Source organism: Lepidothrix coronata, unplaced genomic scaffold (genome assembly GCF_001604755.1).
Source record: "Lepidothrix coronata isolate B3197 unplaced genomic scaffold, Lepidothrix_coronata-1.0 Scaffold12, whole genome shotgun sequence".
Classification (NCBI taxonomy): Eukaryota; Metazoa; Chordata; class Aves; order Passeriformes; family Pipridae; genus Lepidothrix; species Lepidothrix coronata.
In genome coordinates, this window is record NW_016690192.1 from 2,291,040 (window position 1) to 2,362,214 (window position 71,175).

The 71,175-nt window shown below is 42.4% G+C and overlaps 4 protein-coding genes across 4 annotated transcripts in view; 2 read left to right on the forward strand and 2 right to left on the reverse strand.

Moving 5' to 3' along the window:
- Window positions 1-15,030: 15,030 nt before the first annotated feature.
- TXNDC12 (thioredoxin domain containing 12) lies at window positions 15,031-24,228 on the reverse strand. The gene is made up of 7 exons (XM_017805543.1): window positions 23,999-24,228; window positions 21,968-22,028; window positions 17,676-17,728; window positions 17,122-17,195; window positions 16,496-16,565; window positions 16,323-16,406; window positions 15,031-15,879 (listed from the first exon to the last, which is right to left on the reverse strand). Exons 1-7 carry the CDS (start codon window positions 24,087-24,089, stop codon window positions 15,800-15,802), a joined length of 513 nt encoding a protein of 170 aa, XP_017661032.1. The 5' UTR covers window positions 24,090-24,228; the 3' UTR covers window positions 15,031-15,799.
- Window positions 19,103-20,448, reverse strand: KTI12 (KTI12 chromatin associated homolog). Its single transcript, XM_017805542.1, has one exon. The coding sequence runs from the start codon at window positions 20,446-20,448 to the stop codon at window positions 19,726-19,728; it is 723 nt and encodes a 240-aa protein (XP_017661031.1). The 3' UTR covers window positions 19,103-19,725.
- A 567-nt stretch (window positions 24,229-24,795) lies between the features above and the next one.
- Window positions 24,796-34,139, forward strand: BTF3L4 (basic transcription factor 3 like 4). The gene is made up of 6 exons (XM_017805544.1): window positions 24,796-24,905; window positions 25,930-25,993; window positions 26,775-26,888; window positions 29,164-29,365; window positions 30,768-30,827; window positions 31,693-34,139. The coding sequence occupies exons 2-6, from the start codon at window positions 25,940-25,942 to the stop codon at window positions 31,737-31,739; spliced, it is 477 nt and encodes a 158-aa protein (XP_017661033.1). The 5' UTR covers window positions 24,796-24,905; window positions 25,930-25,939; the 3' UTR covers window positions 31,740-34,139.
- Window positions 34,140-51,726: 17,587 nt separating this feature from the next.
- Window positions 51,727-71,175, forward strand: part of ZFYVE9 (zinc finger FYVE-type containing 9) — a 56,952-nt gene continuing 37,503 nt past the window's right edge. The window contains 2 exon segments of the mRNA XM_017805558.1: window positions 51,727-51,817; window positions 67,370-67,474. The gene's annotated coding sequence lies outside the window, so the exon portion shown is untranslated.

The following is a 71,175-nucleotide window of genomic DNA, read 5'->3' on the forward strand; positions in this document are numbered from 1 at the left end:
GTATGAGGCCTTGCATCATTTAGTTCTCTGCCCGCTGCTTTGTAGCTAAGAGCATACTAAAATTGACAACCTTTTTTTCCCCCATGTGCTTTAGTAATGGGAGCAAGGTCTCAAACACATCCACTTCCAACTAGTTTGTGAAAACAGGCAGTTACGTAGCTATGAGATACCTTATTATTTCCCTATTGAGGAAAAAGCCTGCAGTGTGAGCTCATCTTTTATTAGACAAAGAAACCACGTAAGAGCAGGTTGCTGCAAATGCTCTAAAGCAATAAAATCTTAATCAGAGCTTATTAGCCACCAAAGAATATGTTCCTCGGTCAAGGCGGCTCTCCTGCATTTAGTTTCTATTTTGGTCTAATGAAGTTTAAAAGAAAAAAGTCTATTGCCCTAAGACACCTCCATGGGAAACCAGCCTTTGCTGCTTTCAGTGCTCACTGAAATGTGTCATACAGATGGATTCACACAGCTGTGCTCTTCAATTTGTGACCAACATCATGGTGAAGAATCAAAATTGTAGTGAAACACCAAACAGCATAGCGTTCCTGCTCTTAGAAATCACTAGAAGTGGTCACTGTCACCCCTGTTGGCAGTGACTGTGGGCAGTGGCTGCGGGCATTTACTGTCCACAGCCAACTTCAGTAAAATACATGAACTGTCCAAAGTGTTGGCTAGAAATCAACTGCTGTATCTCACCATTCATTTACTTCCAGGAAAAAAAGCTAAGGTTGACTCCAAGTGCTGCCAGCCCCTTGAAGTTTTGGCTACAAACTAATGGAGGGTGCTCTTCTCTATCCTCTCACAGCCAAGAAACAAGAAATCCAATCATTCCCATGGAAGTTACACATCTCTATTAGCAACCACATGAGTGTGTTCACAGACAAGACCACTTCCATGTCTCATTCTCTCTCACAACATTGTGAGAGAGAAGTCTGAGTTTGGAAAAAAGTCTCCTTGTCTTCTGTCAGTCACCTCAGTTAACCATGAAACGTGGTCACACTGATGCAACTTATACTTCAAACTACCCACTAACAAATTCAATTTCTTATGAACCTGTGTGTTCTGGATATTACAGCTTCTGGGCATTTCTAGCAGTAAAAACATCTTTTAATACGTCACTGCTTCATTTTTAAAGGTAAAATTTAAATTTCCTACCTATGTTTTGTGTTACACAGGACCAGTAACAATTTAAACGTGACTGTTTAACTGTTTCATCATCATCTGCCAGCACAGACACATTTTTTGTTCAGGCAGATGAGAAGATGGGGTGAAACCACCCCCCTATATTTCTAAGAGTCAAAGATCTTATGACAGCTGCTCCAGGCTGGGTCCAGCCTCATTTTCTGTGTGTGTATGTCTGTGTTTTCAGCAATTGGGCCACTCTGTTTCTCCTGACACTCTTTTCACAGAGCTGCCAGTGTTAAATCATTCCTTTATATCAGAGTCCAAACGTCTTTTTTCCTACTTCCACAGTACTGTTTCTGACTTCCAGTGCTCAAGGTCAGCCAAGAGAGAATATCTAAGAAAGAAGTTGATGTCTATCAGTCTAGAAGGAATAAATGGTAACAGCAGGCAACAAGAGAAGGGGTGCAGTCACAAACACAGCTGTACCTGTTGGACTCCTGGCTATCCACAGGCACTTAGGAGTGAGGAAGGAAGAAAAGAGACTACTAGACACACTCATTTGGTAAAGCAGAAATAATGAGCCCAATTAAAGGTCAAAGTTTAAAAAAAACCCACATGCATTGTGCTAAAGTCAAATAGATCACACACGGGCCAAGGCTCTTACAGAAACAAAGGACAGCAGCACTGCAGACAGCCCTGAAGATGCTAAAAGACTGTGGAAACTACTCTGTAAGTTATGTGGTAGGGAAGCAACAAAAAAAGTAGATAAACCAAAAGATTTCTTAATCTCTAATATTGACAGTTTAACAGTAACCCATGAGAGATGTTACTAACATCCAGTGTAACTTCTTTTTTAAAGAGTGAATACCTTGTAGGGTTTTATTCCCCAAAAAGAGTCTTTAAAAATGCATTTAAATTAAAATATTCTAGTTCACAAATTATACATCTATGTTAATTTTCTATTATAAAAACTCATTCCTTTATGTGCTCTGTCATTGGAAAATAAATATTTTTGTATTCTTTTTCAGAAATTAAATTCTGAATCAAATTTCTATCAAGCAATGGAAATTTTTTACAGCCAATGTGTGTCGTCCTAGGAATAAAGCTCATAAAGGAAATAAGGCCATGACCTTATGGAGTCTTATACAAATGCTGTACTACAAGAGAGATTTATCAGAAGCAGAAAACAGAGTGTGAGCAAGTAACATAACTGCTAATAAATATTGCAAGCAAGCGATAGTTACCAATTTAGATCTATAATCCATGAGACAGATGAAGGCTTTGCTGTGAGTATATGAATCAATAGAGTGGTCACACTGTTGAACCTGCGATGTAGAAGCAAAAGGATTAAAATGTTTGTGATAAAGGTGGATAATGAGAATATTAGGGAATAGTAGGTAGGAGACTAATGGGTAGGCAGGTTAGGCTGGGAACACACTGCTGTGTAAGGTCTGAGCTTCCTTCTGGGAAGAGGAAAGTCCTGTAGTGTACAAAGAGAATAGAAACAGTGCTTGAGTTAGTGACAGATATCAAGATAGCAGCAGATATTTGGAGCCATCAGTTTAAAGTTTATTAAAGGGAGATTATCTTGATTAAGCTAAAATAAAAGTTCCAGATCAATCTTACAAGTGGATGGAAAACCTTAAATAGGAATCATCACACGTTTCCTGCAGAAAGGCAGCAAAGCAAATGGAACCAAGGAGCAGCTGAAATATATCTGTACACACTGGTGTTTTGCACAAAGCCTGGATCAAAGTCTACTGTGCTGCAAAAGCAACTGCAATAGGACATGGAAATGTCTGCAACTTACAGCACATCTATACACAAATAACTGCCTCAAAGTAATAGTCATTCCGGATTTAGAGCAGAAAAACATAACAGAATTTAGTCATCTTTTTTATGGCTAATACAATCTAAAGGCCAACTTTGTCTCTGGTGCATTGCCTCTCCAGTAACCAGGGCACACCACCTTTTGTCATCCTGACTTACATTATCTTGCCTTGTGTAGACTGACAAAACACGTAGGCAAACTCGGACCTTATGTAAACAAGCTGCAGCCACCTATTCCAGGTGAGAACTTGGATCAAAAGCAAATCCTTTCTCACGACCCACACAATTGACAATCACCTCACTTGGCAACAAGGCTGCACATTGCTCTTGCCCAAAGTATTGCACATGTTCTGGTATCGGTTACATTTCCTCCTCTTCTCATACCCCTGCCTCCTGCAACAGCTGCTCACTGTGACAGCCTCTGGCTTGCACTTCAGTACCATCCAGAACTTGATTTTGGAGTGTCATCTAACTAACTCAATTGATAAATCTAGAACAAAGATAATTCAACTCCCTACATAGAAAGTCTATGTTTATTACTTTAAAAATATGAACTCCTCATCTTGTCAGCAAAAACTAAAATGCCTTTATTGATGACTCTAGAAGTCTCTACAAGAAGATGCTTGTAGTGGATTTGCTCTGGAATTTACAAGCTACAAATAAGTTCAATATATGCATGGCAACTGAAAGATAAAAAATCCCTAAGCAATGTCAGTGGTTATTTATTACTGTTACCCATTTAGATTTGGGAACAGAGGCTTTAAGAAGAGCTTTAAAAAGGTTTTTAAAAACTTTCTGGCTGTGGAACAAGAGTTAAAAACCAGCAGATATCACCTTTTTGCCACCAACTCTCTAACTTCATAACTACCTTTAGTTCATCTGCAGGCTGGGACTGTCGTTAGGAAGATTTCCTCAAGCCAAATGTCTCTGTGTATCTGGAGCCAGGCCTCTCCCATTTCCTGCACAACGTTCAACATCCTCAAAGTCCTTTTTAGAGCCACAACAAAACTCTCAGGAAGGAGGAATTAGTCACTCTAATTTTACAATGGTAAAAAAATGTAAAGAAATAGAAGTTCCCACTTTTTTACTCTGTTCTGTGAGTCTTTTCTTGAGTGTTTGTGACTCTTTTATCACCACATGGTTCCGTGACTATTGGCAAACATGTTATGCCAGAAAATACAGAGAAAAATATCCCCTTGTAAAGGGGAGGCACTAACTGAGCCCAGCTCAGCTCTCTCCCGAGGGATGCACAGAACAGGGGATTTATATCCTCCTTGCGCACCAAAGAGTGGATGCAGAGCTTTCCACAATTCCCTGAAAATTCCATTGAATTCTGGAACCCCAGGAGCCAGCCAACTTCTAGGCCTACAGAATCACTAGCTGAGGCTGACCCCAAATCCAGAGAACAGCACGCACCGAAGAGGTTGATTGCTGTTACAAAACTCACCATCACTAAAGCCCTTCCCTCCTGTCACAACATTGCAGTGATGGCCGAGACAACAGACTTCAGTCTCCTTCTCATGGGCTCTCCAGCCTTGCAGCTCTGCCTCAGTTTCTCCAAGAAGGAACTGGAAATAGTGAAGTACTCCCCAGTATCTCACTGCTGAACACGCTGACAGTGACCTAAAAGAACTCTGGGCAACACACCAGACGAATCTGTACGAGCTCTGCTACAAGATACAAGCAAGTAAGTCCCTGCTGATCCTTCCCCAGCTGGAAGGCAAGGCACAGCTACATTCTGCAGCCCTCCATGGAGAAAGCCATGATCATGCCCTCTCATGGTGGTGGAAGATAAGGAAAGTTCAGGTACATGATGGAACTCATCCTATCTGTGATGAAACTCCTCCTACCTGGAGCTAGAGTGAGACCACCTGCAGATTCAGGTAGACACCCCTCCACCAGTGTGCAGGAGACAGCACTACAGATTTTTCTGCATCACTGGGTCTGAAACCTTTCACTTATAGGTAAAAGCAAGCTGCTGTCATGACCAAATCAGGTGACCAGAGACTGGTATTGTCCTGTAGAAACCACCAGAACCACACAGAGACAGGGCCAGCTCAGGATGCCTCTGCAGTGCTGAAGTTTAATTTGCTGCCTTTTATCCTCCTCTTCCAAGCAGAAAACTGGTGATGAATAAGTTAATTCATTTCTCTGTGCTATGATGTTCTCCATGCTGCAAAGTAAGCCACCTGCTAACTGGGATTACAACAAGCATCCCCCATTTCCCCTGTTTTAATTAGCTAATACTTCCAAACATAAATCGTAATGCTTACGTCAAATATCAAACACTATCGTGCTGCACTAAGCTAAGCACACATTTCCAGGAGCTCACTAAATAGGCAGAACTTGAAGCACAAGATACATTTTTACAGCAAAAAACATACCTGAAATGATCAGTTCAGGATACTTCTCAACGTTAGCCATTGAGAAATGCTTCAAAAAAACCTGCTTCCTCAGCCAAACCAGTAACAAACAGACACGGATCTGCTGGGGAGGGCCAAGTGGACTGCCCTTCTGTGGAACTACAACCAGCCAGGGTGATCCAAGACCCTGAAATGTGATGCTGAGACCTGCCCATTTTAATCCAGGGCGGCATCAAAATAAAAGGAAGGTAGAAAAAACTATCTCTGAACCACTCACAAGTCAACTAACATGACTATTACACGACAACAACAACTATCATGTTAACAAATACTAAATGTATTCCTTTGCTACACCTAGATGTAGCAAGAACTACTGTTGTAAAACCTAGAGCTATTAAGTGTTCTCAATTTGTTACCTGAAAGTGTATCAGATCTGCAAGGGGGACAGTAGGATTTTGTCAAAATTGCAAAGGAAGCTTGATTTAAAGATGGATTTGTCTCTCTTCTGACTTACACTATAAATTCTTCTGATAAAACTGTCCTGAAGACAGTGATCATACCAAAGTCTCAGTGAATGCATATGCAACCACTTCCAGGATAGCAAACACAAATAGCAGGAAATATAAGCCTTTTAGTTATATACTTCCATACAGCAGTGTATGGATTCAATCTTGTACCCACTATAAACCAATACCAGTTCTCCCATGATCTGGGTACAGTTACACAAATCCAAATTAGAGTTCCAGTGACATTTTTACCTTGGGAGGGAAAAAAAAAATAATTTATGTTTATTTGAACCCAGAGCTAATCTAGGCTACTGTGAAGCCCCACAGACTGTTACTTGCACAGCTGAGAGTACAGCACTGGATCACAAATAAGTAATGGGAAACAGCAGGAGAGGTTGAAACCAGATTTGCCACCAAAGAATTGTACAAAAACACGTATTCTGAGGCTGCATTCTTATATTGTCTCAGGACAAGGGAAAATCCAGGCTAAAATTAACCCCCACTTTTTCTTTTTTTGACAGGTTAGACTCAATTTAGGTCAGATCAACCTGATGCACTGCATAAGCACACAATATGTCATGCTTGTAAGAAGGAAAGGACAGCATGAAGGCAGAGCTGTGGGAAGCAAAAAGGTGGAACCACTCATGCTGGTGTTGGTGATATTGCCCAGCAGTCCCACAGCACAGTGTTACCCCCTGCATCAGATGAGCAGCACTGCTGGGCTGCTGGGAGCACGGAGAAAACACTGGGGAAAATAAACGTGTATTCTCAAAAAGTACGGAAAAAAAAGTGTGTTTTGTACAGCAGATACTGGCCAAACTGGAGAGTTTTTATGAACTAAATTAGAATGATTGATCCGTTTGGCTTTGTGCAGTGGACTCACTGCCCAGTGCCGTAGGGCAGCGTGGGCGGACACCCAAGCCCGGTGTTTCGCCCGTCCTGCCGAACAGCAGCTCTGTGGTGGGAGCTCCGGGCGGGCTGTGCAGTCCGACCCCCCCCCGGTCTCTGCCCTTTCCCAGCAGCGACAACGGCGCCGCGATCCCTGGCAGTGCTTTATCGCTGGGTAGTTGTGTTGTTACCTGCTCGCACTCCCCAAGCCGAGCAATGCCCAGCGTGACGGGAACGGGCGGGTCACACACCAGCTGGAGAACAGCTGGGAAGGCCCCGCTCTCCAGCCTTCCCCCCGCGCCCCCCCCGCCCCGTGCTCAGGATATTTCAAAGATAAAGGACTATTATATCACCTCGCATTGCTGGGAAATGTTTATTTTAGAGCTGGAACTGATATTGCCCTCTCTGCCCCGTCGCTCCCGAGGGCCTCCTGTCACACCGCACCTCGGGGGCGCGGAGCGCCCGCTGGTTCGCACCCACCGGCACCGCGGGCACCTCCTGCCCCCTGCCCCGGGGCCGGGCACCTCCTGCCCCCTGCGCCGGCCCGCGGAGCCCGGGGACAGCCCCGACGCACGGTGCGAGGAGGGTGGAAAGAGTTTTTGGGTCCCGGCAAGGGCGGTGAGACACGGCGAGTCCCCGCCGGCAGCCCCCTCCCCGGTACTTTCGAGGGGAAGGCAGCGCCCCGACGGCGCGGGAGGATCCCAGTCCGCGGGGCCGCGGCTCTTACCTGCGGTGGAGAAGCGCCGAGCCGAGCCGAGATAAGCGAAGCCAAGCCAAGCTAAGCCGAGCCGAGCCGTGCGGGTCCCGCGGCCGCTGCTCGCGTGGCGCAGCCGCCCCCCCGCCGGTACCTGGGGCGGCCCCGGGGGCGGAGCGCGGCGGGGCGGGGGTGGTGGCACCGGCTGGGAGAGACGGCCGGGGGACTCCGCCGTGCCCGGCACCGAGGAGCGGCCGCCGGTGGAAGGCAGGCAGGTGAGCAGACAGACGGACAGACAGACAGGCAGGCTGCCCGAGCCCTCGGTGGCCCCAACCAGGTGCTCGCCCTCCGCCCCGTGCTCCGCTCCTGGGGATGAGAATCACCTCAGTCGTTCCTAAAGCCCCGGTGGCAGGGAAGACATGCCGGGTACCACCCTAACTTGCCGTCCTTGTCTCACTTTCCACACGGTCTGGAATTGTCATTAGTAGAACTGTTAACTCTGAAGCCTAGTGATGGCACCTGTGGCATCAGGAGCTACATCTGAACTGATGAAAAGGCAGAAAAGTGAGGCATTGATTGCGATCTGTGTTTGCATGAAAAAGGTCTGGTGAAGGAGTTGCAGCAGACCCTCTTGGCTTTAAAATCCTCCAGACCCCAAGTTCAAATCAGAGACCTGATTGTGGTCTATTCCTTGCTGGGAAACCTAAAAAGCTTTCAGAGATAATCTCCTGGACAAAGAGAACAAAATAATGGGCATTTTAAATGTATCTCTGACGTAACTAATGAGGTGCTTCCCAACCGGCAAGCAAAAATGGCAGCACGTTTCCCACTGCCAGGATTTAAGCAAGTGCCTAAGCACAAAGACAGGGTTCTTGAGCAGCTCTGAGAGGGAGAGGCACTTTGTAAGGGGATGCCAGAGCAGGAGCCACTTGAAGGTACTGGATTTGCAGGGTTTCTGTAGTCAGGGAGAACCTCTGAACTCAGTGATTTAAAACCGGGGGCTGCAGATGCCTGTACACTCTTCTGCATCCCTCAGAACACTGTTCCCTCTCCACTCAGTCTCATTGTGCCGTTGTGTTTGATGTGCAGCACTTTGACTCAGCTTGGACACTGCCCACACAGGACAGCAATTGTTTTGTCTTCTTGTAAGAGCCTTTAGCACATCTAGTGATATTCAGCATCTGATCTTCAGTGATCTTTGGACTGGCTTGTATGTCAACCAGCCCTTGGAGCTACTTGAGCTTTATAACAGTTCAACCACTTTAAAGGAGTCTAACAATTGCTTTTATTGCTTCATTTTTACCAGGGCAGTTGAGTAGTTGGTGTGGTAGTGCTATACAACTGGCATACAAACAAGGTGTGCATTTTAGGAACAATCACAGGAACACCTCACTGCAGATCAGAGATGCCATGCAGCTGCTCCATGTTACTCAAGCCCGAGCTATCTACCAGGTGGCTCAGGGGACAAATCTACCAACCATCGGAGTGATTTTCTACCTTCATCTAGAATGACAATGTTTATTTGCCATCAAAACCACAACTCAAATTATTGTTATATAAGCCAGGCCCGGATTTAAGCCTTAAGTAAGATATCAGCTTTGTGTAGGCAACTAAATAATCAACAGCATAACAGAATCCCAGGTTCATTACAAAAGGTATTTCGAAGACAGCCTAACAGGCTTGACACCAACAAAAGTCTTTTTAGCTCCTTGCAATCCTCTTGTTGCTTTGGGAAAGGTGATTTCTGCCTTTTCCAAAACCTGACTTCCACTCTACCCGACACAGTGTCTGCAGTTACGGAGATAATGCTTTTCCCTCTGCCTGCTGCCTGATCCTCAGTGTAGAGAACTCTTGTGAGCCAACAGCTCTATAAAGCACCAACACAGAAGGCAAGTGGTCATGAGCAGGTACCTGTATCTTTGATGCAACGGGCTCACTTATGACTCAGGCTCACTTGGGCATCTGCTTAGGGATCACCTGGTTTCATGTCCCATAATCGCAGCCACAAGCACAGAGCCACTGTTCAGCCTAATTTCCAAAGGCTTTTCCAGATTTTTGCCACCCCTGAATCCCAGTGTTTACAAACAAGCCCTTTCTCCGTCAGGGATAACCAAAAGAAGGGATGCACCCAGGTAATTAGGAGACAGGAGAATTTGTAGTGATTTTTTCTGTCTATCACTTTGTTTGGCCATGTTTCTATAATTTATGGAGAGAATATATTTTGCTCTCCTAGTGCACTTCCCTTCCAGGTTTTAACATTGTACAGTCATGAGCTGCTTACACAACTTCCAGTAAGGGAAGCCTGTGTTATTTTAGATTTATAGATGAGGAAATGAGGGAACAGGAAAGAACTCCCACAAGCTCACGGAGGTAGAAGGGAAGAGCAGATGTTGTGCTTTATCTTGTTTTCTGACGTGTGGATCTATCTCACTCTCTCACAGCAGTACTGAGAGCACATTTATCAAGCACAACACATACCTACTATCCTCCCAACATTTTTAATTCAAGACACTGCATCCTCACACAGTGCAATCGATCTAAGGAAACAATTTTAATATTTTTAGTTACCTCTTTTCTAAAAAGGGTTTTTTTTTAAGTTGATCTATTTATTTATTCTTAAAGCAAGAGCAGCACCAAAACACTTAAATCAAGGATGAAGGTCTGCTGTGTGTAATGCTGTAAGAAGTAATAATAGTAATGACCCTGTGTCTAACAGATTCATTGCCTAAGCTCGTTATAAGCATTGGACATACATAAACAAAACTGTATCCCGAAGTTTGGGATCCCACAGTTTGCACACGGAGTGGTGGTTTCAGCTCACTACCAGCTGTTATCAAGGGAAGCCAGAGAAAAACATGCCAACCTCCAGGAGAAAACAAAATCCTCCTTTTTTGAATAGCACTCACCCAGGTGCTTCTTTGCCTCGGTGTGGAATAAAAAACACGTATAGCCCATGCTGTGTCCCTAGGATGTGTGCAAATTCCATTCTCTTTAACAAGGCTAATGTACCAAAATCCTTACAAATGGCATTTTGAACATTGTTCATAATATCAGAAATAGCACAATAAAGTGACATCCAAATTTGACTGTGCTGCAAATGCAGCTTCTTTCACGCACAGCATGTTGTGTTGTGACCTGAAACACACTCAGAAAGCAGGGGGAACATCTGCAGTTCTTATCAATTAATATTTCTGCAGCATGTCTACCTACACCATGCTGTGCATGTGCAAAATGGCCAAAAAATGAATGTAGACCAGCAAATTATGTCTAATCAGCCAGTTGCTACAGCCTTAGCCAAACTCAGTCCAGACTGTTCTGTCCCTTCAGCTCTGCCCAAGCTCCTCTCTCTGCTTCTATTGTCTTCTCTCCCTTGCTCTGACTTGGAGTGGCAGCAATGGGAGAAAGGGGAAACTCTAGGAAGTTGTCTCCCCTTTATCCCCCACATCACAGCAGGGACTTGTGAAATGGAGGAGGAGACAGCTGTGTTGGTCACAGGAATGCAGAACGTGGGAGCAGCAACCACCCACTCGGTGATTCCATGCCTAGAACATACCCTGCCTGCTCCCTGCACTTTACCTGATGGGCCACTGTGCCCTGTCCTGGGATGACTGCCAGCCCAGGATGGTGTGTAACTGCCTCTCCTACTGGTCTGAGTCTGAACCTGGAATGCTGTAAGCACAGGTCAGCCAGTTTCTGCTTCCAATATAATTATGAATAGAGAAGTTTGGGGTATCTATTTTGTTTTCATCCCTAATCAAAGGAACCTTCTGCAGATTTAGCCATCACAAAATCGTGTCATGACATTTTTCACAGCCTAGAGAGGATCACTCAGGCCCTGTCCCCAGTGCCTGTGACAGGTCACAGGAGCTGGCTGGGAGTTGTCAGTGGAGATTCCTCCTCCTCTGCTGACGTGGTAGCACCGGGCTGGCGCTGCGGGAGTGAATCACCAGCTCTGGCAGGAGTGGTGCTCTTGGGACAATGGCAGGCCTGGGAACTGTGCACAGCCACTCCTTACTCGGACAAACTTTGAAAGGAAAAGCAAACTGAGTTTATTTGACTAACTGCTTAACAAATCAGCACCTGTTTCTTCAAGGAGGAAAGCGGGAACGAGTTAATATGCCAAATAGTTTTGAGAAGAAGTGACTTTTACCATTTTGACAGACCTTCATTAATTGTTTCCTGGTTCCTTTCAGGCAGCAACCTCCCCTATCCAGTCAGTGCCAAAGACAACTTACACAGCTGCCTGGAAGGGGGATGCAACCATTTAGAGAAACTTCATCTTTGGCTTTGCTGTCTTTGAAACGAGTATGGATTTGCAGTGAAGTTCCCCTTTTCATCCCACACTCTGGATAGAGCTCTGCTCAGTGTAATTCCACCATTAGTGTTTTCTGAATCTCCATCCTTAGGGCTCAGGTTTTGATCCACCTATTGCACAGTTGTCAAGGAACAGCCCTGAAGTGGTTTTCCTGGTTGGGCAAACCCCATCAGGCGTAACACCAGGTCAGCTGCAAAGAAATACCACAGCATAATGCAAATGCAAATCCTCTTGCAAAAGCTAAGAGAAGTTTCATCACCTCCAAGGATATATGACCTTGTATTCATAGGGGTTTAATAATACTTCAATTCAGAGCTATTCATTACACAGGCTTTAAGTGAGGACAGTGAATGAAGCTCATTAGCAGTTGGATGCAGGCTGGATACCATGGCAGGCAGACAGCCACAGGGACAAAAGTGCATTTGAAATAGATGATCCCTAAACTCAGCATGCCAGGATGACAGACAGGACACTCTGGACGTGCTGGCATTCTTGGTTGTTGTACTTTTGTTCCCTGCTGCTAAACATGGCAAAGGAAAGGTTTCTTGAGTCTCTTCCTTAGAGCCTGTTCAGCCTCAGGTGCAAAAGCAACCTCTGCTCCCAGGCAGCCAGATGGCCAGCTGCAATCCAGGCACTCCCTAATTAACTTTGGGTTTTTTTCCTCTGTGGGTTGTTTCTGGGAAAAAGGGAACTGACAGCATGTTTGTTTACATGAGATTGATTTGGCTTGGCAGTTCCCTGGGTCCCTACTAAGAATTTTGAAGTGTCTTTGGGTTTTGTTGTCACCTCACAGAAGGAGGAGAAGCTGAGAATCCATGGGGATTTCTAGGATGCATCTGAAGAAGTTATGTAAGTATGCAGGTTTACTGCAAGTCACACACAGATGGGCAGCAAATGAAACAAAGCTGATGGGGGCAAACTAATCTGAAGCCTTAGTTACTGTGCAGTGCTGAGCTGCTGCAGTGTATAATTAAACACAACTACAGCAGACACTAACCTGCAAGCAGGTCCTCTAAGCCCTGTGGACTTGCTTGTGTCCATAAAGTCACTCAACATATATAAAAAAACTGCTGGATGGATCCCTCTGCACAGAAGAAAATGCCAGCCTGATCTAGATGAAAAAGAAGAATAATTTAAAGAATCTGCAGTAGGAGTGAGCAACTAAAATGTCCAGGTACAAAGCTGACAGGTAGGAAAGACAAAAATATTTAAGTAACAGATTAAGTTCACCCTGCAATCCAGAGATGTGAAACAGCTTTTACAGGAGTTAACTAGCTGCCCCTAGCAACCACGTGTGGCAGCACATATGTCATGTTCTGCTGAGACCTCAGCTAAACACTGACCAGGCCAGCAAGTGCCAAGCTCCATCTTGCTACAGAGGACAAAAGCAAAGTCTAGGAAAGAGCAAGTCAAAGGGAGGGTGGGGAAGCTGTGCCTGCTCACCATGGCTGAACATACAGAGGGTAGAGAGGATTAGTGAGAAAGGAGGCAGCCAAATAACAAATGAAAAAGGATCACGGAATTTTTTTTCCTTCCAAAGTAGCAAGTCTGGAAGGCATAAAGTGCTGAAGGAGAGGAATTGTGTGAGAGAAGACATGAAGGAGAGTAATTTTGAATCAGGTTGGTCTTAAATGTAAAGGATGAAGCACAGTGCTCACATCTCTCTCTAGGTGAAGAACTTCTTAAAAATTACTTTGAGGCCATGTTGCTTCTGACATCAGAGTGTTTTGCAAAGAGAGGGACAATTGATGTACATCTCATGGGCTGTAATTTCGCTGCAGAGATAAGACAGGGGCAGAGCCACTGCAAAGCTGTGCATGGAAAATCGCAGAGGTCCAGCCTGCTGTTGTGCACTAGAGATTGGTTTTTTAATGATGATTTGTTGGAGATGAAAATGCAGAGTCCTCCCCCTGGTGGCAAGTAAAGAAAGCCATAGCAATGACTTTTTTAATCATGTCAATCTAAGGCTATAAATGAAATGAGCATCAGATAGGACCAATTTTTTATTAGGTCAACTGATACAGCTGGGGGGAAAAAAGAAGACAATTTTGCAAAACACAGATCCTTTTTTTAGGACTTACATAGGTTTACTTTGACGGCTAATACAACTTGAGAATAGTTACTGAGTTCAATTTGATCATTAATTTGTTAGACAATTTGCAAGAGAAGCAGAGGATAAAGCCTGTAGAATAACTTTCAGCAGCTGATCAGGGTAATTGTGATGTGCAACAATCCCATTATTTCCACTGAATCCTTCTCTTTTAGTGGCCAGTTGAGTTTTGGTGTCTAAAATCAGACACCAGACAGACTGGTATGCAAAGTAAAATTCTTAATGCTACTGAACAGTAATAATGGACTCAGTAGACAAGTTGGGTTTATTGTATATACAACAGTTTTCCCCACTTAATGTCCACAGATAGTTCTTCAGAAAGTATCTGTAGAAAACGATCTCTCTGTGGTTTTTATGGGAAGTTATGGCAAGTGCCTTTGGGACAGGAATTTTTGCTTTAGATGACTAATTTGGTGGATGAGGGGAGAGCAGCAGATGTAGTTTATTTTGGCCTTACTATGGCTTTCTACACTGTCTCCCAAAGCATCTTCATAGACAAACTGATGAAGTACAACCTAAATAAATGGGCAGTGAAGTGGATGGAAAACTGGCAGAACTGCTGGGCTGAAAGGGGCTCGTCATTAGTAGAGTACCCCTGGCTGGTACTGTAACACCTTCATTAACTACCTGGATGAACTGACAGAGCCCACTCTGAGCAAACTGGCAATGATACAAAGCTGGGGAAGAGTGGTTACCAGATGGTTGTGTTGCTATTCAAAATAATCTGAACAGGCTGGAGAAATGGGCAGGGAGGGTTGTCAGGAAGCTGAAGAAAGGGAAATGCAAAGTCCTTCACCTGGGAAGGAATAACCTGTGCACCAGTAGAGTCTGGAAAACAGCTTTCCAGATGAGAATATGGGAGTCCAGGTGGAGAACAAGCTGACCATGAGCCAACAATATGCCCATGTGGCAAAGAAGCCAACAGCATCCTGGGCTGCCTTAGAAAAAGTGTCCCCAGCAGGTTGAGAGGTGATTTTTCTCCTTTCCATTTTCCTTTTCAGTTCCAGTAGATAAACATTAGGTATCACCTTGTCCTTGACAGTATAGGCAGTGTAAGAATGGCTGAATTGGAATGACAAGGAATCTTCTTCAGCTGAGACATTCAACATTAATAACCACTGGAACATAAACAAAAATATATCCCCCCCTGCTTAAGAACAGAAAGTTATGCCCTTTACCACAAAACACTCTCTGCATGCTTATGTTTAAAAAGGTTTATTTTTTTTTTCACCCTGGTACAAAAATACAGTACAATGTGATGGCAAGGCATTCGCCAAAAAACATTCAAAGAATAAAAGGGGAAACCCCGTAAAGCTTCAACATAACCCACCCTCACTTGATGGAACAATCAAAAGGTGAGTGCATAAGGAAAAAGTTAATTTTCTGCCCAAAGGCAAATAAAAGTGAATCACACAGTTTTACACAAAAAATACATTTGCAGAGCTGATAATTTCACATGCTACTTGGACATTCATGAAATGTATTCTACTGGGTTTACTGGCAGAATTCATGTTTTGGGATATCTAGAAAATACCTGGCCTAGGAAGATGCCCCATTGATGGCAATGCCCAGTAAAAACAATGGGATCACATAATACCAGTGAGAAAAGAGGAATTCAACCCTGATTAGGTGTCAAAATGTTGGCTGCTACTAGTTTTTTCAATCACACTGTTTGTCCTCAAGTAATATTCTTCCCTACACACCTCCCTTTTAACACCAAATATTAGTGGTTGCTCAAACACACAACGGGATGTGTTTGCACATTACCTAGTTGCAAATAATCATCACAGTGCAAACTTCCAGGCAGGAGGAGAAAACACTGTGACTGATGCATGTGAACTCCAAACAGGGTTTACCCTAACATTGTTGACAGAATTATGTCCCTTCAGTGCAACTACATTCTCAGTCTGTTCAATCGTTTCCTTTTAGAGTTTTGAAGCAGTGAAAAATCATCATTTAGCGTATCCATTATAGTTCATCTCCCAGGTGCTTTTGTTTGAAAGCATCACCTGTCAGCTTCTCCTGGGCCTCCTTCATCCCCTGGACAACTGAAAGATTAGATAAGAGAGATACCAACTATTAATCTCATGATGCAAACATCAAGGTGGACTGGTAATGAAAGTTATTTTAAAACAACAGTTACAGAATGTATATCTACAAATTAACCTGTGGGGGGGAAAAAAAAAAACCACCACCAAACAAAAAAACCCCTCCAGTCCTGCACCATTTCCTCACCTATGTGTAGCTGGATCATGCAAATTCCACAATTTTCCATGCCACAACTGGAGACAAAGTTTAGGTCCTACAGACATAACAGTATATCTTAAGGTGAATTACAATTCTGAATATGGTTCCTCAGGCGTTGGAGAACCACTCACTCACACTGTACCTAACAGCTCCCAGTTATGCTGTAAAGTACCATCATTTTTCTCCACTAAACAGTGAAGGTGTGTCCTCACTAAAAATGCAGTTTCAACTACTTTGCACATACCTTGATCAGCATTGGTATAGAAATACTTGTAGCTGGGGTTTCCTCTCTCATTTATGATTTCTGGATGGACTTTTCCACTGGGATCTATGAAACAAGAAATCCATCAGGAAGTTTAGGTGGTAACAATAAGAACCCAGTCCTGTGAGTGGACACAAGAGCTGCGGATGCCTTACCCATGAAAAGGATTCTGGGGATATAACTTCCATCAGGACTAAAGGCTTCATCCTTGGGCTCTTCGTCATCCTACCAAAGCAAGACAGGAGAGAAGGAATGTATTAGCAAGATATCTAACAAAACACAACACTGCTTTTTAAAGAAACAAGTTATTGCCTTCAGATTCCTGTTACCCTGAACGATTTACATCTTGAACAGATGCCGAGTAACTGCAGGATCTTCCACTCTCAATGAAAGTAAGTTATTTTTACCTAAACAAGTATCCTCTTTGAAAATAATATTTTTTTTGTCCTGTTAATCTGCATTACACACTCCACTTTGGTGTAGGAATGTTTGATAGGTAATGAGAGAATAAACATAAATTCCTTTATTGCAGCAACAGAATCACACAAGGCACAAACTGTTAAAGAGACAATGGCAGAGAGCCAGGTTTATAAACATAATTAAAATAACCAGACTGAAGAAAACTCTTTTTAAAACAATGAGCTGTATCAATCAATCCTGAATGCCTATTCAGGAGTGCAGGATTTAGGATGTACACCAAACAGGATGTAACCAGTAAAGTTGGATTCCAAATGCTTAATTACCAGGCAGTAACATGGACACAGATGAGAAGGCAGCCTACCTCAAGGTTGACCATAACAAAATTATGGGCAAGTTCAGAGATCTCCTTGGATTCAGCAAACTTTGGCTTTAAAGCTAGTTAAGGGGGGGGGGAATAAAAATAAAGAGGTATGTAAAAACAGTGGAAAATATTTCAGATTTTCAAGCAGTATCAAAATCTCCACCCCTCCCTCTGGAAAGCTTTTCAATAAGCAGTGAGTAAATGGAATGTATATATCAAACTATTCAAAGTTGGGCTAAGAGCAGAAGGTGACTGAAGCAATTCTTGCTGGGCAGCCATGGGATGGATGAAGCCTGACATCAAACATACATGGCTGTATATAAACCAATGGAACAGAGCAGAAAGCTTGCTATAAACCAGTATTCCCACTCAACTTAGCCATGACCCCCAGCTTGTTTGTTTGCAATGGCAGTGCCATATTATGCCTCTCCTAATGAAATACAGTTACCATTAGCTACAGTCTGAATGCAAAGCTCATGTTTCTCATGGCTACGTGATTTGCATACCAAGATTCATTAGAAATTTCAGCAAGCTCTAGTATTAAATACACTTACCTTTGCAAGCTCCACACCAGGACTTGTGGATGATAACCATAAGAGGCAAACCACTAAAAAAAGGAAGAAAAAAAACTGTCAAAGAAAGCTTCCAGAAAGCCTCTAAATCAAATTCTGTTACGTGTACATTTTAAGTCAGGGCTTCCTCAAAGGCTCAATGTAACAGAAAACAAGTGAGATGTAAAGAGACTCTGATGTGTTCTAAGGCTGGCTTGCAAAATGTTTTCCCAATCTTAAAACATGTCATAAAATACCTTATTGTAACTGCTCACATAGAAGAGACTTTGTCTTTGGAATACTTGCTCTTATTAGTTTAGATTCCTCAGCCACACAGCTGGTCATGCATTTTTTTACTGGATTACTGGAAATGGTTAGTGACACCAGCTGCTTGAGAGATCTCGGGATGGATTTTTGTGGCTGCTTATGGCAACCCAGTGGATGACAGTCACCTATCCATCCTCCTCCCCATTACAGCCCACGTTTCAGTCACCTCCTGTGATCAAGACCCCACTGAGCAACCATTGAACCCAGTAACCCTGTAGCTGTAAACAGATATGAAAGGCAATCTCTACTTAGCAGCATTCAGTTATGATCTTTAGAACCAGAAAAGGGTAGAGAGGAAGGCATTAACATTTAGAGTCATTCAAAAAGAAGTTTGCGCTTTATAATTAACCAATATGTCATCACCTTCACATTGGGCTCTGTTTGCAGTAAGGAGTATGAATACACATTGCCCTAGTAGAGCTTGCATTGCATCCAGTGTCCCTGAGGATGAAAAATCACTTTTTTCCTTCATTGTTTCCACAGAGTCCCAAATTGTTTTGCCTCTTTCTCGAGGACAGGCTGATTTACGTCTGGAAAATACACATTGTTCCTATCAAGGACCAGTGGTTCATGTCAAAAGAGTTCAATCATCTGGCAATCGGTACTGCAACACGCTTTTTTTTAAAGAGAAATTTTCAAAGCAGATTTTAAATTTAAGTGCTCACAGCCTTGAAATACCAATTCTTAGTGAGAACTCACAGAGGTTTGAAATAATGAATGTGTTTTCTCAGCTTTATTCTCTTTACTTTGACTGGTAAGATAAACTTATTTACATCAAAACATTTTTGTAGTCAATTCTCAGTTCTGTAATGCATAAATCCCCCAGCAGTCGGTGTGTCAGACTGGACTATTTCCTCCCAGGGAGCACTACACATACAATTAAACCAAGACGACAATTTATGAGAATGAGGGATGAAGCATCCACCAGAAAGTGAGAAGTTTATCTGAACTGTACCTATTGTATCGCAAACCCCAAATTATTGGAAACTAAATGCAAAACTAAGCTACCCATCCCAGCTGGTATGGACCTACGGGTTTCAACAAGAACAGACAGTCATTTTAGCTCGTTTTTCCTATAAGAGAACCCATTCTTGAACAATTAGTGTTTTTAAAGGTGTTTAATTATGACCTTGCAGAGAAAAGACATGGCAAGTTATTTCAATAAAATAGTCCCGCAGATAAATTAAGAGTTTAGTCCATTTAAGGCACACATTTTATTGTTAAACCTCTTTTGAGTTTGCTAAGCCAGCACCCTTTTGCAGTGTAGAGCTGCAAATCTCTCTTGGGTTCAATCAGATTTTTTGAAACAGTCACATCCTGTTCTAGTTCTGGACTGAAGTCTCTTCTGCAGTTTGACATTATCTGGAGGCAGCCCTGGAAAAACAATCTTCTTATTCAAGACATACAGTCATCACCTTTTGTGCTTTCACGCTCAGACACTACTGTATTACTGGGGTTTATGTCTCCACAGGAGACTTCACTTGCTTGGGGATGCAACAGCTGCTCTCCTTTTTGACGGGGAGAATTCAGGGGTGTGGGGAACTGTATCCCTACAGATTCTCTCAGAAATAGTCTGCTTGGCTGCTGCGGGAACACGGCACCCAGAGCTGCTGCTGCCAAATATCCGATACACGACAGGTGGGATCCAGGCTCTGCGGGGTCTGCGTCTGGAAGGCGTGTTCCTACTGTCGCAAGTACTTCGACAACCACGGCCACTGCCACTGGTTCACTGGATGCTGCGGCTCAGGTACTGCAGGAACATGCTGGCCAGCTGGGGCATGTTCTCGTCGCTGGGCTGCATCTTGGTGTAGCTGATGAACTGCCTGCGCAGCCGGCTCAGCTCGGCCAGGCTCACGGGCCGGCTCAGCACCAGCCCCTCGGCCAGGCCGGGGACGCGGACCGTGTCCCCAGGCAGCGCCCCGCCGCTCTGCGCGGCCATCACTGCGGCCAGCACGTCCTGGGTGACGCGGTCCAGGCGGTGCAGGAACTCCCCGGACTGCAGGGGCTGGGCGCGGGTGGCGCGGTGCGGGGGCGGCGGGGCGCTCTCGAACAGCGCGGCGCGGATGTCGCCCAGCGGCAGCGGCTCCTCCCCGCTCACCGTGAACAGCGGCCGGTCCCAGCGGCAGCCCGGGTCGGGCTCCTCGAAGGGCGGCTCGTCGGGGCCGCCCCCGCCGCCGGCGCAGTGCAGGAGGCAGCGCGCCGTGCCCGCCTGCCGCGCCGCGCAGTACAGCTCGTAGCGGATGCTCCGCAGCTCGTTGCCCGCGTCCACGATCACCACGTCCCGCCGGCTCAGCCGCCGCTCCACCTCGGCCCGCAGCGCCGCCCGCCCGCCCTCCGCCTCGGACACGACGTGCGCGGCCCGCTCGGGGCCGCCCAGCGCCGCCCGCAGCTCCGCCGCCCGCCGGCTCTTGCCGCTGCCGGGCCGCCCGCACAGCACCACCAGCGGCATCGCCCCGCCGGCACCGACCCGGACGGGCGGGAACTGCTTCCGCCGGTCACACACACCCGCACACGGCCCGCCCGCGACCGGCAGCACCCCCGGGCCCGGGGGGCGGCACCGCCGTGCGGGCTCCTCTGCCCCTGCCTCTGGCACCGGGACACCGTCCTGCCAGACGTCCGGCTTAGAATCGCGACCGTACTAACTGTAGGAACGCTTGATCCCTGCCCTCGTCCGCACGGAACTTAAAAACGAGACGTCTCCAGCATCCCCCGACACATCCACGCTGCGCAGTTTATAAAATTCAAATTGAAATCTTGAAACTTCCCAGCTCACTGGCTCTGCTGGATCTCACTTGATGTGTCACAGTTAATTTCGTATAATTTTCGTATTATTTTTCATCTCCTCCTGACCTAAGGTCAGACTTAGGAAAACAAATCTACTTTTTAGGTTTATATTTTCTTTGTTATTAGTGGTTTCTCCCAGTCCTTCAGTAATGCTCAAATGCTGCTGAACTCAAAACAGTGAAAGCGTCTGTGCTTCCAACAGTGAAAGGAGAGGGTGTGGATTACACCGACCCCTTCCTGCAGAGTCTCCTTGAGCAGGAATGCTCATCCTGCCTAAACGAGAGCTCACAGCTCACCATGCCTCCCGCCCTCCTCTGTCTCATTTTGAAGCTTCCTCTGCTTCATTGCAAAGTAGTGCTACAACTACACCTATAAATACGGAAATAATATTTTTTTTCAAAAATATCCAATTATAGAAACTTGTAAGACCTCTGAACTGTATCGTCTGGGTTAATTTGGTATCTACACTAAAACGATGGATCAGTTTGAGAGCTGAACTCAAACAGCAAACCTGGAAAGCATGAGGAAATTCTGCTCATGTCAGCATTGTCAGATTTAGGTTATAAATTTAAAATACAAGTAGAATTTATAAGCATATAATTTCCTTTCTCACATTTTAACAAGAAACAGAAGAAATTCTGAGGAAAACAATGTGTCAAAATATAATTTTTTACCTTCTAAGAGACTGTTATTTTTAGAGTTTAAACTTAACCAAATCAGGTTCTATCAGTTCACTAGTTTGAAACTTCCAGACTTTTCCCTGCAGATTGGAACAAAATAACTTATCTCAGGCTGAGGCCTCATCTATACAGGCATAAGGAATTTTAGGGAAGCTCTCAGCACTGCTGAGTTCAAGGGGATTGAGCACTCTCTACACATTCATTTGTGGGTTTGAGAACCATACCTTTCTTTACTGTGGGAAATAATTATTTTCTTCTCATTTCAAAGACATGCTAGGGCTTCAATGATTTAATTAGACTGCAGTGATTAAACCTAGGTGGTGCCTCAACAAAGATATCAAAACTCTGTATTTTCTCTCTAATAAGCTGTAGGGATCTGAAGTCTCCTAAACCATCCTCACTTTTGTTAATAATAACTCTTCCGTGGTTAAATTTAGGATTGATACAGAACCTTTGTGAATGCTTTTAAAGACACTTTTATGTATTTAAAACTAGCAAACATACCTGGCTGCTGCCTCTTTCTTCCCATCTTCTAGTGTTCTCCAATGAATATGATCTCCAAAACCTGCCAGAGAGAAGGGTTTATAAATGCTGCATAATTTAGCGTGTCAGCTAACAGAGGAAAACAGTCCAACCCTCAAGAGTATTTTCAACTTATTTTATATTCTTTTTTTAAAGCCAACTACAATCCCAGTTCTGGAAAGACTTCTGCAAATACTTACAACCCACATAGTCGTATGAGGAATCCCACTGAAATTAATTAACAAAAACATACCATCCTAATGAATATTTATATCTATATGCAAACGACATAAAAATCCCCCAAACGAATATTAAAATTGAAGGGCCTTCTGATTATTCTCCATTATTCTTCAATCTATGAACATTTATTAACTGATGAGTGACAAATTAAACATGTCAGCATTTGGCTTCCTAAATCCCACTGAATGTGAACTAAAGCAAAACTTAAAAATTCCTAGGCCAACATATGATCATTAATTGCTCTAAAACTATTATGCTAATTATTACTGCTAATGATAATTGAAGAGTAAGAAAGAACACCACTACACAGATTTCTGAATGTTAGAGTGACTGAACGGCGCAGGAAATATTTTATCCCATATCCAGATAACAAGTCTTGTTGTGTCAATTGACACAAGAGTGAGTCAGTGTATGTTTAACAGCTGCAAAGCAGGGACTGCCAGGGTTGGGATTTTTTAGTAGCCAACAAAGCACATGGCCAAAAGCCACCTGGAGAGCTGAGATGAAGGAGATCCGGGAACTGTTTGAAGAGGAACACCCTTGGAAGACCTCCTCAGAGGTCTTATGGCTCCAGTAATTAACAATTAGTGCACTGGGTGATCAAACATCAGCCTTGGCTTGCCCCTTCCCATCGCTGAGGGTTTGGATTAGTCAGCAACCCCCAGGGTGCTGAGGGGAGCAGATTTCAGGAGCTACACAGAGGTCAGAGCCCCAGACTGTCCAGTGCTGACACAGGGAAAAGTGGACATTGTAGACAACTATGGCAAAGAAGCTGGAGAAAGCCTAAAACAGAGTCAGCAAATCCTCGTGGCACCTTAATTCAGTATCCGGGAGGTGTGGACAGTTGGCACAGCGTATTACCTGATCTTCTCTCCTGATATGAACCTCTGTGAACACATATGATGCAACACATCAAACAGATGAGCTCGCAGTGAGGTGGGGATGCCCTGTCCACGTCCAATCACACCCCAGCTGCTCAGGCAGCTTTGGACACAGGGCTACTTTTGGACAAGCTCAACATACCCAAGCAAAAGCCAGTTGGATTAGCAGAAGTCATGTTTATCCAGCATATTGACACGTCAGCTATTTCAGTCAAAGGCCAAAATGTTAAAATAGGGAAAGCCTTTTATTGTTCTAGCTGGGAAACACTTTTTGAAAGCTTTTCTATACTTAAACCAAAATCCCATTTGTGGCAAGCTTCAGTATGTTTTTAAAACAATTACACAACACACTACGGAGCGTTTCTTTTGAATGAAAGTCATCTGGGGAATTAAAGGAGGATGGCTGGCTGGGATCCACACCACAGAGCTTTGCTGTCATCGATCGAATTGGTTACTACCGGTCCTGAGGAGGAGATTTACTTCTAAGGCAAAGCCACCACCTGGGGTGAAGCTCAGGCGCTGGCTAAACCCGGCTATTAGACACGGTAATTAGTCAAGGAGCCTCGGTGAGCCAAGAGAGGAGTGAGGAGCGGTCATCGAGGGCAAGGGAAGCCGAGGGCGGAGGGAAGCGCCATTCATTGCCTGCCAGGAGCCGGCGGGGGCTGGGCGGGCACAGCGGGCATCGAGGGCTGCCCCGCAGGGCTCCGCGGAGCCCCTCGAAAGGACGCTCAGCCGGGACAGAACCACGACGGCGGGGACGGTTCAAACCCCCCTCACCTCCAGCCCCCAGACCCGCGCTCTGTCCCCCCGCCCCCCGACGCCGCGGGCTGAGGGACCGGACCCGCGGCCGGGACACGAGTTGAGGAAAGCCCGAAGGAAGCGTTTTCCTGACCCTTTCCGAGCCCTCCCTCGGCGGAGGCGGCGGAGGCCGCCAGCACCAGGCACAGGCAGAGGACGGAGATGGCCACGGGCTGAGCCTTCATGGTGACGGCGCGGGCAGCGGCAGCACCGGGTACAGCCCCACAGCTCTGCACAGCACAGGACCCGCTCAGGCGGATTTTTTTTTTTCTTTCCTCTTTTTTTTTTTTCCCGTTTTTTTAAAGCCCAGGAAGTGACATGAGGCGGATGTGGGCGGCGCGCAGCCCTCGCCGCTCCCCTCGGGGGTGCCGGGGGTGGCACCCAGCGGGAGGGGATGCTGTGGGGTGCGAGTCACCTGGGTTACTGCCCCTGGACAAGCCCAGGGTTATCCGGCGGGAGCAGGCAGCGGGAGGGGTGTGTGTATATGGGGATCCGGGTTTATTTTCTCCTTTCCAAAATAAAAGCTTTTGTCGCGCTGCTCTCCGGAATTGCCCAGCTGTCGGGAAGACAAAACCGACCGCAAAGCGCCGTGCGTGAAGGAGGATTCGCTAAGGGGGACAGTGGAGCACGTGGTGACGCCTTTGGAGTCGCCGCGCCCCGGGTTTGGGTCACCAGCCACCGCTGCCTGACCGGGGGCACCCGAAACTACAGCGGGACACCGCTCCCTGCCTCAGGACACTGGTTATTACCCCAGGCCGCCATTCCCTGCCCCGGGGCACCGGGTGTCTGTCCCCCCCACCCAGAGACTACAACTCCCAGGAGATCCCGCGCGCCCCCTCTCCCGCCTCTATGCAAATGAACTGGGCGGCTCCGCCAATCGGGGGGCGGGCCGGCGCCGTCACGTGGAGGGGAGCTTCCTTTCTCTGTGCGCCTCTCTTTCCTTTCCCGGCCGCCATCTTGTTCTCGCCGCGTGTTGGCCGCGGGGGCTCCGCCGCGCTCAGGTGAGGGGTCTTGCTGCTCCCGGGTCCCGGCGGCCCGCCTTTACCATGCCCCCGGTGGCCTGGGGCGGGGGACTCGGTCCCGTCCCCGCCCGCCGCGCTGGGCCGTTCCCCGAGGAGACGCCAAGGGAGCGAGGCCCTGCGGCGGGACGATGTGCGGGGGCTGCCCCGGCTCGGGAGGCCCCGGCCATACAGGCTCCTGAGGGATCAGCATTGAGCCCCTCTCGCTCCCCGTGCTCAGGGGGTGCCCGGCGAGCCGCCCCGAACCTCTTCTCTCGCTGGTGCTGATCCCTCTCTCCGGCACAAAGCACACGCGGAGGGGGCTTCCCCGTCATTCCCGGGATCTCTGATCGCTTGCTGGGGCACAGCAGCGGAATGCGTTCCTTGTGCTGGAAGGCTGGAGGTGTTTTCCCACCTATTACGTTTTTTTTTTCAGGGCTTTCAGTCTTTAAAGGTCCCACTTAACCCGTGGAAGAAGCCACTGGACTGACTTCCCAGTCATTGAATGGGATGCAGGGCTTCCAGAGGTTCCTATGGGAAATCCGTCCAGATCTGAACTCACGGGGTTCAGAGCTCATTTATTAGTTACAAGTATCAGAGATTCATTATATGGAAATAGTATTCGAAGTAGTTTAGTGATGACTCTCTCCCTGGGCTCTCTTAAAGATGAGGGTGTTTCCCAGAAGCAGTTGTGCTGGTTTGGGTCTGGTTTGAGTTCAGTTCAGTGCTTCCAAAACTAAATTGGCACACTGGGAATTTACTGATGCGGAATGAAGTGTCTTGTTGATTTGCCTTATTGTGTCACAGGCACTTCAGCTAAATGGCCTACTACAGGACCACTTCAGATTATTTAGGTTTTAAAGCTTTGTTTGTATGTTTTTGTTGGACGTAGTGTTTTGGGTAGTGTTCTGTAAGTTTCAAAAACCCACTGCAGTCTTAGGAGTGCTTTGAAAATGGACTGTGACTTTTTTTTTTCTTACTGTTTTGATTGTTAACTTGGGTTTTGTATCTTCTTGTTATTTTTCAGACACATCACTATGAACCAAGAAAAACTGGCGAAGCTTCAAGCACAGGTCCGAATAGGAGGAAAGGTAAGAAACCCACCAGAGATGCTTTTCAAAACATAGGCTATAGTTCACAGAAGGGGAAAAACTATATTTCTGAGACTTGACAGATATGTTTTTTGTGTGATCTGTATCATGGTGCTTCTACCTGAAATGCAAGTTTCTTTCAGTTCCCAACTGCTGGATTAGCAGTTTTCAGGGTGTAAGAGTTCTGCTAATTCAGTGACTTGTTGTGACCTGTGGAAGCTCCAGCTGAGCTCACCTGTTGGGTGTTCCAGTTCTGCCTTTTCCTTCTTCCTGTTGGGGATTTTCAATGTCCACTCCAGGCACTAACTCTGCATTGAGCTTTGTTTTTCTCTGAGCCAGCAGGTAGTTAATCTGACCAAAAAAAAAAGGCATGGAGTTTGTTCAGAGCGGGGGGGGGGCCTCATCCCCTGCCAAACTTCCACAGAATTTTGCAAAGTAGAAATTCCAAAATTGCTGTTAAATCACTGTATTTGTGCTTCGTCCTGGAAAAAATAGAGTTCTTGGGGAAAATTTCTTATATTTTGCTTAGTAGTAAATAGTATCTTTGTACTCTGGCTTGTAGGAAGGGAAAATACTGCTGCTATTTGGTGTCTTTTGGTCCTTTACATTTAAGAAAAACCTTAAAATTGAGACTGGTGGCTAAAGCTGTAGGTAAAGGGAAATAGGACTATAGAAGCGTCTCATAACTTGGAAGATGTTGCTCAGACTGTGATAGGACTTTCACAATTAGTGTTGAGAAATTTTGAACATAGCTGACTGTTGTCTCTTGATTGTTTCCCAGGGAACAGCTCGCAGAAAGAAGAAGGTGGTGCACAGAACAGCTACAGCTGATGACAAAAAACTTCAGAGTTCCCTCAAAAAACTGGCAGTAAATAACATTGCTGGCATTGAAGAGGTATAGTGATAAGTGATTCCTGTTTGAAATTAAATTCACTGTATTGTTTTGGGGGTCATGTGGTGGTTTTTGCTTTTGTTTTTACAACAGGCTTCCAAGCAAAAACTTACAGATCTGTTTATTGATAGACAAAGTTATTTGATTGATTGTTTTCTTGGTGAAATGAAATGTGTGTATGTACCTGGAGAAAGAAGGAAGAAGGTTCTGCTGGCCACATAGTGGTTATAGGAGGTAGTAAGCTGCGTGTTGTGTGTGTGTCTTGCAGTCATCACAGAACAAAACTTCTCTTTGTTCTTGACTTTTATGAACCTGATTACCTACTCAAAAGAGCAGTAAGTGCACGTGTTCTGTGCAGGCACATCCAGGGCAAGAGTTGTGTGGTGTAGAATATAAAGAAAAGTTTAGAAATACCTGGAGTAAGAACTTGAGTCCATATTATTAAAATTAGGATCCTTTACTACTTGACAAAAGTTGCTGGAATTGTTTGCAGTAGTTACAGGAGATGATGTTTCTTAAAACACTGCAGAGACCCTACAGAAGCAGCTTCTGTGCTAATGTAAGTGGGAATGTGAGGGTTTCAGATGTTCCTTGAATACCTCTAATTGACAGGTATGAATGAAACATGTTTTCCATAACACTGTAGGGAGTGACACTCATACATGGGAGGAGGAGGTGTTCCTCCATCATGAACTCAGTATTACTGTAGTGCTTGGTTAAAGAAGCGCAGTGTTTAATCTGTGATTAATTAATTTAAGCAGGATTGCAAGGTGCCTGCAGAGGTCACATAGTGCATTCTCTCTTCCAAAGGCAAATGCAGATTTCACTGTAGCAGCCTGGTTTTGCCTGTAGATTTTCAGCCCTCTCTTGCATAAACACTTATTTCTCTGTTTTCTTAAGCTCAGTATGTATATACTGACCCATGCGAACCCAAAGGAGGACACAGTTCTGAGTGTGTGTTTCGGTTTCCTTTTTCACACAAATCTCAGGATCTTTACTTAGACACAGTTATTAAGGATTTTAAATATCTTGATGTGAAGACAGTGCAAAATGTTTCTGCCTTGATAGCTAGAGACAGAATTGCAGTATGTTGTGTTCAGGTGAACACAAGTTGACCTTCGTAAGCTTTGTGTAAAAGAGTTTGGAGAGGATAGCAGTGTTGAGTCAAGCATGAGTTACTCATCTGTGTGGCTTTAAAAGAGGTTTTTAAGTAACAGGATGACTGTGCTTGAAGCCTTTACCATTTCCTTATGTGCAAAGGACAGGACATTGTTTAGTTTTGCAGGAAAGCAACACACCTGGTTTTCCTGTTCAAAATATATTTTGAACCTCTTCTGCTGTGTGAGGATTGAGAACTTGGATGTTTTTATATTTTAAATCTCTTATTTCTCCCTGTAATTTCTGCTAAAAACCTTGCTTATTAATTTTTTCACATGAGTTTAATACCACTGTTGTGTTGGATGGGTAGGACTTTCCTCCTTTGGTCAGACAAAATTATTTTCCACATAGCCGTAGTTTAGCCATGCCCAGAAGAAAAACCTTTTTAACTGTCCATGCTGTCTGCCATTAAGTTAAAAAACACAACGTAAACCTATACAAATATGCCAATATAAACTGACAGAAGGTGCAAAGCAGGGCACTACACTGGCCATAAATCTTAATTCTTGGTGATTCAGAAGACCAGGAAAGAGAAGGAGAGCAGGATCACTGTATGATGTCCTTAGTTTTATAAGAGTCATCATGGAATTACTGGGATTTCCTGACAGGTGTCACAGGTACCTGTGAAAGGCAATGGCTTAAACTGGTGTGGCTGGGCTTTGCTGTTGGAGTTCTGAGCCTGTGGAGAGTCACCACAGAGCTGAAGGGTTTGGTTGGTTTGTTGGGGGGTTTCCCTCCCCAGATATTCTTCACGTTAACACCTTGCAGTCTAATAATCTATGTATATTTTTTTGTTTTTGTTAAAAATACACATAAACTGCATTACAACATATACTCCTTATGTATTTATTAGTATTCAGGTAAGTTCATTTTATGAAGGAACCATAGCTGTTAAATTCTGCCTTATCATATAGTATGTATGAACCCATATTTTACCATTAACTCATATTTACTTCCAGTTTAGGTGGTATTAATTCCAGGTGCTTTTGTCATGGAGGAGAGGTAGTGGTAGCTTTGTAATTTTTTATATTTTAATACTTTAAATCTGGATTTTAATGATCACACTCATTCAACAAGATGCTGCAACACTTTGGTAAATGTTATTACTATATTTAAACAGGTGAACATGATAAAAGACGATGGAACAGTTATTCACTTCAACAACCCCAAGGTTCAAGCTTCCCTGTCTGCCAACACTTTTGCAATCACTGGTCATGCAGAGGCTAAACCGATCACAGAAATGCTTCCGGGCATCTTAAGCCAGCTTGGTGCTGACAGCTTAACAAGTCTCAGGAAGTTAGCTGAACAATTCCCAAGACAAGGTAGGTCTTTTGGAGTCTTTCATAGCTGGTTTAAAGAACATATGCAGCATTTAAAAGTTTTAACCCAAATTTAACAACAGTATATGACTTTAATAAAAGTGCACACACCCTTGATTACTTTATATTTGCCACTGTTGAGGAAGTGTAGGGTGGGGGAAAAACTTTTCTTGTTGATTCAAGATTATATAGGCATGCCCTGATTTAAAAAAATAGGTAAGTCTGGCATGCTGTTATTGCAGGTGTACAACTATGTATGGGAGACTACTTAGGAAAGCAAGTTCACGTTTTTACTTGGAAAAACTCAACTGGTTCTTTTTGTCAGGGAATCGACTCTGTTTTCTTTGTTCCTGCAAAACATATTTCTGTTGTGATTATAGAGTAAGGAATATGTTCTTCTACTCCTCAATTCCCTTTGGAATTCAACCAGGACTTAAGAAATCTAATTAAAAGTGAGAGTTTTGATTGAAAATTTAAAAAATCAAATCACAGTTTTGACTGTGATTCTTGATTTTTCTATTTATTTTAAAACCTTGGGAGCATGAGGGTGTGTGTATATGTGCTATAATTATTACTGTAATTTTACAGTTCAGAAATGAAGACTAGGGACAATTCTAGTTAAGACTGTTCTGGCCATTAAGATGACTGTAGTTGGACACATTGCAGTAGTCTGTATTTGGAACTGGATTACACATCACCTGTTCTGATGTTTTCAGCAAATAGTTGTTCTTTCTAAATGAGTTTCAGCTTCTTCCACGTTTCATGTTCAGAGTTTAAGTGAAAGTAAAGGGTTTCTTTTTTTTTATTAATAAGTAAAATACCTTTTAAAATTCAGAGGGGTGGATAATCATAAGCATATTTCATTTGATGCAACCTCAGTGCCAATGCATGCTGTGCTTTCTTTGGATAGTACAGTGAGGAAAAAGTACTTTATTTTTGTAGTTCTTTCATTTCTCTAGGTTACTTGGAGCACGATCTGTGACTGACAGAGTAGGTTTAATGCAGGACAGCTGATATGGAAATACTTTTTCCTACAGTTGTGGCCCCTTGGTAATTGAATCATATGATATGTTGGTCACTGATTGGTACCACATTGTTGTTGCCTTGAAACACATGACACCAGTTAGATTTAGTCACACCGAGGGTTTTCTGTATGATTTGATCTTTTGCAAGCTTTGCATGAATTACCCCATAGCATTTGAAAATGGCCCTGCCAATACTTTGGTATAATAATGTCCACACATAGGCCTTTTGGTCATGCTGTTAACTGTCAATACCTGGTCATTTGTGTGCTTTTCACTATTGGGGAAATGCTTTCTTTTTTCACCTGTGTGGTTTTTATTGTGTCATGTGAGTGTCCCTAATTCTGTATTGTGAGAACTCAGCACTAAGTTTCTTTTTACAGTGTTGGATAGTAAAGCACCAAAATCTGAAGATATTGATGAAGAAGATGATGATGTCCCAGGTAGGCACATACACGCTTTTATGTCCATTTAATGTATAAATACTTTGATTCATACACTGAGATATTTAGCTCTTGGTGTGATTATACTCCTCACTTGCTAAGAGAGGCTTCATATATAGGGCAGCATTAAAACATGGCTTTGAAGTCCAGCTTCTGAAAAAGGGTTTACTTTGTGCAAACATCTTAATAATTAAGTGAAACTAGGTTAAAATACCTTCAGTGAGATTGAGCAGGTATCTGAATATCCAAACAGGGTTTTTGTGCTGCAAAATGACACAATTGGTATAGTTATCGGGTTGTTTTCAAATCAGAGACTGGAGTGGGGATTTTTATTTCTGTAGTAGAAGAAAAAAGGCTTATGTCAGTATCTGAAAGTAAAAAAAATATGGTAAGTTCTTAATATGACAATGAATAACTGTCTTATTAATCACCACATTCTGCTGTATCCGTCAGTATGGTGTGTTAGCTAAAACAACACACTTGTGGATCAGAGGTTCAAATCCTCATGCTTTGGCACTGCTTTATTTCTTTGTGACCTTGCATAAAATTGAATTCTCTAAAACTTCAGGCATTCTTTAAAGAATGCAGATGCTTGAAACCCAACTACAGCTAATAGAGCACCTCTGAAAATCAGATCTTAATCACTCAATATTAGAATTTTCACTGTCTGAGTGTTCCTGTGTTTCTAGTTCTTTGTATATGTCCAAACAAATGATATTTTCTAAAGCCTTTTGAAATCTGCCCATAAGAAAATGATTTCCCTGAGTGTAGTTAAGTACTACTTAACCTCTCCTATAATATATGCATTTTCATTAAAGGTAATCTTATTGGGCATTACTGTATTAAATATCTTCATCTTTTTCAGATCTCGTAGAAAATTTTGATGAAGCATCAAAGAATGAAGCTAACTAAAACATTAATAGTTCTGGAAGCTGGCATGGACTAGATTTAAGAAATCAGCTATGTGGTTCCAAAGTTTAAAGAAACAGAGAACATCATCTGTTAATAGTTCAGTAATATAAATATTTTGTATTTTTATGATGCTGTTTGTTCAGCATTTTCTGTCAGTTGATTTTGCATTTTGCACTTACTCCCAGGATCTACTCTTTTGGTCAAAAAAGAAATGTCAGTGCATTTTGAGGGGTGTGTGTATGTGTGTGGGTGTACGTATAGTGGAGAACAAATTGGAGAACGCTTATTTAACCATTTCCCCTTTTCCTTTGGAAGTAGAAATAAAATGAATCTTCAGCATTGCTACTTTTGAGTACCACCAGATAGCGCACAGAGGGTAGTTGAGGTGAACGTTTTGTTCACATTTTGTGACCTGAAGGCATTACACCATATTAACACTTGGGGTTAGTTTGCTGTTAACTATTGTACTGGCAGATGTTTCTCAGTGTGCACATTTGTTATCAACCCTGTGTTGATCCCAAATGATACCGAAGATGAGCTGTTTCAGCGGCTTGTTTGGTACAGTAACTTTTTTAAAACCTGGTCTCAGAAAAGTGTGCTTTTCTTAACATTCTTCAACTTTTTTTTTTTTTTTTTTTGGTCTCTAACCTTTTGATACAAGCTGATATTTGACTCTTTCCGTGTAGGCTTAGCAGTGTGTTCTCCTGTTGGTTACTGGAGTATTTCCCAGTCAAAAGAAAACCAAACATTTTGGTTCTCTACTCTTGGGTCACTTCCTAAGCTTGGAGGTCTGGTTGGTAACAGTCCAGTGCACCAGTTTTACACAGTAACCGGTTTTTGCTTGAATAACTTCAAGCTGTTCTCTTGGCATGATTGCATTTACTAGCAGCTGATGATCCACTGTCATTCTTACAGCACTAGGAATTAAATGCACTGTGTGAGCAATGCCTAGGGTGGGAGGAAAGAGTTGTTGACACTTTGCCTTGCTTCCTGCTGGGCAGTTTGTGCAGTGATTAGCTCTAAAGGGATTTTGTTTTTTTTTTTTGCCTGTAACTTACCTTGGCCTATAACCTACCTCTAGGTTTGGTGTCATCTATGTAGTAGCTTCTTACAAAACACAGATGCTCCTCAGGCATGAGGAGGACATTGGGAAGTACTGTTGGTACAGTGCAGTATTTATGACCTTTCTTTAAAATGCTTAATGTGAACCTGTTTTTTCAGAGGCTCTTTCAAGGTTCTTGATGTAATGTGCATTACAGTATAGTTAGACATCATCATAACCTCTCTCAAGGGCAGCTGTGGCTTAAGAAAGCCATTCTGGTTTTGTTTTTTTCTACATCTGTCACTTAACTATGGCTTAATTGGAACATATCAGCTTTTGATGTAGGCTCATACGCTAGAGAACTGTAATAGTCCAAGCAAACAGTCCATGAGTTCTGGAGACTTCGTGAAACCACAGAAGTAGAACTGTAGTGGTTTTTCCTCTGAACTCCTCGGTTCGTTTTACAGGCTCCGTTCCGTTTTTCCTGTTATATTTTATATACTACATGGATCTTACTACAAAATAAAAGTACAAAAGAGGAAATGCTTCCTCCTGTGTGTTGTCTGCTCCTCCCACCAAGGGCAGGTGGATGCAGCAGCTGTTTGGAACAGCACTGCATTCCTTATGGCAGTGACTGAGGAAGACACATGCAGGACTGGGGAGGATTCCGGTAGGGCTTTAGGATTTCACACTCCCTATACTCACTCCTGTTTTCCCTATGGTGATGAATGAACCTTTGGTTTGTTGTATGGCTGATCAGCTGCAGATGATTTGTGTCTATAAGGAGGAGATGTCTTCATTGGTGTGTGCCCAGTAACATGGAATTGCCTTCTGCTGCCTCTGCGAGCGCAAGGAGTAAAGGAAGGACACGAAGCAACAGGTATTTGCAGTGTTCTTCCATTTGCTTGAGAGGCGTGAGCAAAGACCCTTTCAAAGTAGCAACTGTACTGAGATGATGTATGGGACATCCCCTTCCTAAATACTAATCAGATACTGAAAATTCCTGCTCATTGGTTTCTGATGTAGGAAGTATGTCAAAAGTAATTTTGAGAGAGATGAAAAGTAAGCCTTGGAAACAATGATTCCATAAGTTTATATAGCTGAACTTTCTAATTCCTCCAAAATACTCACTTAGTTTTTTGCTCTTGGTCATGACAATTTATGTGTTAAACCCTCAGTTTTTCCTATGTTGACAACCAGTAAACTAACTATGCTAGCTTATGTAGTTCTATTCAGTTTTTTCACTGTATCTGGAAACAGTCAACCACTTACGATTTGCTGCTGGAAATACTAGAGCTTATCAATCATTAAACTGATTTTAATTAAAAGTAGCCCATCAAGGCTTGTTGTGGGAAAAACTCTTTTTTCTTTGTATTTATTCATGGTATAACACAAACAGTGCTTGTACATGCTGATGGAAATGCAGGGTTATTAAAAGTAGTTTCAGGGAGTGTTGGTAAATAAAAACTCCCTGCACAAAAGTGAACATGAAAATGTTCTTTGCTTGGCTTGAGACTGAAATATGTTGATAACTTGCTCATATTTGTCAGCTTCCCATGGGAACAAGGAGTTGCTAGGCACTCCCTTCTGCCAGGATCTTCACAAGTAATGTTTTGGATTTGGTGTGTACAAGACGAGATCCAGAGGTCTTAGAGCTGATTTAATTACCGAGCAGTATGTTGATTTACCAGTGTCAGGAAGGAACTGAGGAAGCTATAGCAGCACAGTAAAGCTGTGCTGTATGTAAGAGATGAACTCAGTCCTCTCCTGAGGAATGTCCAGGAAGGATCCTCCTAATGTTCCCTGGAATCAGAGTGTGCTGCTCCAGACGGTAGGGATGTACAGAGGGGCTGAACAAACTGCTCCTTAGGTGAAGGTGAGTGAGTGAATTCTTCCACTGGCACTTCAGATCAGTTTGGTTTTATTACTTGAAGACAATACTGGTTTCTTCAACAAAGGGAACAGACTTTATTTTGGAGATGCAGATTTTTCACTAATTCAGTGATCCATGTTTTGTACTTGAGCAAATGAAGTGATGCCGAACAGAAGCACATCACAACAGCAGCCACAGCAGCTTTGCAGGAGTGATAGCAGAAGTGCAGAGAATGGTTATTCACCTACAACTGTTTGCTTTCCCATCAAGAAATGTTTTTTTATTTATTCCTTCACTTTCAAAGACCGCTTTGCAGACACTGAAGAACTTCATGGATTTATTCAGAAACATGAGGGCTGCAGTGTCAATCCAGAATTCAGGTAGCCAGGTGGAGCAAGCAAAGAGACTAATTCTAAAATTAATTGTCTTGGTATGTTTGGGTGGAAGCTTGGGTTGATTCCTAGAGCAGGGTTATTGGGAATTAAGCTTTCATTCACATCCATCTCTGTGTTGGGCAAGAAATAACACTTGTACATCTTCCAGTGCCTTGGGTTGCCTTTATTCCAGCACTGCTCTGCCTCCTCTGTGTACTTTGTAAATAATTGAACACAAAGTGGATGTTTCTTAAGAGAGCTACATCTCTGTGCAATTGGTATAAAAAAGCTACTTCTACATAATAAACACACGGTATTCAGTGGGCTGTCAGTACTATTGAACACCCTCTCACTACTCAACAGACCCACAGCTTGCTCAGATGCTGTTTTTTCTTGACAAATTGTGTCTGACAGATCCTCAAATACTAGGTGGCATTTCCTTGAACTTTGCATTTACAGGTAGATTTTTGTAGCTAAGCTAAATTAGTTGCCTCCTTGAAGTAAAAGGAGATTATCTGCTCATTTGAGTTCTTAAAGCTGTTTTGATATTTTTGATTAAGTATTGATGCTGAGGCAAACATTGAAACAAAAAATCCTGTTCCAAGGCCCTTTGACCTTTCAGTGCACGTATCCCAGCTGAATAAAAGGAGTTATGCAACCTCTTGCCCCCCCCTTGCACCATCCTTGTGGCAGCTATAGTAACTGCTTATGTCAAAAGGTAATATTAGAAAATATTTAATATATTTTTAGATTATATTTAATGCAACTTAGCTGACAAAGAAGAGCCAGTGCTGAGACCAGCTCTCCACAGATATTGGGAAATGTGGCACAAACTCCATTTTGAGAACAGCAGATCTCATTTTGAGGCCATGTGTAAAGCTGGGAATTTCCGAGTGATGCAAATTATAACCAGATACAGGTAAGTGAAGACTTAAAACCTCAGCTGATTGTCATCAGGTTACCAGGCCTATGCATACCAAGAGTGAAGTTCCCTGAAAAGCTTTCACTAATCTCTGGCTTCTCTGCTGCCAATGGGGCAGTCTTCCCCTTCCTTTGCTTTCTCAAGCTGATGCCTGAGGTCAGCTGGACCAGCTTGCTCTGAAGCTGTAGCTTTGGAGCCCCTCTCCTGTCCTTTGCTCACCCCCTGCCAGGCAGCCTTCAGTCTGTGTGAGATGAAGGGTGAGGGGCAGTGATTGCAGGCTCTGTTTGGGCAGTGGGGATGGGCAGCAGCAACCAGCCTCCAGGCTGCACTGAACTGGCCTTTCAGCCCTGCTGCTGCCTCTGCTGCTGAGGCTTGGCTTGGCAAGACTGGGGGCAAACCTGTGCTGCTGCTGCCAGGATCCTACTGTTTGGGGAAAGGGAAGGATTTGCTGTATTGGTGACCATGCGGTCAGACACTGGAACTTGCAGCGTGTTTCTAAACTTGACATTGCGAAACAAGGGCTCAGACCAGTTCACTGTGCCTTGTGAGACACAGGCACTGCCTGCACCATGGGCTGATAAACTGCAGCATGTGACCTCAGTGTGCCCTATCATCCTCTGCTCCAGCCATTCCTCTGCTCCACAGCCTTCCTGTGAGCCCATTTTGCATGTCTCTGCTTAGATGAACGCTGATTTATTGCAGCAAGCTGTTGAAGTTTTGATTCATCCTGCAGGTTCTTGTTCACTGAAAATCACTTTTTAAGTTACTTGCCGAGATCTTTAATAAGGAATTTCCACTTCTGTGAAAAGATCTGGTTTCAAATGGGTTCTGGCACGTGGTGTTGAACTGAAAATAGCTGTAACTTGCTTACAGCAGTTAGAGTCTCCAGGGATAATGATGCAACTAAAGCTTCTGCTCTTGTTCATTTTGAAACTCTTGCTCTATTGCTGGAGACTCTGCTCTGTGTGATGGACAGTTGTAATTAGTGACACTTTTGCATGTTTGCTGTTTCTGAAAGAAAGCGAATAGGGCCTAAAATAATTTTTACTTTGAATAAGGATTTCTTCCCCTGTATGTCAAGTTTCCCACAGCCTGCTTCCTCAGCTCCACTGAAAGACACCAGGTTTTCTCATGATCTCCTGCTGAATATTTGGCTAATTTGCTGAGACTTCTATTTTGAAACAAAAGTGATGTTGGTCTTCTGAAAAACAGGGAATGTGTTACATTTTCTAGTCTTTTGTATCACCTTTCTCTCAGCCACTTTATTTCTGTGTTGTTGTAAATTATTAACTTTTGAACACAGAGATATTGTTGCCTCTAACTCTTCTCCTGCCCTTTGAGTTGCAGGGTTGCTTTTATTGGCAGCATGCACTGAGAAATCATGTTGGCCACTTACAGCCCTGAAATTGTAATAGTTTATCCCATTACATGGTGATTTTTTCCAGCTCGGTTCTCCTGAGAACCTTGAAATGGGTTTTCCATAAAAACATTCCAGCCACTCTTTTTCTTTTAAAGGCTATAGTCAAATTTGAAGGGATAATCTGGCTATTGTTTCTTGTGGTATACATGTTCTACCCTGATGATTTTGTAGATTATAGAGGATTTTTATTTTTATAATGCAGTCTGGGTCACTGAGAACTGGGGGAATGAGCTTGCTTGTTCTTTGGCTGCAAGCAGACATACGTCATTAGCATCTTAACTGATGGAAACTTTTCTGTGAAAAATGCACGCACTCTTAATGCTTTTAATCTGCACAAGCACTCCATGAGTTTGCAATAAGCTGTAATAAAAGGTTTAGGTGTCTTATACCTACATTTCCTCAATGGCTCACAGTACCATCCTCAGGAATGTATTCCCAGTGCACTCTGCTTTGTGACTGGTTGTTTTGTCATCTTCCTTTCTCTGTAGCTGTTGTGAGTATTGTCTGAGAACCAGAACTGTTGAATTTGGACTGACAGCACAGTATGCTGCTACTTTCAAACTGCTTGGGCCCTCGTGTTCATTATGATTCAGGATGGCAAGTATTTGTCAGGAAAGAACAAATGAACTAGAACAAGAATTCACTTGCATTGAATAAATACGGTGAGCAATTCTTTTTATTAGTTCCTCTGCTGAGACGTTAATCTGTGTTAAAATTTGTATGAATGTGCCTTGGTTCAATTCTCACCCTTTTATGTTAACACTTAGATAAACGAAGATAGGAGAGAGGTGATTAAGTACTTGTCCTCAACTATTCTTGCCCTCATAAGCAGTCCCATGAAAAATTGCTGTGGGAGGAATTACATGTATTGTCTGCTTGGACAATAAAAACAAGCTTTAACAGTTGTTCTTACCATAGTTAAGTAATCCTGTTAAAGCAGAAACATTTGCAAGTTTTATATTCGGGATGTCTTTCTGGTTTGGTAAAAGCAAAATAAAGGGCAGATTTCAAAGATCCCAAAGAGCATTTTTGTTTCTCTCCCTCCCCTCCAAGAAAGCAGCTTCCTGATGTATATACTGTTATTTATTCTGCCCTATTTAATTCTGCATCATAGTCAAAATTGTTTGCAAGGGTTCTGGCTGGCTGAAATGAGGTACCAGGCTTTTTTAGCAAACTCAGAGCATTCAGCTGACTGAGGGACAAACCTGAACAACATACAAACATGTCTCATTGAGATGTTGAGGAAAGAGCTGGTCAGGCCTTCCCAAGTGTCTGACTCACAGCACTCCACAAAATCTCAATCTTGTGATTTAGCAAGTCATAAATAAGCCTGGGGTGGGTTTTTTATAGGCCTAATTACACCTGGTGAAGCAGTGTCCTTGTGCTCGAGCGGGGAGTTGCCACACTGCTGCAAAGGCAAAACATGGCCAGGAGAACAGAAAGGGTCAAGCAGAGCCATGGAGTTCCTGGGACAAGAAGGAGCAGTGTGTGTACTTGTGACCCCATTGTCTCCATGTGCACACTTCCTGGGATGTGGTGGTGGGGTTTGTCTGTGACGGTAAGTCCGAACCATTCCCTGTTTGCCATCACTGCTGACTCAATAAATGACACAGTCGAGGTGAGCATGTGTTTTGTGGATTTTTTTCTTGGTTGGTTGGTTGGTATGTTGGGTGGTTGGGTTTTTTTCCCCCCCTCATGTATTAGTGAAAGAAAAATGAACTGCTGGGGAGCAGGCACACCTGCCTGGAATAGTGAGTGACTATTCAGCCAGATCTTTACGTAACACCAGTGATGTTACTGCTTCTTTCATTCAGTTTTTTTGACTCAATGCAGAACCATAATGGTTTGGAAGGGACCTTAAAGGTCATGTAGTTCCAACCTCCTGCCATATTCCAGTGTCTGCGGGATTCCAGGCTCATCCAGTCCGTCTTCAACACCTGGCAAATGGGAATTTTAGGCATGTTTCTTTGAATAAGGAACACAGCACAGGCTGGTATGTGAAGCATTTGCTAAGCCAGTGCAGCTGCAACTGATTGGATATTTTCTACCATTAGGGGAAATGAGTGTAGGCTATGCCATTCCAGCCATTGCTGGGCTATTACTTGGATCTCAGGGATTGCCTATTAAACACTGAAGGTAAGGGAAGAACACAGTTGCCATTAGTGTTGCATCAATGTATTGTGTCGCAGGCCTTGCTCAATACTAATTCCTTGTTACATTATTTTCTGTAAAAAAAACAGAATGAAAGACAGCCCTTTCCCTTAAACCTCCACAGGGATTGTGTAATGAATGAAACTGGTTTTCAGTAATTATGAATGGCAGTAAAGTCCACTTAGAGGGATCAGGGATTCTTCCTTACAGAAATGACTGTAGTGTCCCAGCAGGAGGACATGGATAACAGAATCCATCCCACTCATATTCCCTTTGAAGCAGACATAAAATTGTTTAATAATTACCATTTTGTGAAAGTTGCATTGAGATGTTTGTCATCCTGGCAAAGGGAACCATCCTTGTTTACTGGTCAGCTTTCATTTTTGTGGCCTATTACACTAAATGGCATTTTTACCAAGCTGAAATATTTTCTCAAAGTCTTTAGTAGTAGGGAGTGCTTTGAACTCAGCTTAGAAAGCTCATTCTTTCTATTTGAAGCCTTTGCCTATTGCATAAATTACAGGCTTAATGAACTCCCCTTTGTCCCACATGTACATTATCTTGAAATTCAGTCTGTCTTCCCCAACCCCAAATTCATTAATCACCTGCACGCTGCCACAGTCACAGAGCCATGAGCCTGCCACAATTCTGCCAAATTTTCATCTTTCTTGCTTGTAGCCTTGTCCTTCCTATTCAAGCCCTCTCTCTGAGGTATCCGTTTCCATGTTGCCATACCAGACAAAGTTCTGGCACAGTTTTGACTTCCTCATTCAGCCAAGAGACATTATTAGATGCTCAGCTTTTTGCAAACTATAGAGGGAGATGTTTGCTCACCAGGTGGGTTTTTTTCCCGTGTGAAGCACTCGTTTACCTTGGAGGAAAAGGAAAATCGCACCAACTAAACAGAACTTTTCTTTCTGGCTGTCCAATAAAAAGACCACCTTGTTACTGAAGGGAGAATGAGAGAGAGGGGTTTAGTTTCAAGATGTTTGACTTCTTTCTGCAGTTGGGTACTGTTCTTACCCTTTGGTGCTCAGTTCAGGCAGGAGTTTTCCATCCAGTCTGCTTTCCACTTTTTTCTTATTTTGCTGTGCTACAGTTTACATAAAACTATTATATAATTTATACAAAGTCATTTATTTTAGATGACTGTCCTATAAACAGAATAAGGGATTTGATATCAGGTATTATGAATGGGTAAACCAGTTCCATCATTTTCCAAGTTTCTTGAAACATAAATCCCTCTACAGAGAATTTTCTCCAGTGTCATATGTGGTACTTGAGAACCAGTGAAGGTGACTTATTTCTGAAGGAAAAAAACTTTTTTCTAAGCTTTTTCCTGTTTCACAGTTGCCTGTGTTGTAGCAGCCTGGAGGGAAGGTGCCAGTGCTGGAGCCAGGCCTTGTGTGTGCTTACAATGACCATAGGCACTTAATGCTCCTGTTCTATAACACTTCAAAATTATACCAATTTCAGAACACAGAAATTGTCATGTGAACATGATCTTCAGAGAGCAAATTAAATGGGTTATAACTGTCTTCCCTAGTGAATTTATGGTGTGGGGAATTTCATGTCAGCTCAGCTGACTGCCTCATTTTTCACTATGGGTTTTCCATTTTCAGTTAAGCTGTTGCTATTTAAAAAGATGACTTCCATGTCATTTGCAAAGCATGTAGAAGCTGGAGGCAATTCACCATTTTGACACTCTTAATTAACTGATGGCCTGTCATGAAAGTAGGGTGTAATTAAATGATATAGTAATTTTGGCCGTGCTGCTTTTCAAACTATTTTTATATCTCAGCAGAATAATTCAGGTGGTGACATCATGTCAGTATATGTCCTTCTCCTTCCTCAATGCCTACTCAAGAATTGTTGCTCATGGTTCAAAATAGCTGTAAGACAACAAATTCCAACCAATTCTTGGTGAAAGAGGAAATAGAAATTTAAAAAATTTCCTGTCCCAGACTGTGACCTGTCATCCTGTTGGGGTCTGTGAAGATGAGGTGCAATATGTGACAACCTACACATCCTGTAGGAGCGAATCACACATTCAGAGATCTGTGGAGTTTCCAGGACAGTCCAGATGGGTTCATGAGAAATGATGGGAGAAAATAAAGGTAATATTGATTGCTACAGAGCCTGAGCCTTCGGATACTGCTAATGATTTGAGTAAGATTGGATTTGGATTTGGCCCAAAATACTTTTGGCTAGTGAAGATTATACTGTCTTCAGCTAGAGGGGCGGGTGTTGAAATGGGAGTGCTTTTACTGGGTGAGCAAACATAGTTTTGTGGAGGTATTCCAGGAGAGACATGTCCCTAACGCAGCCTGACAGTGTTACTGTTCAGAAATTAATGGGATTTGCCAGGAGCCAGTAATACCCACTACATTTTGAGCCAGGTTCTTTTGATGTCCATTTTCTGATGTGCTGCCCTGGGGAAATCTGCCATCTATTCATCTCTTCAATCCTTTAATAACATCCCTTGTGCCAGGAACATCAGAATGCTGAATGCCACGACTGAGACGTTACTATGAATATGCTGAAGATCTTTGCTGGGTGTGCGATGAAACGATCTTTGGGGAATAAGTGAAACAAAAGAGTGTGTAGGATATCCTTTAATTCAATGAAGAATGTGGGTGGAGAAGTAATTGAAATGAACAAGATGCTTTGGATTTTCCTTAATGCCTTGAATACTTCGGGGTGTACTTAAACCTCTGTGTGTGTGTGTGTGTGTGTGTGTGTGAACCGTTTGCTGCTCAAAGAACTAATGAAAGCAGGAGCCCATGTTTTTTAACCTGCCCCCATCACACCTTTTCCCTGAGGTGTGGGCACTGTATTCCCTGTGGCAGTTCTGAGAGAGGAGAAATAACCCTACAAAGGATTTTAGACTTGTGTACGTCTGAGTGACAGCCACCTGCTGCTGAAAGCTACTGGAGTGGCTCCTTCCCTCTCCTTGCCCTCAGCAGTGGTGGTCCTTTGTGGCCTTCTACAGCAGTCACCAGTTGCCTCTTTCAAGTGTGGTTAAATCTGAGCAACATATTCTTGAATTATTTAAGGGGAAAGGAAGATGTGCCTGCGATCTGCAGCACAGGTGTGTGAGCCTCTCTCCTTCCAAAGGCAACTTGAAGTATTTTGTGCACAAAGGATGGTGTTTTTGATGCCCACTGCACCCACTGTCACTAAGAAGAGTAGGGAGGAAAAGCCCAGGATGCCAGCAGCAGATAAGCCAAGCCATAAGGCAACAGTGTTGCCTGCAAAAGTGATGCCTGCCAGATTCCTTCAAGAATAAAATCCCTTTTGTTGGAGTTGGACTCAATCACGCCTTGAATGATTTAATTACAAAAAAACATTAACCAGAGCTAGAGAGTCAGGTATGTCTATGGATAGCAGCTATTCATTTATCTCCAGCACAACAAAGACGGGAAATGCTTAAGATAACAATGAGCCAACTACATCTATCACTTCCTTTCAAGGAAGTTTCAGTTCCTTTCGAAAGAAAACCCTTTGAATCTAAAGAGACCTAAAGAATACACTCATACATATTAGATCAAACCCTTCTCATGAGCACTGAAAGAAAAAAAAGATACTATAGATGAAGGTCTATACTTTTGTTGTCTTACATCGTCAAAAAAAAGCCCCTCAAACAACAAAACCAACCAGACTGGAAGTATGTAACTGCATGATCACAGACATGTTGTCAACTCTACACTTGGACTGAAAACTTTTACTGAAACGTATTTCCTACTTCAACCAGAAACTGTGAGCTTCAAGCAGATTGTGTGCCCTCACTGCTCCAGCTGTCCCTCATCCTCTGCCTTCCCCTGCTCCAGCACTCATGATGCAGAGAAACTTGTGATTAAAGAGAAATGGAAAATGTCACAATCTTTGCAGAACAAAGAAGGATCAGAAGGAACGTAGTGGAAATGAACAGAATCAAGGATTATATAGAGGAAGATTGTTCTTATATGAGAAAAAAGGGCATTAAGTTAAATTCTGCAGTAGAGCATTTACATCTGATGAAAGAATATATTTTTGAAGTACCTCAATTAGTTCATGGAACTCACTGTTACAAGATGTCACAGATTAAAACAGGATTTAAAAAGGATTAGATGTTCTTCCCTATAAACTGTGTATCCATTTATATTAGTTAGGTACGACAATGAGCTGATTTATTTCATTTGAATACTGAATCTGTAAAAAAATCTGACAGCTGTTTTGGTCATGGAATATAGTTATGTTGGAAGAAACAAAAGACTTCATCAAAAGATATCACTTCAACATTCATAATAATGGGTTATTTAATAATACCTATGTTGATTTGATTTTTCAGCAGTAGATTTTGCACTGTATATAATTAAAATTGAGTCAAGTTTGAATTGTAGTGTTTTGATTTCTCTAAAATTGTTTTGTTCTTAGAATTTTCCTTGCATCTGAAGTGTTGACATTCGAGGGAGTGGATTTCTGTTCACAAAAACAGTCATTGAAAAATCCTCCACAAAACATCCTCTGTGCTACTGTTTGCTGGTGGAATTCCTTTCTGCTGTGTCTGATGCAGTTTGTCCCCAGACAACATATTGACTAAGTCTTGCCTCTAGGAGTGAGTGCACCAAGCACTGAGGACGTTCACTGAAGCCCACACAAATGCCTGAGTCTGTTATTCATGAGCTTGTAAGCTCCCTTGTAGGCTCACAGTTGGTCTGGTTTTGGAGAATCTCTGTTTAAAAATCACCTGTTCTTCGCCATTGTGTTTCCTATGGGCCATGAAGCGTGAATATGTTGGTGAGATGTATGGAAAAGTGCATATGGCTTTTTAGAAAGGGCTGTCAAGAACTTAGAAACTTCCTTCTAGAAGTTGTGAGGTGTGCTGGTCCCTCCCTCCTCACCAATGTATCATGCTTAGGGCAGATTTTTTTAGACCAAACTGGCACAAATTATGACTTTTATCTAAACAATGAGAGTCACAATTCTCAATCCACCATCCTCTGGCACAGTGCCAACATTATTCATGGAATACTATTCTCTTTGAAAGAGTTTTATATGACTGAGGAAATTAAATAATACCACAGCCCAGTGATATCCCAATAAACATGAGATGGGATGCAAAATCAGGAGGTCTACAATTCCAGTACAAACTCTGAAAGGCATTTTTTGAGCAATGTGGAGCAGGTTGCTGAATCCTCACAAGGCAACTAGCAGGTTTCAACTATTTGTAAGTTACTTTTAGATCTTCAAATGCTAAAAACACATCTGTCAGCATTTTAGGAAGATGAAGTTCTGTAGATGGAGTTACTCTCTCAAACTCCCATTCATTTTTGAACCTCAAAGTTCTTTTGTTTCATTGAACCAGAAAGCACATATTTAGGTGATGATTTCATATCTTCCAAATGATAGCTTTTTATGTAATCATCATAATAACACTTCCCATGAGAGACTCTCCAAGTGGCTTCACAGACCTTCCTAAGGTCTCATGGAACTCTTACTCATGCTGTAAATATAACTACTTCTACTACACAGAGGAGAGAGGATCAGACGGGTTAAATGTCACCCAGCAAGTCAGCAAAGAGTTGAACAAGAACCTGTTTCTCCCGATTCCAAATCCTGGTGAGTTTGTTGTTACTGAGCACAGACATGTTCATCTGGAACACTCACAAATACTTGAACCCCATGAGTATTCATTGAGGGCATTTCCATCTTCTGACCAGAACAGGAATGTAATCAAAAAGGTACTTAAGCATTTCCAGGGCTTCCAAACACAGATGAATAAAAAAATAAACAATAAGAATTAAATGATCCAGTTGCTTATTTTTTTTCTTGTTAACTTAATCCTGTAATTGGCCTTATTGCTTAACAGAGGCTTTCAAATTACCTGAGTATCACATCTCATTCTCAAATATCAAGTCCAAATAACAACCCCTGAAAAGTTGTCCTATGAGTATTGGAAAAATAGCTGTTGTTTGCCCATGGATTTGTGCCACCCTCTGATCCCTTCCTTGCACTCACCCCAGCCCTCCCATGTCCACAACAACCCTCTTCCCACAACAACCTCAACCTCAGCTTCCTCCACATCCTCTGCAAGGCCAGAGCAGACACTGATTACCAGAGTGGCTGCTGCCACACTCAGTAGTACCAGCAGAGTTGGACTGGCTTTGGCTCGGCCCCTCTGTGGCTGGCCATGGACTGACACAAAACTTGTAAGAACTAAATTTCCTTTGAGACATCAGTTTTTCATCTGTGGCAGAAATTGGCCAAGAGATCGTAAAGATATGGGAAGGAGGGAGGGGAAGAGGAAGGCAAACAATTTAATGGAATAAGTGTTATTTCTTTATTAACCTTGGGCTAATAATTTAAAATACGTGCCAGAGGGAGAGAAAAAGAAAAGAATCAAGATGTAATTGAAGTCCAAAGCCCTTGCCCAAGTTCTCACATAAGTTTAAAACACATACAGACACAGATCTCTTAGACCCTCTGGGCCAGTGTCTGGAATATTGGAGAGAAAATTGATGGATATTTCAAGATTTAGCCAGCACAGACAGTAAGGAAGTGTTGCCCCCTTTTAAACGCATAGCCTATTGAGATTACTGCTGGAAAGGATTACAATGCAATCTTTTTTTTTTTACTCCTAAGAATAAGTCCTATCTGGTGGAAAATGCATCATAGATTAATTAAGTGCCCATGTATTAGTGGCTCTATCGTATGACTCACTAATACTGAGTTAACCTTAATATAGGATTCTGAGGATATTAAGCCGAGGATTTTATTGATTCACATTGTTCTGGTGCAGGTAGTACTTGAGTGTAATGGATGAAGTCTGCACAAAATTTAGAAAAATCAAAGATCCAAGGCTGATGAGGTAATCAAGGTGTATTAAGACAGACGGCACAGGAGCTGGGCCAGTCTCTCAGCCACTAGAGGGCAAAGCCACAACATTGCAAACTTCATCACCGCACCTTTCTAAGGGCGTTATCAAGGAGGGGTTGTTTTTTCTCAACAAAAGCTGGTTAAATGATCACCAAGCCCTTCCCCATCAATGGCGTTAGTAATGAATACTTACAGTATCGTTTCTGTCGGTGTGGTGTGCAGGCAGTCCTTAGCAACTGCACGGGAAAAAGAAGCCAACATTTTATTCCATGGAACTGCTAATAAAAGCTTCAGTCATCCAAGAGGTTTGGACCCTTTAGGTTCACAGCAGAGGCCTTTCCTACTTGAGGGCTTACATATCAGTAGAAGACTGAGCACCTGTGTCAGGAACCACATCAGGAAAGTAATGAATATTTTGCTGCAAGGTTTTCTAACTGTTTGATGGTACCAGATCAAACTGGGAAACTCCTGAATGTTTCCATCACTGACAGATTTTGGAGAGGTCCAGAGCCTTATATACAATTCCCTACCCAAGTCAATCTTTGACCTTCTAATATTAAGTGTTCCAGTTCTTCTCTCCCCTGGTTCTTGCCCTCTCCTGTGCCTATGTCTATTATCAGTCATCTATTCTCTGCTCCTGCTAAAATTCCCACTCCATTGTTCCGAGATCAGGCATGGATCAGCTTTGGTGTGGACCTGAGAGACTGCTTGGCACAAGATCAGTATCCTGCATGTGAGTGGCCAGAAGCAGATGCCAGAGGAAGAGTTTAGTAGCAGGATAATCATACAGTCACACTTGTCAGGAGTAACGTCCCAGCTCCCAGCAATGTATGTCTCAGACTTCCCGAGTGAGAAAAGTTCTCTTGGCATGCAATATGCTTCAAAGGCTTTGCCTTCTGTGAACAAGTCCACCCATCCCTTCAACCAGTGTAAACATTGCCATCCCCACGGCTGCTCCCATCATGTGCTGAGGAGCACATGAGCTGTGTCAGATGATGCTGAAAGGGATGACAGGTTGTTACTTCTTAGTGCCCAAGGAAATTGAGTTCTGCATAGATGAGCAAACAGAATCCACAGCTCTGCTCACAGAGCTCTGTCTCATGGGGAGCAGACTTACAGCACTGAACTCCTGCTTCTGCTAAAATTTAGTTTTTACAGTCACCTGATTTTGACATTTCCAGTGCTGGGAAATCTAACTTGTCCCTTTCTAAAGTGTCTCAGTGATTAATTACCATCCCTAGTAGAAGATCTCACTGAGAAGCTGAATACAGTCACTGAATTTTGGAAGTACTTAGAACCTGTGATTGAGTGACCCCTTCACCTTTTTTTTGACACTGAAATAGATTGAACATTTTCACTTTCAGTCTAATTCATTCTTATTCATCTTCTCTGAACCATCTTTTTTCTCCCTTCTATTAAGGAATTAAGGAATTTGGATATCAGACTTCAGAAGCACTGGAACTATTACCAGAAAAATAAATACAGACATCTTTCTACATTATTCTGTTTATAAACCCAAGGATTGCATTGGCCTGTTGGCTACAGCACCACACCACCTACTTATTTTCTTCTGATTATATGTGATGATTCTCCAGGTTTTTGAGCATTAACTTGTAAAGCACAAATTTTCTCATCCTCTAATCACTGTCTTCATTCTTTGGTGCATGTTTTTACATTTAGCTGTACAGAAATGCATATTACTTGTTATCAAGCTGTCTCAGCTACTTTACAGCGTGTCTTGTTATTTATGAATCCCTATTGCTTACATCACCTACAGACTTTGTAAGTGATGATTTTATTTCCTTAGAGCCATTAATATCAATTCAATACAGCATAGAACTAATTGCCAGAGGACCCAGAAACACATTCTTTGATGATGACTTCTTATTTCCCCTCTTTGTAACTGTCAGTTAGGTAGAGTCTCAGCAGTTTAATACGTGCTGTGATGAGTCTGTATCATTTTGACTTCTTAATTAAAATGCTGCAAGTTACCAGAACAAATATTTTGCAAACCTACTTACCTTCATCAACCAAACTTGTAATGCCATTACAAAATCAAATTATTTTGGCAAGATTTATTTTCCACATTAATTTGCATTTATTGTGTTTCCATCCTTTAATTATTTTTTAATCAAGTAATGTATATAATGTCCCATTATATTACTGAGAATTCTTGTCAGTCTGACAGGTCCTAATTACCCTGGTCACCTTGTTTACCCTTTTAAAATATTGGGACAATATTTCATCCAGTCCTCTGGAACTTTAACAGTGTTCCAAGATTTATTGAAAATCAACATTAATGGTCTAATGATACTCTGTGCCAGTGCTTTTAAAACTTCTGGATGCAAGTTACCTGGATCTGCTGATGCCCAACTTCATTAGCTTCTGTTTAACATCCTCCTCAGTGCTTGTTGTAATGGAATGTATTTCATCATCATCACATGGTATTTGTATATCATCTGCCTCTTTCCCAAGAAATAGTTCTTGAGTTCTTCTGCCTTTCCTACACTGTTGTTAAACATTCTACTCTTTCCACCTAGGAAGAGAGTGAAGCCTTCATTAAGCTTCCTTTTCCCCCTAGTTTCTGCAACTTTCACCAAGTAGTTAAAAAATCCTCTTATTTGTCCTTAACTCTGTTGTTCAAAGATTACTCTTGAATCATTTTGAATCCCATATCAATTCCCTGGAAATCCTAGCTCCCAGTGTATGTCTTTGTATTGAGCCTGTAACTCTCTGCTCCTCCCTTCAACCAGGGAACCTCGGAGCTTCCCCTCACCTTTGTAACTGCGATCTTCTCACCTGTTTTCCAGATCTCTGCCTTTTGCAAATTGAACTATCCTTTTCTATATGCTCTTCTTTATGCCTTTTCCCTGGTAGCTTCTCCTAAAGAGCTGTGGAAAGATGGCAAAATACTTGGGAAAAGTGGTAGGAAACTCAGTACCAAATGTCTGTGCTATCATGTGGGACACTATTGGGCGTGATTTCTTATGATGATGCTGTAAAGGATCAGGGACATGGAAGAGCTGAAGATACTTCTTGGAGAATTTGTAACTCTGACACTAGCATTGAATGTGCCAAGTAAAAGGTCATGGTCCATGTCTTACAACTTTGCTGGGGCTTGGGATAAAAATTATTGGTTTGGTTTGGAGTAGTGTTTCTCACTATCCTTAGTGAAATGTTTCCTCTTGGGACAGTTGCAGAGGGAGCACAGCGAGAACACAGGATGGACAATCTGCCTGCATTAAGCTCAGGTGCCTGGTACCACAACTGCCTGGAGCAGCAATGTGGGTGTTGTGGAGTTTGCTGCTCCTCTAGATACATCTTCATTAGGAACAAGTCATGTGGCATCCAAGATACCCAGAAGCAATGGGGAATGAGACCATGTTCCATCACCTTAACTCACAGAGATGTTTCCCATTGCTCCTAACTCCTGTTTTGCATGCTTTCATGTGACAGCACTCTTGCAAAACAGCCAGTTATAATATCCTTCAGGAAAAACCTCTCAGTGTTTGGTGAGAAAACATTCCAATGAATGGTTGCATCCAGAGGGATTAAAGTAGAACAAAATTATGATAGTGATATGCCTCTGTGAGACGTTTGTAGATGGCAAACCTACGTGCTTGCACGCATTTGGCCAGAGGGTACAGAGTGTTATGTCACTCACCCTTTAATTTACTTCCTTTTTGTTTGCCAGGCATACTGTGTGTTTAGCAGTCTGAGGTGTTTCGTGAGAATTGTTTTGAGGATGGTAATTGTGTATTGGACCAATCTGAAGCCCTCATCTGTGCTTCACAAGCATGACACCACTAATTGCTAAAGAGGCAGCAAGTTAGGGTTAACAGGGAATGCTTTATGGGAGAAAATAAATTCCATCTCCATTAACATGCTACTCCCAGCTATGATTGATGAGCATTTTTTTATCTTCTCAGCTCTTTGCCCATGGATTGATGATTCAGTTGATTGGGAGTATCTTGCATTTTCTGCTTGAAAAGCACATAGTTCTACCAGAATCAATGAATAAACATTAAGTGCTTCCCTTTCATTTCCAGCGGGATGGGCTGATGCTCTTGGAGCAAGGAGGCTTAGATTTTATCACCGAGGCTCATTACACCGTATTCCCTGGCATACGGGGGAAGTTAATGGAGAAGCCCAACTTGCTGGAAAGTGATAGCCTGGAAGTGTGAAGGCCTGAGAAGAGGGAATGGCTGTGCAACTGCATTAGCAGCCACCACACTCGCCTTTCCCTCCCTCCTGAGCTGACATGGCCCTCCCGCAGCTGGAAGGTCACAGCACTGCCCGAAGGTGAGGGGACAGCGGCTCCTTCCCATTCCCCCGGCGTAGAGCGAGCCCTTCCTGAGAGGGAGCTGGGACGAGGCGTTCCCGAGGTGAGGGTCCCAGATGCGAGGGACAGGGGTTCCTGAGGCAAGGGGGTCCTAAGGCGAGGAGTGAGGGATTCCTAAGGCTCTGAGCGCTCCGGCGGGAAGGGTGAGCCTGCCCGCGCCCGACAGGGGCTGTCGGTGCGCGATGTGTCCGGGACGGCAGCCCAGCACTGTGAATCCCCGCGCCCGCCGGACCGAGACACGCGCGGGAAGTGACATTTCCTGGAGCTCCCGAGCGCCTGCGGGAAGTGTCCCGCTCCCGGCATAGGCGGCCGCCTCCTCTTGGAGAGAACGGGCGAGGCTCCGGGCGCGCAGTCACGGTTTGGCATAACCTGTCAGCTCGCCATCGTGGCTCGCGTGAGGAACGAGCGCGTTTGCTTGTTGTTGTTTGGCGTGGCGTGTTTTCGTTTATTTCTAATTTCTGGAACCCTCTTTGCTGACGGCTGGACGTGCCTGTGAGCGGATGGCCCCGTGCCTCGCACCCTTCAGGGTGTCCCTCTCCGAGGGTGAAGGTCCTCAACGCGAAATGGCGAAATAACACGCGGACGGCTCCCAGCCGCGAGTGCTGCTGACCGGGGCGTGTACGGTCACGTTACACCCCGGCTGCAGCCGCCTGCGGGGCAGCTCCCTCGGTGTGGTGCGTGGGTGCCCCCCGGCCGGGCTACCGTCGGTGCCGCCCCCCAGCCCTGCGTGTCCGTCTGTGTCCGTCTGTGTCTGTCTGTGTCTGTCCGTCTGTGTGTGTGTTTGTGTGCCTGCGGGTCCCCCGGGCTCGGCGGGACTCCGCGCGGGGAGGGCGGCGGTGCCGGCGCGGACCCCGCGGCGCGGGGCGGGGGCGCGGCAGCTCCGCGCCGCCTCCCCGGCGGTGCCGCAGTGCCGTGCGCTGCCGCCGGGGCCGGGCAGGGGGCGCTGCTGCCGGGCGCTGCGGCGGCCTTGGCCGCGGAGGCAGCGAGCGAGCCCGGCTGGCGGCGGCGAGGGCGCGCCGGCCCCCCGCGCTCCCGGGGCAGCACCCGGGGGATCCCCCTCGCCATGCACGCCCGGCGGCGCCTGCTGCCTCCCGAGGTGAGTGAGCGCCGCCCGGCCCGCCGCCCCCGGGCCCGGCAGGCCGGGGTACCCCGCTCCCCAGGCCCCTGCCGCCCGCAGCGAGGCCCCGCGGGCGGGGAGGGCTCCGGCGCCTCCGCGGAGCCGCCGTGTCGCCGACAGCGCCGCGGGCCCGGGGGGCTCCGGGTGCCCCTCGCCCCGCCGCCCTTGTCTCCCGCACGCCGCCAAGGGGAAGGCAGCGGTCGCTCCCCAGCCCTCCCCGGCCGCCCCGCTCCTCAGAGCCCCCTCCCCGCCGTTCCCCCTCCGTCCCCGGGCGCGCGGGTCGAGTGACCCGCTCGCTCGGGGCACCTTTCTCCCCGCGCCGGCGATCCCGGGGAATGGGGAAGGAGCTCTGGCTCCCCTCGGGACCCCGGTGTGCCGGCGCGGGGCAGGGCGAGGCTGTTCCCGGGCAGCCGCGGCCGCCGGCCCGGCGAGGGGAGGATCCCTGTTTGCATCTCGTGCCCTTTTTATGGCCTGATCTCCGCTCTCTCCCGGGCAGGGAATGTTACTTGCTCATCCTGATGTGTAACAAGTCACTCCTGCAATGGTGGTAGTGGTGAAGGGGGATGGGGAGAGCGGGCGGGATGCGTTTTATAACATCTCTAATTACGTGAAATTGTGGTCATGTCTCACTCTAAGAATAACTGGCACTCTTGGCATGTCGGACTTTTTGCAGAGGTGGGCTGGTTACTTGCTTATAAATGTTACGGCTAAATAGGTGCCTATGGCAGAGGGTGGCTCAAGAATTGTTTTTATCTCGTTAACCAGGCTGAGAAACAAGTAGCAGATGGAAATTGATAGACTTTATATTTTCGTGTTAACGGTCTTGTTTATTTATAGGCAAGATATTCCTTTATTATTTTATGACAGAGGTTCTTCAGAGGGTGTAATTTTTACACATATTTTCATTCAGTTCCCATATTAAAAGTTAACTGAATTCTGTGAATCTTAGTTATTCAAACGTGGTTGTCTCAGATTAGAATTTCTGAATAACACTGCCCTCAATTTTTGGGTCCAGGCTGAATCCAAAACTAGAAGGAGCGCTGTATAAACAAGTAGAATAATAATAACAACAAAAAAGATGCTCTACTTGAATAAAAGCTTATATTTTCTTTGGGCATCATTTAGCTGACAACACAATGTCTGAAAACATTGTAATTAACTTTTATTAGCAAGTCATTTTTGATTGCGTGGAACGAATCCAAATTTTAGATATACCTTCAGTGGTGGAAACAACATCACAATCCTTTGTTACTGCCTGAACCCAGCAGTGTGCTGCTTTTTATAAAGTTACAGCATGTGATGCAAAATGAGAAGAACAGTCTCCTTGACCCAAGAGAGACAAAATTAAAAATCTCTTCAGAGGTTTGGGGAATCTGAAATGGAAGCTGAAGAAGGGTCTAAAATTTCAAAGAAGCCTCCCTCTCATTGAAGCCCCGATTCACACTGTACAAGTTACCATGTTCTGACACACTGATTGGTTCTCTTTGCTTTATGGGGCCTCCCTTAGTGTGTGAAAAAGGAAGAAACCCACCCCAAAACTGCAGTGCTGACTCCTGATAGTGGGTGTTGTTTTTGTGTGTTAGCTCTGAGTCAGTTATGAGGCCGGGGATTAAACACTTTCAAAGACACACATTTCAGGATCTGAGGCCTGGGGCTAAGGCTGAGATGAAATACAGTTTTTTTAGTTTGGCATAAAGTCTGACTGTGGTTGTCTCAGGGAACAAAGGTAGAGACTGAACAAAGATGCAGTATTAAAACTTGTGGCCAAAGAATGATAAGCTTTTAATGTCTGTTGTAGTCTGTCCACTAGCTGTGCCAGCTTTAGCAGAAAGCAGCTTGCTGGTTTTTGGCTCTACAGGCTATCTATAAAAAATTGCCTGGAAATTATTATGGTAAAGGATTAGAGTGAAGTTTTGCTTTTGGATAAAAGTTGGCCAAAAATAGATTTTTGTGTATTCATGTTTTGTTGTTCAGAAAAATCTTTTTGATGCACTAAGCCGAGAATCTTCCAAATAAAAGTGACTTTCTTGACCAAAAATCAGTTGAGGGACAATAGTTTCAGTGCACAGTCAGTCCCTGTGCTGATGAATCAGTGACCTTTTCCAGAACACTGTTGTGAGGCACCAGTATATTCACAGGCTGCTTTGAAAGTTTTATATAAAGGCTGCTGTTTATTTTTTTAAGGTGATTGAGATTAAAGAGACTGAAGAAATCGAAAGGTGGCCTGTTTATAGTTCTATTTGTGATTCTTTAGGAGACTTGAACTTTGAAATGGACAGAAATGTGAACTGACATGTTTGGTTTTCCCTGCAGTTGTTTCTGTGAAGCATTGAGAAATGTGTCCCTGCAATGATACTGTAGGTTTAGAAAGCTTTTTGTATCGATAAGAAATAGATAGTCAAGAGTAAATGGCTGAAAGTAACTGGAAGTATCGAGTTTTAGGTGATAGAAACAGCTTTTACTTCTGTGTTGGCTTTAAGTGTTGGCTATATCTTGCAACACTGGGAAAATTATATCAATTAATGTAAATGGATGGGAAGTTATAAAAGCTACATCAAGGATCCTTCGTTGACATAGTAGTTTCTACTTGAATTAGAATTCAGGAAAATTGGAATTCAGCATACATATTCATACAACTTTTTTGACTACTAACTGGAGCAAAACAGGCTATATAGTTATCAAAAGATTAGCACACTGAAAAATCAGTGTGATAAAAATAAATGACCATTATTATAATGCACACAAATATAATTTATATATAAAGAATCAGATTTGTTTTATAGAGATAAATTATTTTATTTTTACAGATAACTAAAGTACTTTCCTACTTACTGTTTGTTTGACTGGGTTTCACTTAATTGAAACAAAAGGACAACACAATTTCTTTTTTTAAATTTGGCTCTGAAGATTCTTTTTAGACATTGCACATTTGTAGATTTTAAGTTGCTCAGTTAAATCTTAATGAATGTATTTCTCAGCTAGTGTTTGTGGGAAGGAATGAGTATGAGTGTCATATTTAGGTTGTTAAACTCTGTCACTCTTTTAAATGTTAGTTTCTAGAGAAAATTGCAAGACGTTGCAGATCCCAGGACATTTTCGTTGGGATTGATGGAATACTGCACTCAGTGCTTTTGTCTGTGACAGGTATTTGTTTTCTGAATGTGTTTTATGTTGTTTTCTCCCTTTTGTATCACACACATGCAGAATTTGGGATATTTAGGAATGCTACTATTCAGATTGCCATAGCAGACAGGTGGAATACGAGAAATACTTCTAAGCTGAGTTTATATTCTTTCAGTGAAAAATTCCAGTCTGGATTATTACTGGATTATTACATCAGTAATTATATTACTGTTGTACTACTAGAAGGGATAAGCAGGGATGTGTAATATTGGTATTTATTCTTCAAGAAATAGCAGCCCTTCAGCCTCAAATAGGCTTAACGTGAATGGCAGAGGAAATCCATAAAGGTCATGACTAGAGAAATCTAACTAATTTAAAAACATAGGTTGAAGACAAACAGTGTATGGCCAGGAACTTATGGGTGACAACACTGGGTAAATTGTTCCTTCCCTATTCTTTCATCCAGATCTGCTCAAGTGAGAGGTGCCTTAAAGAAGCAAGTCCAGTCAGTTGACTTTTGCACAGACATAGTTCTGTCACAGTAAAAAAAAAAGGGTGAAAAAAAAGTGAGAAGCTATGTGAAAAACAGGTGTGGAGTCCCTGAAGCACAGAGAATCTACAGGTTGGAAGTGTGGAGCTGGAGTGCTCTCTGAATAGCTTGTGTGGTATCTTCAGTCTGAGTATAAACTAAGGCGAGAGTTGTGTTCGTTACGAAGGCCAGTGAGGAGAGAACTTCAGGAAACTTTACTGTTGTTTTGCTTCCATGTAAAATTTGATAATTTGGAAATGTCAGTGTGTGACAGTCGGACCATATGTTGTGTTTTGAAGTTTTGGTGTCACTGTATTAAACTTTTCACATATTTTGTCCCTGGTGTACATTGGGCAAATGAAAACATGGACTTCAGTGTCGGATTTCCACTTGCATTGTTTTTTTTGTTTATCTCTGTATTCTCAAGTAGCAATTACTAACTTTCATATGCAATTGTTTGCAGATAATGGTAGTGGCTGTACCTCTGTATTCTATCTCTGTATTATATAGAGAGTATATATCAATATCTTTGTCTTATTGCTATACATGTTAATTATTACTTATATCTCTGATGTTTTGATGACAACTGAAGCTACACATCTACCTATGAGTCAGTGGAGTCAATTTAGTATCAGGTGTTTAAGGGAATACTCTGAAGATCTAGAAAATTTCCAGTAAGCTCTGCTAGGATCCTCCAGGTTTTTCTGTCAAGAATTGCACTCCATGCTGCTTGTATAGATTTTGCTTCTGATTCTATACTTTCCCCTCCCCCCTTTTAGATAGCAACAAGGAAGTTTGATTTATTTTTTTTTTTAAAGATTGATTGCTTAATGAAGTATAATCAGACTTCACATTTGGAAATGGTATTGCCAGTTAACAGTTTTTCTAAAAATTTTTTCTGTTGGATTTCTGCTATGGTTTGGTTCCAAAATAGTAACAAAGGTGGAAAGCTCCCTAATGGAGGCTCGAGGTATCAACTGGTTCTTTAGACAGTGCTGCCGAGCCCTGGTCTGGGGGATGGCTTTGTATATGAAGTAATGCAGTAATGGATCTTCACCAGTCTCTCCCTGGTTTTTGGTCCGACTGGAGCTGAACTGACATTCATAGTAGTTATAAAAAGCACTAAAGCCTAATAACAGACAAAGCTGAAAGTATTTTTTTGTTTTTTTCTGCTATTACCTATGTTTGAAAATACTTCTATGTTGTAGAATTTAGTTTGGTAGCTATTTTAGGACTCTTCCCCAGCTATTTTTCACTAGTGACAGAGGAATTAGGCACGATCAAAGATGCTGTAAGTGTTTTCAGCCTTTCATTGTGTTGAGAAAAAAAAATCCCTTGTCCATGTAAGAGTTGGAAAACAAATACTATATACCAAATTCTGACTATAATGACTGTAATGTTTCAGTGTGAATTTCACTTATTGACTTCTTGCACTTCAATTTTGCCGAAGAGCGGTTGTGGGCCTGCATAAAAAGGCAAAATGTTTAGTGCATGTCTTCAGTTCGGTGCCTTTTTGTTGTTAGTGAAGTGGTAGCTGGGAGGAACCTGTCCTTCCCTCTTCCCAGCATACAAAGAATCCAGAGGTCACTTCTTATCAGGTGATAAATTGAAATTAGGCCGTACTTATATCAGAGCAGAGATTCGTGTGAGCTCTGTCAATTATAGAAGTGCTGTAACCGCCCCAGTAGCACTTACCAGCCTTTCTTCTGCATTCATGCAATTTGTAAAAATACTGTAATTGGAAAGGTTTTGTTTACTTCTGTGAGATACTGAAGCCTTTTTCTATAAATAATAGAACTCAAACTTTACAAACGTGCTCTGAGTACAACATTTGTATTTTACTGTAAGTTTAAAATTTTATTTATGGAAGTAATGTGGGTGAAATACATGAGCAAATTCATAACAGATTAACAGTGGATGAACATACACTGGTACATTTTCCCAAAAAGTAGTCTGATGCATTTAAAAGGAGTTGGTAAATGTTCAGTGTAAGAAGAAGATCAAAGAGCTTTCTGAATCGCAGAATAGCTTCTTTATCTGGAATGACACCGACTATTAGAGGAGCTTTTCTGTTTCCACATTCAGTTTTATTGTGTCAAAACTCTGCTTTGAACTCAGTGTACATGTTGACTTACCTGTTTGCACTCCAAGTGTGATCTAGAAGATTGATTTAGGAACACTAAAATAAAGGCCAAGCCATTTGAAACTATGAAACTATGAATTTATAGTGGATATAGTTGTTATAAATTCAAGAATTGGCAAGTCATATGAATATGCATAAAATTTATTGCTTGATCAGTTGACCAGTCAGATTATTGGAAGTTGTAAGATACTACAACAAAATTTGTAGATATTTTCAGATTTGTGAGGGTTTTGTTTCTTAGTTATTATTAGCTGTACTTTTCTTACATTTCTTTTAACCTAATCAATGAAACTTTTCTCATCTGTTTCCTTTTCTTCTCCAACAACTTTTTGATTTTTTTTCCCTTTCTCCTTTTTTTCAATGGTCAGATTTTAAGAGCAAGGTTGAAGAATGGTGTCATAAATAGTAAAATATGGGTTGGTTTCTGGTGATGTGGGTTCCTCTGGTCTGTGGTGCTCAGACCTCATTGTGACCTTGGGTGTGCCTCACATCCTCTATCTCTGAGATGAGACTTTTGTGATGTGTGTGGGGGTGACAGGTAATCCCTGCTCCTGTCATCTCCCCAACGTGCCTGACAGAATTCAGTTTGTATTCCTTCATCAAGTTCTGCAGCTCTGAGCTTTGCATATCAATTTAACCAAAATGTTTCTGTCCCAGGTTGGGAAGTGCAGTGCTGAAGAGGTGCACACCTTTTCCTGCAGATGTGCTAGAGGAGCAAAGGCAGGTGGGCCTCAGTGGTCTGTGCAGAAGAGGGGTGGATGTCTGTGCTGGAGATTTCTTAAATGAGCATGATATGAGAGAGAAAAGTGTATCCTGTGTGTCACCACTCCCACCAGCTGTTGAGTAGGGATAATGCCTACCTGCCTTTTGAGGACATCACAGGTCCAAGGAGCGTGTTGCCTGACATCCTGCAGTACTGAGGATGGAGAACTGGGTTTGGTTAAGCTGATTCTCTGAAGTGTTCAGTGGTTCTTGGATTGAGCCAGTGCAGCGTGCTGGTCCAGGGATAAAGGACCTCCCATCACTCCAGGTGAAACTGGGGAATCTAAAGTCCAGATTCATTTCTGCTGGCTGGGACTTATTTTTCATTCGTGATTCCTTACAGTTTGTGAAAGAGTTTGTAAGTAGCAGGGAAATTCTTACACAATCTGGAGATGGAGAGAACTGTGTTTTGTTTCCAATTGGAAGATGAGTTGAATGAGTTTATAGTCTAAATCATATCCTATGTTTTATGTATCAAAGACCTTTGAGATGCTTTATTAGTAAGCACTTTTTCTACCATCAGTGAACCGAAGGAATCTTGTTTTCCTGTAGATGTAAATCCTTTTTGCCCCATAGTATCTCTTCCCTTGCTTTCCCCTCTGCATTTAATCCCATCTTTCTCATATAACACCGTAATTCTGTTTTTTTTTTCCCAGAGCTCTGTGGATACTGATTGCCCAGTATCAGGTTGCTGCTAAAATACATATAGCAGCTTGCTTTTCCCTCAGAGGACAGTTCTTTGGATTTGTCTTTACTGTGTAAATGACACATATATATATTTTAAATATGAGCATAGAGAATAGTAAGTGAACAATATGATCCCATAATCCTAATTTCTGTAGGAGATTAAAGATGCAACACTTGAGAAGTGATAGCATCTGAACACTTAACCACTGTGTAAGTCCTCTTATTTGTGTTACTGAGGCTGTGAACGCTGAGTTCTCTTTGTAGGCTGGAGGAGAAACAAAAGTTACATGGTTCAAATATACCCAGCAAACCAGTAATGTCAGTGCAATTTTTTATTCCCTATCTACACTGTAATGCAGATAAATGAACATTTAATATGAGTTGAGATAATGTAAGAGGAAAGTTCCTTCTTTGTATATTAATTTTTTTTTCATTTATCTACCAGTCTTTTGGAAATAGCACATTCTCGTGTGATACTGTGGAAGTACATGCTATAGCTTGGAAATACAGGCTATAGGTTGGAAATGGCTTGCTCCTGAGACTTGGGTTTTTAGAGAAAGGCACAGGTATCCCATTTAGACCCTTTGGGGGGTTTATACTTCAGTACACAGCTACTGTTTCTGTTTGCCAGTCACACTGATAGTTTATCAGAGCACATTGGTTGTCATCATGTCACAAAGGTACATTGTGAGTGCTCTATTGGTTAATTCAAAATGAGTATTTTAATTATCCCTTATTTGGGGATCTTGAAAGTATGTGCAAGGCCCACTTCTTAGGTTATATTATTAGCAAATTACTTTAAAAAACATATATATTGAAGCAGCCTCTTAGCTGAAACATCAAATTGCACTGATTGTAGTAATTTCATACTGAGTTTTTGTATAAATGATGAAGGCAGAATAAAAGCCCAGTGTACTTCATGTGTTTCACAGTTCTTTCTTGACTCTTATAAATGTAACTTTAAAAGGTTGTTACTTAAGCACCAGTCTGCCTTTGTGCTTTTGTGCTTCCAGTAATTATATTGGTGTACTGGTTTAATAGCCTCTATATTGTATTTACCTTAGTTTCACTTAACAAGTCACCCATAAAATGCATTTTAACCTATCTCTGGAATTTGCACATAGATTTTATTTTTTTTTTATACTCCTGTAGAGTGAACCTGGGTTTTGCTGTGGTTGGCAATTAGAAATTGCTTCTGAGACTCATGGGCAATAGAGACCTGTATGTGTGGTGGTTTTATTCCCCTATTCTTTTCCTACAGTACTCCTTTTTGCTGTATTTTAATTTTTTTGTTTGTTTGTTTACTTATTAAACTTGATTTCTGTACAGATGGCTTTTAAATGCTGTTGTACCTTCTGCTGTGGGGAAATATATAGTTGTGCCTCCTATGTATTCAACAAAACATGTCTTAACTAGAGGTTTCAAGCATAAATGCTTGAGGGAAGTGGGTAGCTGTGCTGATCCTGGATGTTGAATACTGTGTTGGATTATGTGTCAAAAATTGCATTTCACAGGCTGAAAGGCTGAGGGTTTACATGAGTTTGTGAAGGAGCCATGATGATGGTGAATAATGATGAGGATGGGCAGGAGGTAGGTTGACAGTTACAACAGTGTCTTAGGATTCAGCTGTTATTTCGACCACGTGGTTTGTTGTTTTTTTTTTTCCTTTTTGATATCCATTTGGTCTAAAGACTAATTTCTGTTTGCAAAGTGGAGGCATCACCATTGCTATTGGTTTTGCTCCCACTGTTCCTAGACATGAGGAATAATATGATGTGGTTAATAAGGTTGTTTACGACTGGTATGTTTACAAACACCAGTGGCTCTGAACAGTAATGTTAACACATGGGGTTTCTCATTTTTTTTTTTTAATCAGAGGAAGAAGGAAGCATGGGCAGGATGAAAGAAAACAGGTGCTGGAAGAAGTGAATGAGGAGGGAATGCGAGAGGGGAAAAGAAGACAGACAGATGAAGAAAACAGGAGTATGGCACAGTCTAAGGAGGGGTAAAGAGGTAGGGAGTCAAGGCTGAGCAGAATCAACCACCGCATCAGCGGACAAAAGAATCAGGGGTTTCTCAGTTTTGATGTATGTGAGAAATGTTGCATCTGAATTTAGGAGAATTTGGTGTTCCTAGACCTCTGTAAGATTTCTGATAACTGTGTTAATACTCATAACTCATTAATAATAAATGCCTTCAGATGTTTTGGATTTTTATCTGTTAAGCCTTTATTTCCTGTGACTGCCAGCAGTGATACAGAATTATGGGCACTTAGTATTATAGCTGAAACTTCCTTGAGTCTAACATAAATTTCAGGTAAATGTCCTGATTGCTCTAGTGGTACAATATATCAGGGAAAAGAAAAAGGCTTTGCAGTGAACCTAAATGCAAGTTACTCACCACTTCTGTTGGTTAGTGCTCAGTCCCTTCAGCCCTGGTAAAAGCTTGTTAATGGACCTCAGCAGAGATGGGAACGATGCTCAGAAGTAGCAGTTTCAGTACACGGTGTTGCCACGGATTATTGAGTTGTATGGAGTGAGTTACAAGTTACAGATGACTTGAGACACTGTGAACATCAGCAGTGATGTGAGATCATGATCACAAACGTGGGAGTGAACTTTGCTACACTGACAACAATGTTTTATAATGTGCTTGGTGGAGTATGAATAGAAGGGTCAACACAAAGTGGCAATTAAAAGTTACTTACTTTCAGATAATTTCAGGTTGAAGGGAGTATGAGACAAAACCCCATAGATCTCTGAAAACTTATTTTCAGGGAAGCATGGTAATCCAGCTCTACATAATGTAGGATTTGAGAAATAGTAACTGTTTGCTGTCTATAATTATGATATTTCTTTAAAACGTGTGTAAGATTTTAGAACTCTGTTGTCAGATGAGCAGAAATGACCACTGTGCTGTTGGAAACTGTAGTGTGCTGATAAAGGTGGCTTTAGTAGCTGACTGATGCTCTTCAGTAGAAAGGGACTGTGGACTTCCAGAGTGTTTTTCTGTTCAGCTTGTCCTTTCTCTAAAGAGCAGCTGAGGGCATAAATTGTGTCACTTCTGGCAGCTTCTCTCCCCAGTGGGTACAACTGGAATTGATGGGCTGGTAAATGGTAGCAAAGCAGTTTCCCTTTTTGCCCATTGTCCTTCTCATCTGTCCCATTCTGGTTGTGTTGACAGTTCTGGTTTTATTATCAGATAGAGATTTTGTTCACAGCACCCACAGGTATCAGCCCCTTTATAAAAAGGCCAGTTCCTTGGCAGTGGGAGGCTTTTAATTACTGATTCTAGGGGACCTTATTGCACAAATCTAAGGAACATCTGAAATAATGTTGAGTCTATTTGGGTTTCATTCTTGTTTCTACCCTACATTAGAAAGAAGAAAAATTCACAAAGTATTAGAGTACAGGATTGATCCACTCTGAGATAGATAGCATGTGGCTTTAAATAATTTTATTCTTCAAATCTGTTAAACACTATAGTCAAACTCTTGTTTCTCAAATACAGAAACATAAAAATTCAACCTATAAACCTACTTATTCTGTATGTTTCATTTGTATTTGAAAAAAGGTAAGTAACAGCTTCAGATCAGTATGTTAAATGGATTGATGTTTTTAAAAAATGTACATTGTTACACTGATGATATTACATGGAATCCATGCACAAATTAAGAAACATGATTTCATATTAAATTTATGTTTAATGCATTAGCTTTTTGTGGTTTACAGTATTTTAAACTTGGGAGTTGTATGAAGCAAAGTGTTATGAAACTTTAGATATATAAACCAAATTTTGAAGTGACCTCTGTGAGCATATGAGTAAGCTCAGGAAAGAATTTTCTCATTTTTTTTCCAACTGTTTTCCTCTGGAAAAACTTGCGTGGAAGGCAGAATTGCAGTGTAAACCTATCTGTTTGTTCTTCCCAAGAGCAGGGATGGATCCTGTTCCAGGCAGTCCCAAGCAGTTACATAAGCAGGACTTGGTTCCTGTCTCCAGGTGCTCAGGGCCCAGCTGAGGCTGCTTGGCAGGGCTGGGGTTGTATCAAGAAAACAAATCAATTGGTTTCTCCTTGAAACAGTAAAAAGGGTAGAAAATGGAATTTATTTTCTACTGTAAAGTGCTGTAAAGCAGGTGTCCTTTCCAGTTGGGCTGCTTTTACTTTCTGGAGCACGAAGGTTGAGGATGCTGCTGGAGTTTTTGTGTCCCCCTGTTACTTTTGACTGTGATGTTTCCTGCAGCACCTCCTTGAAGTTGCTGCTCTTTTGAGGGCCTTACTGCTGCTCAGGATGTGTGAATGTCTCCTTATGGAAACTTGGCTAGAGACAAAAGTGAAATAATGGCTTTAAAATGGCGTGGGGAAAAGTCAAGGCAAAAGATGTAAATATTAGTGAAATCGTTAGAGAGACTGTTCTGCTTTAGGCATTGTCCAGCTCTGTTTGCTCAGTTGATTGGAAAAAAAGACAATTCAATGCAACATTGAAATAGTTTATCTTTGTCAGCATTCATGGGTAGTGAGCTGGTACAAAGTGTTGTATTACACAGAAATAGCCTGTCATGCCCCAGTCTGCTCTTTGGTGCATTTACATTGGGTAGTAGGAACATCAGCAAATTATGGGAAGTAAAGCTGAAGGATACTTGGTCATCTGGAGCTTTTGGTGCAGGGAAAGGATTAGCAACAATTGTATCTTGTTTATATTTGTTACATTTTATCTCTTGCTGCTGCTGTCAGTGTTTCTTATGAAATGGGTTTGTAGTGAGTTTTGATGGGATTTTCTAATCCTGAGCTGTGGTTCAGACCATGTATTTTTAAAAAATTCTGTTGTCATTTGCTGAGTATCCTTTAATAAATTAGAATTTTGAAAACTATCATTCTCTCCTCTGGTTGCATTGCATGACTGCTGCTTTGATTATTAATAGAACACTGCATTTTGAAATGTTTCATTTGGGGCCTAATCTGAAGTCCTTGCCATTGCAGGCATTTTCATGTGTGTGACAGATATTGGTACTGCTGTGTCAGAAACTCTTTATAACACTCCATAACAAGTAATAACCTTTGATTTGGCACACACTAGGTAGAAAGAGCTCCACATTTTGGGACAATATGGTTGGGGGTGTAGTAAATTGCCATTATTGCAAGCATTACATCACTTGAGTGAAGAACCCCCAACTTTTCCACTTGTGAAGATGTAGCTTCCAGAGTAACTGATCAGATAAAGTGATTTATGTTGTATAACTGATGTGTGTCCTGTTTCCCCTCTTGTTTAAGGACTCTGATTTCCTGTTGATGGAACCCCTTGCTATGGGATTTCTTACTGCAGTTTGTATTCCTGCAGAGTTGGGCCCTGAGCACGTCCATGTCCAGAGTCTCTGAATCTCCCATCTGATATTTCAGGGTGTAGACAAGGGATGAAGTAAAGATATCGGCATTGAAATGTGGATTTGCATTGGAGATAATGCCTAGTTCAACTAATCTAACCGTAATAAAGTGCCTTAAAATGGCTGCAACTGTCTCCCTGCCTACTCAAAGACATCTTCTCCCCGGTAGCACGTTATAGAGGATCTCTGGTGTAGTTAGGAGTTGGATCTTTGCCAGTAGATGGAAGCATTTTTTAGCATCTCTTCAAGCTTTGAGCATTTTCTGCATTATTTTAACATAGTATCAGAATTGCTTCTTTTTCAGTCTCTTTCCATTTATTATAAGCTATTCCAACTTGTGCTACTTCAGATTACTTCCATTTAACGTTGTAAACATTTTTTACATTCCTTTTTTTGTGGAAGATATTTCTAATTTTATACTTTTAGAGTTCTTTGCTTCTCTTCTTCATCACTTCTTTATTCTGGGCACGTCTCAGCTTGTCAAATTTCTCTTCAATTTCTGTTTTGCTTTTGCAGTAATTGGTAGTCGCCTTCTTGGAGTTCCTGAGGGAAATCAGACATGGAGGGTATAACCAAAGCAGCACCTGAGTGATGCCACTGTAGGGCAGGAGACAGAGATGTTCAGCAACCACTAGCAGAATAGATAAGACACTCAACTGCTCAAAGCAGCAAACTGGGCCAGCAGAGATACTGGGCCTCCTCCCTTTGCAATGATGTCTCAGTGGGCCCATAAATTTTCGTTGGAAATGTGTGTATTTTTTTTCAGGTGTGATGGAACCCCTTTTTTAGCAGTGTGTGTGATTCGTGACAAACCTAATAATCCTGAGGTTATATGTTGTTGTGAGTATTCTTGACTCTCATTTGTAGTTATTCTTTTTGTGCCAGGTTTTTATTTAAATATACTTCTCTTACATTAAAATCTTATTGAAAAAATAGTTTGTGTCTGTTGCCAACTTGTTTTGCTTTTTCATGAAACCCATACGTTATAATTTACTTTTTTTTTTTAATTGCTTTTTGTTTAAACATATTGCATTCATATCTGTAAGCTTGCTTTGATTTTTGCATTGATCTTTGGAAAGGAAAATGGCTGCTGAGAGTAAATGTTGAACTGTAAACAAAAAGCTCCAGGACCTCCAGGTAATAGCTCTTCCAAGCTTACTTTGGAGACTGGGAGCCATTGATTAGATCTGTGTTCCTCTGTGCAGAATGGTTACGGACAAAAAAGTCATTACCTGGGAAGAATGGAACAAGGAGAGCGGAGCAGAATGAAAACAATGAATAATAAAGCTGCACTGTTGCCCTGAGTATCACTGCCTAGAAGGCTTGGTGGCTCAGGGCACTGGTGTCAGCACAGGTTCAGCTGGGGGTTGCCGGGTCTGATCCGTTTCTGATCAGGGGAGCTTGAACTTTGTGGTTAATGTGTGACTGGTTTGTGTGAAATGTGTCCAGTGTTCGGGACGCAGCTGACAGGCCTTGTCATAAATCCCAGGCAGAATTGTCATTAATTGATCTGTCTTTTCAAAGGGGTCATGAAAACTGAATCATTTTCCTCCACGAGAGGAGAGGCCATGGTGGTGGTACAGAGAACCTTCCCCACTGCCACACTACATGACAGGCCTTGAAAAAACTTATTCTGAAGCCTTTCAGTGGAATTAAATTTCCTTCACTCCATTTTTGCATGCATAGGAAGCCTGTAGAAGAACATTGTAATAAGATAATATCTACTATTTCTCAAATATCCAAAATTTATCTTAGTTTATAGAGGTGGAAGTATATATATAGCATCGGAAATTGTATACAGGAAGAGTTCTCTTGGCATCCAAAGCTGTGGGATTCTGAGTTTGGAAACAGTACTACTCAGAGTGTTACTGTTCAGTTCATTAGTTTCCTGGAATTATTACTGTAGCTTATTTCTGAAAAGAATAATAAACAACCCTGGGAAAATTGTAGTGTAACATTCAATATTGCTTTCATACATGGAGAACTGATTTTTTTTTTATTTTTAATTCTGTTCATTTTGCTGGAGGTTTAAGATTTTTTTCTAACATGCTGCAGCTTCATCAGAGAGCACTAATAAATATTTCAACTACCTAACAGGTCAAAATGCCAGCACCAGCAAACCTTAACACATGAATTTAACTTATCTTACTCCTTGTTGCACTTTTTGTTATAAGCTCAGTCTGTTTTCTCTGCCCATGGCTGTGTGGGATTTTTGAGCTATGCTGACTGTTAAGATGCAGCCTGTGAAAATGAGCACCTGACCTACAGAAATGCTGTAGTTAGGAGAGCAAAACAGTTTCTTCTGAAGACCTTTTTTTTGGTCTTCCCTGCTACTGAATGTTGATGCTGTTGTGTTTTTTGTGAGAAGAAGCCTTTAGGAAATGAAGGGAGCCTAAGATTGTAGGGGAAATAATTTGAAGACAAAAACCAGTTGTTTAGCTCTAACAAAATCAGTGGGAAGCTGATGAATACAGTTTACAGAATTCAGAGGGCTGTGAATTTTTGTTGAGTATCAAAGCTACTAGCTCTTTATTTTTGGAAGGCCTATTGTAGTGTAATATAATTAATTTCAGAGTCTGGTTTATAAATTGTTACAGTCAAGGTCATCAGGAATGCAAGGACAGTTGGAGTTGCTGCCTTACTCTGAGGATTTACAGTTAAGTGAAGAATAATAGTAGGTAGGCAGCAATGTGGGGTTTATTAGCAACATTTTTCACCAGACTATTGGAGAGCAATAGTGGCATAGTGCACAGATCCCTGAATTTAAAGCTGCAAACCTAATCCAGATCCTTGGAAACTTGCAGCATTTGGCAAATGTGCCTGTGCTGACTGCAGTCATGTGTTGAAAAAAGCATGGTTTGTGGTGGAATTGCCAATCATAAAATACACATTTGTATTTTCTTTCTAGGATCAAGTAGAACACCCCAATTCAGCAGAGCTGGCTGGTTGTGCTGCAGTCACCATGAGGAGGCACGGGGGCATTCATTTCCTAACATATATGTAAGAGAAAAAGGTAAGAGGCAAGTTCTGCTTTAGAATATAATGCTTCATTATGTACTTGAAATACACAGGGGGTTATTGTATTCTTATGGATATATGTTTATATACATAGAATTTATGTATGGATGTGTCTCATATAGAAGATGATGGAGTATTTTTAACATTTTGTTATTTTGTTTTTTACTGAGAGTAATTGCCTTGTTTTAGAGCAAAGATTGTCTTCTTTTGTTTGGGAGAGGGGAGAGGCGAGCAAAGTCTTCTTGCTCAGCCTGTGCTGTAGACAGATCTCATCAGTTAAAAATACAGCTATTCCTGGACTCTGAACAAAGTGTTCTTCACAGCAAAGGTGCTTGGCTGCTTCCCTGCAAGGGCAGGTAATACACAGATCACCAAAGGGAGCTGGAACAATGTTTGGACTTGACTATTGTTTCTTGGGATTGAAGGAAGTCTTCAGGAGTACCAGACCCAATAAATTAGTTTGCCCAGTTGATCTGTAGTTCCACGTGGTCATGCTGTGGGAAAATGACATTTTCTGGGTATCTGATTTTTATCAGGAAGAAAAAGCAATGTTTGGTTTCCGTTTGATCATATCCCTTGTGACTTCCATCTTAGGAGCTTTTCATGTATACTGTTGGTGAGGACTGTAATAAACTATTTGAACATTTTGTTTAGTAAGAGATTACTGAAACATGTAGGTTCACAGTTTCATATTGCAAGAGTAGGCTCCACAGGACAGCATGATAGAAAATCCTGAGATCTTATTCTGCTTCTGTACATACTCTCTGATTTTTAGGCCTTTGCTGTGAGGCTCATAGTTGTATGTTGATATTATTTCCTTTGGTGCATTTTTTGTTTTAAAGTTTTAATGTAATTGTGTGCTGGTCGTCCACTGTTGAAGACAATTTGAAAGACTTAAGGCTGTCGGTTCCTGTGGTGAAAAAATCCTGCGGGTAATTTAGGATGTGCAGTGTGGAACATCATGGGTTACATAATTCCTTATCACAGAGACCAAAACAAATCTGATTCTTGCTGCTTTGCAGGTGCAACACAAGGCCAGTCTCTTGGTACAGCTCATTCCTCAAGGAGGAGCTGGCATGTGGGATATCTGAGGCAGTCTCTAAGGTCAAGCCTGTTCAGAAAAACATCTAATTTTAAGGAAGGTTTTTCTGTCCTTTATTTCTGTCTCCTTCCCTCCCCACTATTCAGCTAAAGTTTGCCTTATGTCTGAGTGCAGTGGTGATGAGGGTGGTGATTCTGGGTACATATGACACAGACATTCTGGGACATGCACCTTTGTACTTAGACATCAGGGGACAGTAGAGCATGTAAACTTCGTAAAACATAAATACTTAAGTTTTAGGAAAGAAGGTGGTGATAAGCCCATGCTGTTGTATGAAGAAATTGATAAGTAAAACACAGAGTTTCTGAATTATGCATGATCTGTGATCCAGTGGGAGCTTGAAAATAATCTGATCTGACAGGCTGCATGTTTTAATCTGCTTTTTGCCCTGGAAGACAGAAGATAATTCTGCAATGGGTAACAAGTGGTCTTGGGTTCTGGACTGACTATACCAGTGGATGGTACCATTGTATTAATCTTTTTTTGTACACATAGTTAAAATGAAATATATAACTTTAATATTTAATGGGTTTTTTTGCCTGTAGTTAGTCTGTTCTGCCAAATCTTTGCATGGAGGACTGTATTTTTGAAAAACCATCTTATGCTTTCCACTCCTTGGTGGTTTATGTCTCCTTCTCCTTGCACTGGCACAGTATCCTCTCCTTCATATTGCTCATCCCAATATATACTAACTTAGGAAGTGTCTCCTTTTTGGCAACTTGCAGCTACAATTGCCACTGAAATTTCTTCCTGATTTACTCTTAGTTTCATTCTCCCTTTGAGTTGTGTGTTTGCTCCTGAGCTTCTCTCCATGCTATGACTTAGAATAGATGAGCAATGCTGAAGAGTACAACTTATACAACTATTAAGGATCTTTTAAAAATGTCATTCCAACCTTTGTACTAAGAGGAACTTTGGGACTAGAATAATTCCAGGAGTCTTTATAGTGGCACCTGTGGGTTGCAGTCAAAAGTTTCAAAAGACCTGTAAAGGAATATGCTTCTTTATGTTAGATATTTCACAAAAATATTCAAAATAAAATTAAATTATAAACCACAGGGAAAACAGCTTCCTAATTATTACAGCATGCTGTGTTAGAGCATTTTATTTTGTGTTTTGATCTTGAGTTGCTGGCTGTGGAGAGCTGAAGCATTAGATCTTCAACTGGCAAAAAAATGAGTTGCTGACAATGTATAATCAGGAAACGTCGCTGGGATCTGTTCGAACACAAGGACTCGTCCTCCTTTTCTGTCAGACAGAGGGCATTAAGGACTTGTGTGGCTTTGGCAGTGTGTTTTGCCCTTGGACAGAAATTTCTAGAAAAGCTTCTGGGATTGTTGTGTTCTTTAATATAATGATAATAATTTTAGATGTTAGACCTGAAGATTTGCAGCTGACCTTTTCTGAGCAATACCTCCTTGTGAAGACAATGAGATCTCATTTAGTGTGGCTGTCAGCTTAGTGACTGTGAGTTTAAAAATAAAAGGTTCTCCATATATCCTGATACATCAGTAAGTGAAATAACAATGGTGATATAAAAGGTCTTTTCTCTGTTCAGCTGGAACTCACGAACACAAAAATTTTGTGTGACGTTTTTCAATCCTGCAGTGCTTCACTGACAAATACTCTTCACATCACTGACCTCAGTGGTAGGACATTGCCTAGGAATAATTATTCATGTCTTCATCAATTGTTTGCTAGGCAGGAATGTTATTATAATGTAAATGAAATACGTTATAAATTGATGTGAAATTATATGGTATTTTGTACAAAACAGTCTTTTTGAGACTTCTGAAATGCAGCCTGTGATGAAGGTGGCCAGTTTTTCCATTGCTTGTGTTATAACCTGTGCATCATGTAAATGATATAGACATGCATCTATTTTCTCTGCAGGAGTTATCTAAAATCCCAGATCAGAGGACAAATCTGGGAGTTTGTAAGCTGACGAATCTAGTTTATCTCTGAATTTTTTTGCAAAATGGTCTTTTTTCTGTTGATGCTTTTTTGCAATTTTTAAGTTACTGGTTTACTTTAAAATTAACTCTTGTATATATCTTTAAAATGTGATTTAATCTGATTATAACATGATTTAGTCTGATTATATTAAAAAGCAATATATTTATGTTGTATCATGATCACCCTTTGAAACAACCATCTATCAAATTTGAAGTCAACCATAAAAACTTGAAGTCTGCATTTTGTGATATTTTGGTGCACAACTTTGTACCAGTAACCTGTTGCCCATAACAAATACAAAACCACATTCAGTGCTGTATTAATGCAAATACAGGTGGTTGATGTTTTCCTCAAATCCAGGTACTCTGGTGGAGATGGTAAAGTATTGTTTTAAACTGGAAACTTCTCTGCTGTGTTTGTCGTGTCTGTTGTATCCGTGCTGTAAGAGAGCAGGTTTTTAATTAAGCTGTCGGGTCTAACACTGCTCCACACTGCAAAACAAGGTTCTCACCCTCTTCCCCTCCACTGCCTTATTTCACAACAGTGAAAGCCAACTCTGAAGAGAATAAGGCTGTTTTGGGTGATGTTCAGAGAACAGATCAAATCAAGGTCTCTCTGTGGTATATAGGTTATGGCCC

Excerpts from the sequence above, each read along its gene's own strand:
- KTI12 (XM_017805542.1), bottom strand. The coding sequence starts at position 20,448 with ATGCCGCTGGTGGTGCTGTGCGGGCGGCCCGGCAGCGGCAAGAGCCGG.
- TXNDC12 (XM_017805543.1), bottom strand. The coding sequence starts at position 24,089 with ATGAAGGCTCAGCCCGTGGCCATCTCCGTCCTCTGCCTGTGCCTGGTG. Across the intron at positions 17,196-17,675 it reads CTGGTGTGGAGCTTGCAAAG|CTTTAAAGCCAAAGTTTGCT; the intron begins GTAAGTGTATTT and ends CCCCTTAACTAG. Across the intron at positions 16,407-16,495 it reads CCCCAGAATCCTTTTCATGG|ATCCCAGTGGAAAAGTCCAT; the intron begins GTAAGGCATCCG and ends CTTGTTTCATAG.
- BTF3L4 (XM_017805544.1), top strand. The coding sequence starts at position 25,940 with ATGAACCAAGAAAAACTGGCGAAGCTTCAAGCACAGGTCCGAATAGGA. Across the intron at positions 26,889-29,163 it reads ACATTGCTGGCATTGAAGAG|GTGAACATGATAAAAGACGA; the intron begins GTATAGTGATAA and ends ATATTTAAACAG. Across the intron at positions 30,828-31,692 it reads AGAAGATGATGATGTCCCAG|ATCTCGTAGAAAATTTTGAT; the intron begins GTAGGCACATAC and ends CATCTTTTTCAG.